The sequence below is a fragment of the Taudactylus pleione genome, unplaced genomic scaffold (assembly GCF_031769625.1).
Source record: "Taudactylus pleione unplaced genomic scaffold, aTauple2 ptg001137l, whole genome shotgun sequence".
Lineage (NCBI taxonomy): Eukaryota > Metazoa > Chordata > Amphibia > Anura > Myobatrachidae > Taudactylus > Taudactylus pleione.
The window spans coordinates 5,976,639-6,048,727 of NW_028285538.1; the positions used below are offsets into that span (position 1 = coordinate 5,976,639).

At 45.0% G+C, this 72,089-nt stretch overlaps 2 long non-coding RNA genes across 2 annotated transcripts; one reads left to right on the forward strand and one right to left on the reverse strand.

Annotated features, from left to right (window-relative positions):
* Positions 1-10,585: 10,585 nt before the first annotated feature.
* LOC148453540 (uncharacterized) lies at positions 10,586-30,023 on the reverse strand. Its single transcript, XR_015874932.1, has 4 exons — positions 29,886-30,023; positions 17,933-18,042; positions 11,091-11,155; positions 10,586-10,924 (listed from the first exon to the last, which is right to left on the reverse strand). It is a non-coding gene; the product is annotated as an uncharacterized LOC148453540 (long non-coding RNA).
* A 208-nt stretch (positions 30,024-30,231) lies between these two features.
* Positions 30,232-50,172, forward strand: LOC148453541 (uncharacterized). The gene is made up of 4 exons (XR_015874931.1): positions 30,232-30,301; positions 30,824-30,981; positions 48,701-48,991; positions 49,753-50,172. It is a non-coding gene; the product is annotated as an uncharacterized LOC148453541 (long non-coding RNA).
* Positions 50,173-72,089: the final 21,917 nt, after the last annotated feature.

Consider the following 72,089-nt stretch of genomic DNA (forward strand, 5'->3'; position numbering starts at 1 on the left):
CCCTCTATGTCTGTATGTGCCTATGACCATATGTAGCCCTCTATGTCTGTATGTGCCTATGACCATATGTAGCCCTCAATGTCTGTATGTGGTCCTCTATGTCTGTATGTGCCTATGACCATATGTAGCCCTCTATGTCTGTATGTGGTCCTCTATGTCTGTATGTGCCTATGACCATATGTAGCCCTCTATGTCTGTATGTGCCTATGCCCATATGTAGCCCTCTATGTCTGTATGTGCCTATGACCATATGTAGCCCTCTATGTCTGTATGTGCCTATACCCATATGTAGCCCTCTATGTCTGTATGTGCCTATGCCCAAATGTAGCCCTCTATGTCTGTATGTGCCTATGCCCAAATGTAGCCCTCTATGTCTGTATGTGCCTATGACCATATGTAGCCCTCTATGTCTGTATGTGGTCCTCTATGTCTGTATGTGCCTATGACCATATGTAGCCCTCTATGTCTGTATGTGCCTATGCCCATATGTAGCCCTCTATGTCTGTATGTGCCTATGACCATATGTAGCCCTCTATGTCTGTATGTGCCTATGACCATATGTAGCCCTCTATGTCTGTATGTGCCTATGACCATATGTAGCCCTCTATGTCTGTATGTGGTCCTCTATGTCTGTATGTGCCTACAACCATATGTAGCCCTCTATGTCTGTATGTGGTCCTCTATGTCTGTATGTGCCTATGACAATATGTAGCCCTCTATGTCTGTATGTGCCTATGCCCATATGTAGCCCTCTATGTCTGTATGTGCCTATGACCATATGTAGCCCTCTATGTCTGTATGTGCCTATACCCATATGTAGCCCTCTATGTCTGTATGTTCCCCCAGACTGTATTTTATGTACTCATCACCACCCCCCTGTATGTTCCTTACTAAGATCTTCATCTCCCCACCTATGAGTTATTTCATGTGCTCTTCACCATCTCCTTGTATATTCCTAATTGTGCTGCACCCATATCTGTAAGTTATTTTCTGACCCCCCCCCTCATATGTACTGTGTGCCCCAGCATGTGTTTTCTTTTTTTTGTGCTTTAACCCCCCCTCTCCTATTTAACCCTTGCTCCCCCGATTTACTGCAGCACTGTGTAGTAAACTTACCTTAGGCAGTCTTCTTTCCTCATCAGCTGGGCTACTGTGACAGAGGGCAGAAGGGTGTTCATTGCAGAATGCAGAGTAGCTGTCACGTGCTGCCTCTTCAAACAGCCAGGCACCTGGGTCAGGATCTTCACCAAAGAGGAGCAGATCGGCTGTAGTGGCATCCCTCGGGAACTCTCGTTAAAACAGCCTCCTATGTGATGTCACGCGCGCTGGTGCAGAGGGGGGGCTGAGACTGCAGTGCAATGCCCTGGCAGCGACATTGCTAAGCTCCTCCCTGTGACATCACTGTCCATGTGGTGCTGCTTGCCGCAGCCGCCCACCACCCACAACATGCAGCCGCAGGGTCAGTCAATAGCTAATGACTGCCCGGCCACGGTAAGCAGCTGCAGACCGTATTTAAAGGACAGTGTTGGTGCATTGAATATACCCCGCCCTCCTGCAGTAGAGGGCGTGGCTAATAAACACCTGGGCCCACCGGGGGATCCCCCGAATCCCCGGCAACCCAGTCCGAGCCTGCTGCTGGGGATAAAATAAGAAGGAGCTACAAGTGAGAATGGTAATAAACAGGAAAATTGACAGGCCCAAACAGTGCCCCCTGCCTTGCAGTGCTCTGCGCCATGGCAGAGGTCGCACTACCCTTGTTACGGCCCTGGAGCCTACCAAGTAGAGTGACAGGTTGTAAGTAAATCTGTTACATACTTATATAGTACTGTCCTGTCTGTGCTTGAAGATACTTCTTGGGCAAGGGGGAGCAAAATTTATAGTTACGCCACTGAGTAAATGATAACAAGTTGTTAGGCTAGATTTCTGAGGTGGCACTTCTAAACTTGGCTGCATATTATTGAGCATTACCTGGGGCAATAGTGATTGTTGCACATTATTGTCCCTCTAGCCAACCAACTTGAAAACCCAAATATACCACCACTAACCTGCAAATAGGGTGGCTCTCTGTACCAACATCACCCTTTATGTAAGCATCATTGCCAGCCTCCTGCCACCCTCCCCCCCACATACACACACTACAACAACAGTTATTTAAGCATACTTGCAACTAGTGCATTACAATGATACATGAATTAAAGTGGGTAACAATTACTCCCTGACTGCCCATATCACAACTGGGTAAAAGAGAGATGACTATTAGATTCTGACTGGAGGACTCTATAAAAGGTAATGGTGGCCCTTTAAATGTACGTTTAACCGCTCCTTGGTTTTTTTTTCACACATTAATAAATGCATGGGAGGTACATTTATATAGGTTGAAATAAGTTGATGGAGCAATTCGCAACTTTACATTCTAAAATTGTACTGGTGTGACACACCACAACTTATTTCAGGAGCATTAATGTACAATAGTTTGTATCGGTATAAGTGCGACGTCCGAATGAGGATAGAAAACGTGGTAATAATAGATTTCTGGGCACACATTGGGCAGGTGGTGCCCGGTAGCCTCACATGAAACAATTCCTGGACAATCTTCAGCTTCTAGGTATAAATTATCTAGCACAGTCTATAAAATGACAATTAGAAACTGATTGGTTGCTATAGACAACTTCTCCCCTTTATTTCTCTCAAAGGCTTGGCTCATCTCACCCTATATGCCGTAATTCACAAGAATTATGACTAACATATAAATAAATAAAGGTAAATGTAATATAGTACCACACTAAACAAAATTATCATCTATATATATATGCAGTTGCCGATTTTGTGGGACTCCCCTTCGGAGGTCCTGGAGGAGGAAACCCCAGGGCAGATGGGATGTGGATTGAAAGATCTACAGTAAAAAGATAAGCTGCATACACACTACACGATGTGTGTATGCAGCGATATCGTCCCAGTATACACACTTGACGATGCCAGCCAGCGATGGACAACAGCAGCGGTGGGTTCAGTACCATGCTGCATTCAACAGCATGGCATCGCTCACGATATCCCCAGATTGGGCTGCATGTACAGCCGAAAGGGGTTATTGTAATCGGTGGGAGCGCACATCGTTGGTCATTTTTCACATACCTACTTGCCGATATTTTGAACAATTCAACAATAATGTTATTATTATCGTTCAATCATCCAAAATATCGGCAAGTGTGTACGTGGCAGTAGACAATATCTAGATAGACACCAGATGTTAGACAGTCAACAGGTCGACAGGGACAAAAGGTCAACAGGGACAAATTGCCACACTAAAGGTCGACATGTCCGAAGGTCGACAGGTATAAATGGTCGACAGGGTCAAACGGTCGACAGGCATATAGTCAACACAAAAATGGTCAACACATGTTTGTTTGTTTTTCTAACCCTAACCCTCTCCTTGGTGCCTAACCCTAACCCTCCCTCCTGGTGCCTGACGCTAACCATCGGGGTAGATGCCTGACTCTAAATGTCCCTTCAAGTGCCTAACCCTAACCCTCCCTCCTGGTGCCTACCCCTAACCGTCGGGGTAAGTGCCTAACCCTAAATAAACAAAATGTAGACACTGTCGACCATTTGTACCTGTAGACCTTCTTACATGTCGACCTTTAGTGTATCGACCTTTTGTCCCTGATGACCTTTTGTCCCTGTCGACCTATTGACTGTCTAACGCAGTGATTCCTAACCTTGGTCCTCAAGACACACTAACAGTTCTGGTTTTAGTGATATCCATGCTTGAGCACAGGCAGTTAAATCAAAATAACTGAGGTACTAATTAAGTCACCTGTGCTCAAGTATAGCTATCATTAAAACCTGGACTGTTAGTGTGCCTTGAGGACCGTGGTTGGGAATCCCTGGTCTAACGTCTGGTGTCTATCTAGACATTGGCTACCTTTTTACTGAAGATCTTTAGTCCAGATCCCGGGCAGATGCAGGGGGACGATTTGGTGTCATCACTGCTCTGACTTCAATGTAAAAAGCTGTGATTTAATTGCATTTAATGAGGCTGTGTGTGATGAAATGAATCATTGTCCAATAATGACATTTCAGTTTTTAGGTCATTTACTCTAAAAAGCTCAATAACGGGCTAAATTATGTGGAACAGGTATGTGGAGGTGTAAATGATATGGGACAGGTATATGGAGGTGTAAATGATATGGGACAGGTATGTGGAGGTGTAAATGAGGTGGGACAGGTATATGGAGGTGTAAATGATGTGGGACAGGTATGTGGAGGTGTAAATGATGTGGGACAGGTATATGGAGGTGTAAATGATATGGGACAGGTATGTGGAGGTGTAAATGATGTGAGACAGGTATGTGGAGGTGTAAATGATGTGGGACAGGTATGTGGAGGTGTAAATGATGTGAGAAAGGTATGTGGAGGTATAAATGATGTGAGACAAGGATGTGGAGGTGTAAATGATGTGGGACAGGTATGTGGAGGTGTAAATGATGTGAGACAGGTATGTGGAGGTGTAAATGATGTGGGACAGGTATGTGGAGGTGTAAATGATGTGAGACAGGTATGTGGAGGTATAAATGATGTGAGATAGGGATGTGGAGGTATAAATGATGTGAGATAGGGATGTGGAGGTGTAAATGATGTGAGACAGGTATGTGGAGGTATAAATGATGTGAGATAGGGATGTGAAGGTGTAAATGATGTGGGACAGGTATGTGGAGGTATAAATGATGTGAGACAGGTATGTGGAGGTGTAAATGATGTGGGACAGGTATGTGGAGGTGTAAATGATGTGGGACAGGTAGGTGGAGGTGTAAATGATGTGAGACAGGTATGTGGAGGTGTAAATGATGTGAGACAGGTATGTGGAAGTGGGACAGGTATGTGGAGATATAAATGATGTGGGACAGGGATGTGGAGGTGTAAATGATACAGGTATGCGGTGGTGTAAATGATGTGGGACAGGTATATGGAGGCGTAAATGATGTGAGACAGGTATGTGGAGGTGTAAATGATGTGAGACAGTGCATTTTAACGCTGTTGCATGGGCGTGAATAAATTAGCCACTGCGAAACCAGACACCTCCTGAGGTCTCATAGCGTGTGCAGAAGTTAGCGATTTCTGAGTGAGGTCTGGACTTCTTTAACTGTGCGTCTGGGCCCGATGTTACTCGATGCTACTGATTGTTTCGCTATGTTGCCCTAGTATATGGATGTGAGTAATGGAAGTGGGCATCCTTATGTCAGGCTGCGTACGCAATGTGTATGCACACATTTACATATCACCGCTGATATTAGCAACTGTGCTGTGTGCATATAACCAGAATAGCCATCCTTGACGAATCAGGCCCTTTGACCACTAATTCTTTACCCATTTGATTCGGAAAGTGATAAATTATACATTTTTACTCAGACTGTCGAGGAATCCATTACAAACAATAGGCTTGTCTGGAAGCTTAATTAATCTTTGCTGTATTTTAGGTTAATTATGAAAATAGAGGAGGGTCTCACAACTCATGTAGGGGGTGATTCTTGATGAGAATGAGAATGTCCGTAGTACAGTAACATTACCGATTTCTGCACACCTACATGGGCAGCAAAGGAAAATTTATGATCTTGGTGGCTGTGAATTGCCTGGGAAATGGTCCGAATGCCGGCAACTCACACCCATCACCGAGAATTGTGTCACCCCACTTTCTAATGCATATCAATATAAGAGGAAGCTAAAGCATAAATAAAGGAGTGCAGCGTCCATTTGTCAAATATTTCATTAAAAATAAGATTAAGGGACATGTTCAATTTGGTGCAAGGTTTAGCAAGGTAAAAAACCTTGTGCCCCTCGTGTCCGGGGTCTCTGGTGGTCTCCGCGGCTCCTGGTGTTCTCCCCTCCATCTTGTCACTGGGGAGGGGGCTGCTGGGGCTAGTGGGAGGAGTAAGGGCTGCTGGGAGATGTAGTTCTCCCCGCATCCGTTACGGGGAGGGGGGGATACACACTCGGGGGGTCAAACACAACGGGGGTTACTCACACACTCATGCACACAAACACACTCACTCTTACACACTCACAAACACACACACTGACATACTCACCCTGCTGCTGGAGACCAGGTCCCGACACTAGAGGAAGAAGTGAGTAATTAAGGACTAATTAACTAATTGGAAACTTCCAGTTGCATAATTACAGTAGTCCTCAGGGGGGGGGGGGTGCCGCCGGGGTCCCAGAGCAAGTCCCATTACATTTTCCTAAAATTAATGATTTTAGTAAAAATCAGACTTCCTCTGGAGGAACGAGGAGAAAAACCACCCGGCGCTCAAAAAATTAAAAACTCTGCACCTAATTAAATAGTAACACTCCTGCAGGAAAAAAAACGCAGGCGCTGGATTTTTGATATTCTCGCACCTCATTAAATATTCCCTAAAATTGCTATATTTTAAATTGTATAACTTTTTCCTTTTTCCTACAAAAATGTGTAAATCTGATCAATAGTAGAAATACATCTAGTGGTACAAACTTTGTTGTCAGTGTTACGATGCAGTCACTGTTGAATATCTGGAAATAACTACGGAATGCTGCAACATGTTAGCAAATCTTTTCAGCCATGAGAAAATGAAACAGCATAATTGCCCCAAGAAGATACAAGGGTGATAAGTGCATTCTGTTATCTGGAAATTACAGCAGAGCACTTGAAAAACATTAGCACTTTAGCTCTCTAAGGACAGCGCTTCACTCAGAAACGCTCCTTTTTTCTCAAGTGATCAGAAGCACATTTGCCACTTGTAAACTTTTAATTGTAGAAGAAAGAGGTTACTGCCAATTGCCCAATGCTTACAGCAAAAGAGTGGCATATTGTATTACCCCAAAGTAACATCATTACTGCTCTTTCCTACGATAATTATCTACATAAGAGTGATCATAATCAGCAGCAGCAGTATATTCATCAAAATTAAAGTTTGCTTTAATTAGTGTGTTTACTTTTCTTACAGTGTTTGCTTTTAAACAGCGTGATTGGATAATATTGGATTAGACTAGACATAGTGTAAGTAGTACTATGCAGCGGGCAATAGAAAACACGGAAAGGTGTACAAAAGGTCAGTATTTGCATAGCCCTAATCCAGTGTGTAGCATTTTACAAGGTACTCCTAGGTTAATTTCCAGAATGTTAGGTGAGATAAATATAATGGTGTGTAAGGGGTAAATTTACTAAGAATCGAGTTTGGGAGAGTTTGCTTTTTTTTCAACTCGATTAGCTTCACCGAAACTCAGGAGATTTCAAGCTCCTAAGACTTTCAAATTTACCAAGAAGAGAGTTTAGCTGAGAGTGAGATGTCCGATGGTGAAGCAGAACGAGATTTCTCCCCCGAGTAACAGGTTTTGCAGGAGATTTCTCCCCCGAGTAACAGGTTTTGCAGGAGATTTCTCCCCCGAGTAGCAGGTTTTGCAGGAGATGACTCACCCGAGATTGCAGTGTCTTTTCTCTGCATAACTCTCCTGAGCAAGCAGCCTGCACATATCAGTGAGGTATGTGTAAGCTGCTTGTGGTCTAGCCTGTAAAAAAATGGGTTAAAAGTTTATTAAAAAAAATTAGATAGGGCCCCCCTCTAAAACTTAACCAGCCCCAGACTTACCAGTCTGTCCTGGTTCTTAAAATTATGGGGAACAAAATGAGTAGGGTTCCACCGTAATTTAAGAACCAGCACCAGGCAGCAGGGCCAGTCCTGGTTTCCCCGCTCCAGGGGTGCGGGGAAGAGCCCCGGGCTTCAGTCCAAGCCTGGAGTTTCAGGGGGACACCTTCTTGGGGGTGTCCCCACCTCCTCTGAGATCCCTGGCTTGGCCTGACCGGCTTGGGCTGATAATGCTTTGGTCCCAGAGCCACGGTGAAAGGGTCTCCGGACTGTGGCATTACAGCCTGGCCGTTTTGGGTCCGGTGCTGGTTTTAAATATAGGGGGTACCTTACGCAATTTTTCCCCCCCCTATATTTAAAACCAGGACTGGCCCTGCAGCCTGGTGTTGGTTTCTAAAATATGGTGTAACCCACCACATTTTTTTCCCCATCATTTTAGAAACCAGGTCTGGCTGGCAAGTCTGGGGCTGGTTAGGCTTTTTTTTGGGGGGGGCTGTGTAATTTTTTTTACTGAAATTTAAATTTTTTTTTTTTATATTTACAGGCAGAAACATACATGGATCACAGCGATCTGTATATGTTTCTGCCAAACTCTCAGATCACAGGCAGGTGTATTTTTTTCACAAGTTTTTACAGGAGAGTTTTCCCATCTCAAGAGAGTTTAGAAACTCTCTGCTTGGTAAATTCCAGAATCCTGTCTTCACTAGTGAAAAGGTTCTCGAGTTTTGCCGATGGTGAATTGAAGAGAGTTTGCTAACTCTCCAGTATTTTCCTGTAGCAGAGAAGATCTCTCTCCCGAGTTTGACATTAGTAAATTTAAGAGTGGGAAAAAATGCCCAAACTCTCCAGAGTTTGCAAATGCTCCCATACTCTCAGCTTAGTCAATTTACCCCCAAGGGCAGTTTAAGACTTGGGGAAGCCTAAGCGCAGATATCCATAATCCCACTCTTCCAGAATTTCTGAGAGAAAAGAGCAATAAACACTGAAATCTAAAGTAGGGCTGGCCATTGATTATCGATGGTTAATAACTGTTGGGTATAGTGAGCCATACTTGCCGACTTCTTGGCTGCCCCCTCCGGGAAGGAGCAGCCAGGTCGGCAATGCGAGGCAAGTGGTGCAGCCAAGTGGGCAGTGTGGGGGATGTGATGGCGACTTTGCATCATTGCTGCCCTGCTCCCCTCTTTACAATGCCATGATTACCATCATTGTAAAGTTGGGGGTATTGTCACTGTAATGCGATTCTTTGCAAATCGCGTCATCAAGCAGCCCTGACAGACCAGTGCCCAAGCAGCGGCAGCAGCCTCCGAAGGACTAGACTGCTCTTCCGAGCGTAAGGGAGGCAGACGAGCTCACTGCTGGGCACAGGCTGCACGTACAATGATAAAAGGATATGTTTTAGGGGCTATATAAAAAGTAGGCATCTGCTGTGGACAACTGTTTTTGTATGCTCATTGGTGGCACACCACAGTAAATTCCTCGCCAGGCCATGGCAGCGTTTACACCATGCAATCCTATGGATACATGGTGCGATTTGCCGCACAAGTAAATCGATGTACAGAAACATAGGCATTTTTGTGCAGTTGGTCTGTTCCTAAAAATAGGGACATTTTTCAGGGATAAAAATTCTAGGAGCAAAACTTTTAAACCTGGGAATGCTTCTGGAAGCAGGGATAATTAGCAACTGTATATAAATATCAACATAAGATGTGGAATGTTCTGTCAAAATAAAGACTCCAATAATATGATCTGCCCACTACCATGCAACTGTTGACCTTTTAAATTGTATATGAAAACTAGAAATTGCATCTTCCTCCTTAATTACTAATGCTGGGCATACACTATGCAATTATCTGTCAGATATCTGTCCAATCTGGCTGGTTGGAATGAAAATCTGGTAATGTATGGGAGCAAATGACAATCAACCATATTATCTTAAACACTGGAAAATGGGCAAAAATGTTTGCTCAAATTCGTTAAATTTATTTGATTTAACCAATTTGTCTGAGAACGACCATTTTTGTCTGTTTTCCAGTGTTTGTCAGCAAATGGTAGATTGCCGTTTGCTCCCATACATTACGAGATTTTCATTCCAACCAGCCAGATTGTACAGATATCTGACAGATAATTGCATAGTGTATGCCCAACATTAATTAAGCTGGGCATACACGTATACATAAAATGCCTGTCAGACCGACAGACATTTTATCTGGCAGCCTGCCAGCCGCAGATGTCCGCTGCATTCTCACAGTGTATCAGCCCGACATCTGTGCTCCGCCCCCGGGGGAGGAGACATTTCCCTGTTCCTTCCATGGGAAGGAACACATCAAATGTCTGTCTGTCGGCCGCGGCTGGGCATACACAGCCCGATGCGGCCGACACTTTACCTGTTAAATATTGCATCGGACGGGCATGCTGGGCAATATTTAACCCTCAGTCGCCCGCACACACGCTACAATTATCGGGGCGATCCGTGGATATCGGGTGGATCGCCCTGATAATTGTAGCGTGTATGGCCAGCTTTAGGTTTCATTCGAAGATGGCAAACCAATTTCAGGTGTAACTTGCTGACTTTCAAAGCCCATAGTCCAAGGTACCGGAAGCAGCTTCTGATTCCAAATACCCCCAATTGCTTACTTCAATCTACATATGAAGGACTATTAGCAGTACCTAGAACCTCCTGTACTTCATTAAACGGTAGAGCTTTTAGCTTTGCTGCTCCAACTCTGTAGATAACAAACAGTAGTGTCCAACAATGGCGCATTCACAAGTGTCCACCAGTTATATAAGTTCTCTTATGTAGATATTTCACTTAGTTCTTTATCCTTTCTTTTTTTTTTCCTTTTTAATTTTAAGTGGCTTCTGTTCCCGGTTTTTAACTTCCAGAAGATCAATTATATCTCAGAGAGAGAAGGATAGAGATACATAGCATAATACCGTTTTACTATCCAAAAAAAGATTTACTCACATAAATGAACTCACATTTTAACAAGATAAAATAGTCATATATCACCATATCCCAGGTGTATAGAAAAGGGCTCACAGTCTTATAGACAAACTCCTCTTCCAGTCAGGTAGGTGTCAGTAACCGATGTTGTTCCGGAATCCTCATCTTAACGCCTTCATCAGAAGCATGAGGAAAAGTATCCACATATCCCCTATAAATACCCCTATAACCCTACTGATTGCAGAGAAACTCCCGCTTAAGGCGACTTCCGGCTTCATCCGTAACCAGAAATGCGTCACTGGATCTCCGCAACCGGAAGTGCTCAGCCGGTTATGATGCCGTCGGTTCCAAAGTAATAACTTTGCTGGAAATAAAACAGTAGAACTCCATGACCGGAAGTGCTCCAACAGATATGACGTCATACATTCCAAAGCACTCCCTTTTACCAGAAATACAACACTGTCATTTTAACCAGAAGTATGCATCTCTCCATATTGCAGGATATGACATCAACGTTCCATTATACTTACATTATTGGTGTTCCATTTACAGAGTCCATAATAGGGAAAAGTTTAAACGGTCTCCCAGAATAATACTGATAGAAGTCCATCCACATACAAGAAAACATAAAAACAATGCATTGGTAGAAAATATAAAAATAGATAGAAAAATATTTACCAGAATGAAGAGAGACAATATTAAAATATGATGTATAAATAAATATAGATATTCAATAAAAAGGGTCCTAAAATTCATAAAAAGTACATAAAAAAATCATAAAACCACTTCACTTCAAAATCACTGTTCAGACCATGGGGTGATAAATTAAAACCTTTATGTATCCACTTCATTTCAGTTTTGGCTGATCTTGTTTCTATATCTCTTTCACGCCAAGTGGGATTAATTTGCTCTATCCCCCAAAATGATTTAATATAACAAGGATTGGAATTATGAAACTGTTTAAAATGAGTAGGAACAGGACCTCATTCAGAGTCGGTCGAAGCGGCCGCACGGTCGTACGCCACCGATGTTCGCTATACTGCACATGCGTAAAGTTCTCAATGCGCGTGCGCAAACTAGCCACCAGAAATTTCTCTCTCCTTGAACACAGCCAGGTCGGTAGTTTGAGTGACAGATTGAGGCGTTTGTGGGTGGTAGCAGGGGAAGGTGCTTGAAAACGGGGGAGTGGAGATCCGAACGCAGGCATGCCTAATTATGCGAACGGCGTTTTATGGGAGTGCATACGGTTTATGGGAGTGCATAAATTACAAAGTAGTGTCAAGGCACATGTGACATGGGAGGTTTTTACACTGATATGATCGTAGAGCTTAAGAGAGGGTATGGTCAACTTTAAGCTCTACGACCAGTTCCGATGGTTCCCGATGGTCTCGATTAATCCTTATATGCCCCGAGATGACGTGCAATGCGTACGAGAAGGGGGCGTATTTTTTTGAATTCCGGCCGCTTCCTCCCCTTGGTCGGCCAGCTACCGATCCGAACTTAGGGACGCAACTTGCGAGGGAATCATTTGCATATCCAGCCCCTTTTCCCGTACGACTGTGCGGCCGCTTCGACCGCCTCTGAATGAGGTCCAGAATGGGTAACTAAACCTTTTTTAATATTATACACATGCTCAGCCAATCTGATTTTTTAATTTCTAGTGGTCTTACCAATGTATAAAAGGCCACACTGGCATTCAAGAGCATATACTATATTTTTGGAATTACATGTTATAAAATCATTAATAGGATAGGTGTTACCTTTTACCTGAAAATTCTTTATTTTACTAGTGCCATTTACAGTTTTACACATTTTACATAGTCCACATCTGTGGAAACCTTGGCTTCTAACACTTATCCTTTTTGGAGCTTCAATTGAGCTTCTAACAAGTTTATCTCTCAACGATAGGGCATGTCTATAGATAAAATTGTGTTTTTAAGATAATACACTACCCAATATTGGATCTTGTTTTAAATTTTTTCAGTTCTTTCTAAAAACAGTTTCTACCTCTTTATATTGAGAAATAAAATTAGAAATAAAAGACCATTGTATTGTTTCATTTTTATCAGATGTACATTTTTTCTTTTCCAATAAGTCACTCCTTTCTATAGTATCTACTTTTCGTTGTGCTTCCTCAATACACTCCTTAGTATAACCTTTATTTAAAAAACATTCCCCCATAGTTTAAAGTTGTTCACTGCAGACCTCTGGTTCTGTACAGTTACATTTTATACATAGGAATTGTCCATACAGGATACCATCCAGCCAATTTTTATGATGTTAGCTTGTCCTATCGATGTAACTGTTACAGTCTGTTTTTTTTTCTATATCTTTTGTGTGTAGAGTTTCTCCTTTTATATAAATACTAAGATCTAAAAAAGATATTTATTCATGACTTATACTAAAAGTTAAATTAATATTAAAATCATTGATGTTTAAAAATTCACAAAAAGAGTCTGTTCTCTGGTGCCCTGCCATATAAAAAACACATCATCTATAAAACATTGCAATTACAACAGGTTCGCTCCCAGTTTATCCTGTCGCCAAATCACTTGTTCCTCCAATAAGCCATGAAAAGGTTAGCGTATCTGGTAGCAAACCTGGTGCCCATTGCTGTTCCTACTTGTTGCATATAATAGCAGCCATTGAAGTAAAAATAATTATTTAACAAAATAAATGTAATACCTTCTAATATAAAAGATTTCAAATCCAAGGAGTAAGTTAATTTCTCTAAAAAATATGAGACAGCTTGGAGGCCTTTTTCTGTTTCTGTAATTATATATAATGTAGATACATCCGCACTCACTAACAAGAAATTTCTTTTCCATTTAACAGTATTTATTTTCTTTAACACATCTCCTGTATCTCTCAAATAGGCCTTTATTATTTTAACTAATGGTTGCAAATAATAGTCAATTACTGCTGACAGATTTGATGTAATACTATTACAGCCTGAAACTTTCAGTCTTCCTTTCGGGTGGAGGGGGTCCTTATGAATCTTTGGCAAAACATATATCGTGGGGGTCAAAGGTTGTTGTTTTATATTTATAAATTCATATTCTGATTTGGTTAAAACCACTTTAGTTAAGATACTAGATCTTTCATAATCCTCATTAGAGGATCAAATTTCATTTTTTTATATGTATTACCTTCCAATAACTGTTTATTTATCTACCAAATAGTCATCTTAATTCATAAGGACCACTCCTCCACCCTTATCCGCAGTATTACAATCAAATCATTGTCTTCTTTTAGCAATTTTAATGATAGCCATTCCTTTTTTGTTAAATAAATTTTTTTATTATTTTTCTTTTTTAAGATCTCTTCTACTTCTTCTAAAACCATCTTATTGAAGCATTCTATAAAGCTCCCCCTTTGATGAGCAGGGTAGAATGTATATTTCAGTTTGAATATGGGTTTGGAGGGATCTCCAATTTCCCCACATTCACCTTCTTTTTCATTTTGATTAATAAAGAACTTTTTTACAGTCAATTTATGAATATATCTTTGTAAATCAACAAAAAATCAAATGAATCTAATTGACTGGTTGGTGCATATTTTAGACCTTTCTTTAATACTTTAGTTTCATCAGAAGTTATAATTCTTTTACTTAGGTTGAAAATCTTAATAGTATCTACATTATCATTTTGATCTTATATGGCTATCTTTTTCTGTTTTTTCCTTATCACTTTTTTCTGACCTCCTCGTTTACCCCTTTTGGTTTTATTTAAATTTTTTTCACATGCAATATTTACAATCTCCTTTTTGTTCTTGGAGCCCATTTTTGAAAAGGGGATCTGATTTTGTCTTCCCTTTCCAAAACCTGAAATCTATTGGAATCATAAGGTATAGATGGTTTTCTAAAATTTATAGGTTCATTCTCTTCCCACCATTCGTTATACCTCGGAATATATATCCTTTGATTATAATTGTCTCTTCTCCAACTTTGAGTATTGTTGTAATGTTTTTTCGTCCTTCTATCTATTCTTTGCCATGGCCAATTCTGTGAAACTCTTTTCTTTGCACAGTTTGAGAGACCTACACTCACAAAAAGAGACTGAAGACTCATCTGTTTCCAGAGATTTTATGGATTATAATAATTTATAAGATAAAGATACTGGCCTGATTCAGATGTGTACACTAATTCCACAACAGCTGCATCTGTGTACACAGTGGATGTGCAAAACTATGCAAATACTGCAGACGCCTAGATTTGTATTGAGACGCCCACCGGCGAAGCACAAATCCAAGCATCTGCTTACCAAAATGCACCATCAGCTGCAGATCCTTTGATAATCTGCCTTCTCAGTATCCCTATGTTCTCACAGAATGTCCGTGGGAACAGAGACGCCGTAGCCATGTTTTCTGCATACAGGAAAGCAGTTGTAGTCTCTGACATGCTCCGCAAACAGTAGTGACACACCTGCATTTTTGCTGACACTCCCCCGTTACCTCACCCAAACGCTGCAGGGAAAGAGTTGCTGGGACCGCCAATGGTAATGCAACTTGGCACAGAAGCACAGACCACTGCGTACCTGCATAATCATCGGCATTGCATCCATCTCTGAATGAAGCCCACTGTTTGTGACATTTCATGGTACTCTGGGCCTGATTCATCATGGATCGCAATTGCAACAGCGTCTGTAGAACAGCTGGTGGTGTGTAGTGCACATCCGTATGCACCGCAGTGCGCAAGTTAGGATTGCGATTACACTGAGATCATGCACGAGGACAGAAAGCCATCGCAGAGTGAGTGACGGGACATCAGCGTTTGGGGGTGGTGATGGTGGAGTGGTCGGAAAAACGCCATTACATGGGCGTGTATAAATTAGCCACTGCGTGACAGCATACGCAGCTTGTGTACTCACTGTATGCGACAAGACTTGCAATTTCTAAAACAGGTCAGACCTGCTGTAATTGTGAGTGAAGGTCCAATGTTACTCGATGTTACCGATGTATACGCAGGATTGCGAGGTCTTACGAATGTGCGAAAGCGGAAGTGGGCGTCTCTATGCTAACTGAGCAGTTGCAAGTATTAGCATACTTTTGCAGCAGAACTGCGTGCAGAATCGCAGCTGCAATCACAATAGCGATACGTAATGAATCAGGCCCTCTATTTTTTATTGTGTTTAAGTACACCCATGGACACATTACCAATATTATTTATTTATTGCAAATTTTGTCATTTTGTAGCCACCAGAGGCCAAGGCAGTTGTCTCAGATGACTTAGCAGGAATTTGGTAGTAAGGCTACTGTTGGGTATACAGGACAGGAAGCGGCTACTGAACTCTCAGGACAGGAAGCAGCCATTGCACCCTCAGGACAGGAGCCACCCACTGAACCCTCAGGACTGTAGGCAGCCATTGTGTCATGTTCGGGCTATGGTGGTCCTCTGTAGATGTATTGGAAGATGTGGAGCCAAAAGAATCAGAGGCTAGGGGCCTGGATATATGTCTTCCTCATCCACAAGTACCAGATGTTGGCTAGACCTGACCAAAAGGTGTGGAGTCTAACTTACTGGGAGGTGTTCACCAGTGACCCCTCCAAGCTGGATTTGGGTTTAAGCTGCACCCAGCAAGCAGGTCGCGGCCCTTTGGTCAGGTATCTGGCACAAGTGGGAAATGGAAGAACACTATCACAGGGAAAGCACAGGAGAATGATACTGGAAGTTTTGCAGTTAGGTGATGTACTGGGTACACACCCTGTTTATCCAGATGCAGGGCTGGCACAGGAGAATGGCACTAGGAGATTGTACTTGAATGATGTACTAAGGGCCTTAGCGAGTGGGTCTGAATCAGGTCCAGGGTGTGTACTTCTTTTCAAGAACTAGGGGGGCAAGTTATCACTGCCTGCATTTTAGCAAAGATGAACATGCCATGAACCCCCTGAGTACAGTCACACAAGAAGTCACAGAGGACCTCATTCAGAGTCGGTCGTAAGTGGCCGCTCGGTCGTACGCCTAAAGACCGAGAAACTGAAAAAGTAAGCAATCGCACGGCCGGTCGGTCACAACCAAAGTGACGCCCATACATGCGCAATACACCTCCTCTAGCTAACGAGTGATAGCAGCTAGCGATCGAGTCAATCGTTGTCAGTCGTTGTCAGTCGCTGTATGTTCAATTTCTTCTGATGGTTGTTGACGCTTGTGTCGTGTTGATGCACAAAAAAATGTAAAAAAAAACGCATATAAAAAGCCATACCCATGAAATTTATTTATTCTTATTATCCGCTAATGCAAACACAGCTGAATCAATTACAAGCCAATTAGCAGTGTTATTAGCTTCATCAATCGATTATTATTAGCTGCTTGCATTGTGTGGCTCAAAATAGAAACATCAATCCTACCATCAATAACATTCGAGAGTATCGATTGTACTGTGTGGCTTGCGGGAGCTTCTACCCTACCTTAAGCTGTACGATCATCTAGCCCTCTAACCTGCTTGCAGAGTGACGTTTTACTACTTCCGGCCTTCTATGTCGGTCGTAGCAGGTAATTTATGTACACCCCTAAAAACGCCCTCAAAACTCTGAGGCACCACCACCCCCGTCAACACCCACAAACAGCCTTTCATGTCAATCAACTCTCGTAAGCCACTTCCTGCTCGTAAGCCGTATGATCTATAGCATTTTGGATCGCATAGCCTCGTACGCACATGCACACAACTAACCGTGCGCATGTGTGGTTTGGAAACATCGGATGCATGCGACCGAGTGGCCACTTGCGACCGACTCTGAATGAGGTCCAGAGTTTGGTGATATATACACATGATGATATTTATTCTTGTAATAATGGTAGGATGCACAGGCAGTGCAGGTATGTACAGAAATCTTGTAGTGCACTTTGGGAATGCAGATATACCTTTAGCAGTAAACTCTCACACTTTTTAAACTTGGCCAAACTCTTATGATTTAAACTCTCATTCAGATGTTTTCCCATTTTGAAGATAAAACTCGACCAATGTGAGATTTTACTGCTAAACTCTCCCATTTTTCTAAACTCTAACCCTATTACATTTGGCCCTGAGAGTCCAGAATATGCACAAAAACAAAAGAAGGTACCTGCAGACTTGTTCAGAGGTTGGAGAGGTCACAGTGGCAGAGGAGGAGATGTATTAAGGCTTGGAGAGAGAAAAAGTACCAACCAATCAACTCCTGTCACTTTACAGGCTGTGGGGTCTATGTCTATAATATATATATATATGCATGCAGTGCTCAAAGTGGGAATTTAGAAGTGGGGGTATGGATAATTGAATAGTGCAACCAGAGGTCGGGGCCACCTCAGGCCCCTAGTAGCTTTTGAGATTTTGATATTAAGAGGATTATTCCCGGGTCCCCGGCAGGTACAGGCCAATCACTTTAGATTCTTCCTTACCTATATGTGGTTTCTCTGCAGCAGGTAGCCCCTGAGCAAATTGTTCCACCCTGGGCAGATGGTGACTTCAGTTGGTATTCACATAGCAGAATACATGGTCTGGAAGACACCTGTTTGCATAGGAATAACACCAATGTCATCATCATATAGCAGAGGTTCAAGTTGTGGTGCAGGCCAAAATGTGAAGTTCCCTGATTTAACAATTTTATATTATTAAATTGTATTGCTCCTGAGCCTTTCCTTCTAAGCCTGCCAGTTGTGAATAATCTCCAGTCACTTCCCCCCAGTTCTCTTTAGCCTCATCTCCCATTGTGTCTCTCCAGCCCCCTTGTATCTCTCCAGCCTCATTCTCCCCTGTCTCTCAAGGTGCAGCTCCTCAGTGTCTCTCCAGCATATCTCCAGCTCCAGTCCGCCAGTCTGTCTCCAGTCCCAGAACCCCAGTGTCTCTCCAGGCCCCATAGTGCCACTCCTGACAGCCCCCTTCTGTCTCTCTAGCCCCCCAGTGTCTCTTCAGCTCCAGCCCGTGTCTCTCCAGCTCCAGCCACTTCTGTCTCTCCAGCTCCAGGCACCTAGTGACTCTCCAGCTCCAGCCAGCCCCTTCTGTCTCCAGCCCTGCAGTGTCTATCCAGCTCCTTTCTGTCTCCACAGCCACCAGGACCTCTCTAGCTCCAGTCTCCACATCCCTCTGGCTCCAGCCCACAGACATTTACCTTATTTTTCTGTGTCTTAGGTCTGCTCCTCTTAACGCCGCAGCTCCTTTGCCTTTCAACAGCGTAGTATACTGTGATGACATCACATGCCCTGCACCTCAATAAACAAAAAACTTTCTTGCCTCAACACTAGCGGTGCTGAAAGATCAGATGGCAGCGGCTTCCCGTACCTCGTACATGCCTGCGCCCTGCGGTTCACTGCAGCAGCGCAGGCATCAGTGCCTGGACACTGAGAAAAATGGCAATATACCATACCGCCATGTGCTGCCCCACTTCGAGAAGTCTATATATCTATTTATATATATATATTTCTCTTGAACATATGCATCTCTCTTTATTATATAGTGTTATATATAAACCATATTGCAAATTATATTCTGAAATTTTAAGAGGTACAGTATATCCAACTCTTTCCTTTTTTCTTCTCAATATTTACAGAATATAACATTATTTACAACCACTGCAGTAAGTACGTTCTCTGTACTCATCTACCCAGACCAAACAACCTTCTAAAGATCAAATACACTGTATTGTATGGGGAATAGATACTGTATGTCTTGGCCCCACATATTTCATTGAGGATGCTCTTTTGAAAGTGGACATATCTTTTAAAATGATTTGGGCACCATCCTTGAGATGAGGCCCCCTGTGCCGGAGCTTAGCTATGGTTCTCCAAATACCATTTACAAAACGTTTGTTCTACAATCCTTGGCAGTAAAGCGTATAATATTGGTTGAAATAGATGGGATAGGCCAGATAAGCATTTTTATTAGCTTTTCACTTTTACATTTTCTTAATTTTCAGGCTAACGCTGATTTCTGTTTTTTTGTGTTGGGAATAATTACTTTTTTCCCTCAGTCATAAATATATCACAGTTTCTCCCGGAACAGGATTAAGATGTGACATATTACTAGGAGAAAAAAAAACAAATGCCACTGCAATTACCGGGAGCAGCAAAGGTCGGTGCACAGTACTAACATAAAGCTGTGATAAGACCTGCGCCAGGACGTGTATGATAATATGTCACAGCCAACAGCTGCTGAGTGTAGTGATAGTCAATTAACACCCATTACCTTGCATTGCTCCTTTGTGTATAGAATGAAATTTAATAAAGATGTATTCCGGAGATTGATGTTATTAATGTATGATATATAACGGGTCACCATGGTCACACAGTGGTTCACACCAGGGCATTGGTTTCAAGAAAGATTAGGTTGATGAGTGGAGTTTGGATGTGCTCCCACATTTGGGTGGGTTTCCACTTAGGTGCTTAGGTTTTCCCTGTGGTCCAAAGTCTTGCTGGCAATTTAATTGGCTTCTGCCTAAATTGTCTAACGGTAGGATAGTCAGAATGGAAGCTTCACTGGATACAAAATGGCACACTGCTGCAGAATATGGGGTCTATGTACTAAGCAGTGATAAGTGACAGAGTGAAAAGTGATAAGTCTGTGATAAGTGTCAGCCAATCAGCTTCCAACTGTCATCTCACAGGCTGTGTTTGAAAAATGACAGTTAGGAGCTGATTGGCTGGCACTTATCACAGACTTATCACTATTCACTCTGTCACTTATCACTGCTTAGTACATAGACCCCCAAGTTACATAAACAAAGGCTAATAAAAATAATAATACCAGTCAACAAAGCATCTCAAGGGGCTGTGGGATACAACATGTCCTCTTGCTGTTCTCTGTACAGTAGCCCAAGTTGCTATTTCGAGTTGGGCACTGGAATGTATTAAATCTTGGCTGTGCCTTCACCCAGTACTAAAACCAGGCAAATCCTCTCAATATTGCCACAAAAACATACACTAAGGGGTATATTTAATTCGATTTGAATCGATTTTGACCAATTTAAAATTGATCAACATCGATTTTGTGTTTCTGGGGCTAAATCACACATAACATAACACATAACAGACGATTTTTTTATTTGGTTTAGCCTCAGAAACTCAACATCGATGTTGAGGGAGAATGTACATTTCATACAATTACACACACAGCAGATACACATATGGCAACTCATGCTGGTGATGATGGCATCGAAATGACTGTTGGGTTTGACATCATTCTCTATTGTTTAAAGATGAGTATCACGTAGTTTTGCTGCTTTTTCATAACGTTAGAATACTTTATCCATGTTAAAATCATATTCAAGGTAGGGGTGTGCACCGGCCACTTTTCGTGTTTTGTGTTTTGGTTTTGGATCTGGATCTTTCTTCGTGTTTTGGATCTGGATTGGTTTTGCCAAAACCACCCTTCCGTGTTTTGGGTTCTGGGTTTTGTGTTTTGGATCTGTATTTTTTTGAAAAAAAGCATAAAAACAGCTAAAATCACAGAATTTGTGGGTTTTTCTGCTCCTATGCTATTATTAACCTCAATAACCTTAATTTCCACTCATTTCCAGTCTATTCTGAACACCTCACACCTCACAATAGTGTTTTTATGTCCAAAAGATTGCACTGAGGTAGCTGGATGACTATGCTAAGAGATACGAGTGGGCGGCACAAACACGTGGCCCATCTAGGAGTGGCACTGCAGTGGCAGACAGGATGGCAGTTTGAAAAACTAGGCACCAAACTGTACATAATGCAAAGAAAAAAAAGAGGTGCAAGATGGAATTGTCCTTGGGCCCTCCCACCCACCCTTATGTTGTATAAACAGAACATGCACACTTTAACAAACCAATCATTTCAGCGCCAGGGTCTGCCACACAACTGTGGCTGAAATGATTGGTTCGTTTGGGCCCCCACAAATCAAGCTGGCAATTAATCTGTCCCTGCACAAACTGGCTCTACGGAGGCAAGATGTCATCCTCATCCTCCTCATCCACCGATTCCTCACCCTCTTCAGTGTGTACATCCTCATCCTCACAGAGTATTAATTCGTCCCCGCTGGAACCACAGGTCCCTCTGTACGTTCTGGAGGCTGGTCTCCCTGGAAGAGTTGATAATTCATTTTGTGAACATCATCTTCTCCACATTTTGTGGAAGCAACCTCCTACGCCTTTCGCTGACAAGGTTCCCGGCTGCACTAAACACTCTTTCGGAGTACACACTGGAGGGGGGGCAACTCAGGTAAAATAGAGCCAGTTTGTACAGGGACCTCCAAATTGCTTCTTTTTCCTGCCAGTACAGGTACGGACTGTCTGACATGCCTATTTGGATGCTGTCACCGATGTAATCCTTTAACAGACAGACGCTCGCTTGTCGCTGCTGCTTTGAGGATGCAAGTGCGGCTACAGCCCACACAATTCACAAAGAAAGAAAAAAGAAGAAGAATATTTTAATTGTTTGTGTAGCACACTTTGAGGGTGTCACCACCCTTTAACAGACAGACGCACACTTGTCGCTGCTGCTTTAAGGATGCAGGTGCGGCTACAGCCCACACATTTCACAAAGACAGAAAAAAGAAGAAGAATATTTTTATTGTTTGTGTAGCACACTTTGAGGGTGTCACTACCCTTTAACAGACAGATGCACACTTGTCGCTGCTGCTTTGAGGATGCAAGTGCGGCTACATCGCACACAAGTCACAAACACATCAAAAAAATAGTTTTTTATTTTTTGGAGCACTTTGAGGGTTACACCACCCTTTAACAGACAGACGCACGCTTGTCGCTGCTGCTTTGAGGATGCAAGTGCGGCTACAGCCCACACAATTCACAAAGACAGAAAAAAGAAGAAGAATATTTTTATTGTTTGTGTAGCACACTTTGAGGGTGTCACCACCCTTTAACAGACAGACGCACGCTTGTCGCTGCTGCTTTAAGGATGCAGGTGCGGCTACAGCCCACACATTTCACAAAGACAGAAAAAAAAAGAACAATATTTTTATTGTTTGTGTAGCACACTTTGAGGGTGTCACCACCCTTTAACAGACAGACGCACGCTTGTCGCTGCTGCTTTGAGGATGCAGGTGGAATCTAGACGGGATTTGGAACCGGGGACACACTACCTCCATCAATTGTCTAAATCCCACTACACTAATGGCGGATACCGGACGCACGTCTAACACCAACATAGCAGTCAAGGCCTCAGTTATACGTTTTGCTTCAGGATGACTGCTTTCGTACTTCATCCTCATCGCTAGGGACTGTTGGAGGGTCAATTGTTTAGTAAAAGTAGTGATGTTCCTACTTCCTCTCTGGGATGATGAACAACTCCCAGCAGCGGCAACAGCACTAGGAGGAAGTGGTTCTTGATCTTTCCCTATTTTATTTTTATCGGAGAAAGTTTGGTCCTCCATTTATGTTATATTGATATATACGTGCGGCTAAAGCGCACACAAACACAGAAAATATTTTTTTAGTTTTGCTGGAGAGTAGTGCACTTTGTGGGTTACACCACCCTTTAAGAAATGAGCCAGCCGGCTCTTTACTTATGGGACTCAGGCGCACGCTTCGCGCTGCTCCTTTGTTGATACACGTGCAGCCACAGTGCACACAAGTCACAAACACAGAAAATATATATTTTTTTGGTTTGGACTGGAGTGTATTTTGGGGGTTACAGCACCCTTTAATGGTCAAGCCAGCCGGCCCTTTACTTATGACACAGGCGCACGCTTGGCACTACTTTGTTGATGCACGTGCGGCTACTGCGCACACAATTCACAAACACAGAAAATAATTTTTTTTTTGGTTTGGACTGGAGTGTACTTTGGGGGTTACAGCACCCTTTAACGGTCAAGCCAGCCGGCCCTTTACTTATGACACAGGCGCACGCTTGGCACTACTTTGTTGATGCACGTGCGGCTACTGCGCACACAATTCACAAACACAGAAAATATATTATTTTTTTAGCACTTGGGGGGAGCACCCCTGATGGACAGAGCACCCCCTGGACAACACTACAGCACCCCTTTAGGACTGGGACACTGCACAGGACTTTGGAGTGGACCCAGCCCCTATGGAGAACTGACTGCACAACACAGTCCAGCCAGCCCCTATGGACTTTGAAGTAGTGGACACAGCCCCTATTAACAACAGCAGCACAGCACAGCACAGCCAGCCCCTATGGACTTTGAAGTAGTGGACAACAGCAGCACTACACTACACTACACAGCCCAGCCAGCCCTAACTCCCACCCTCCCTCTTCACTGTCCACAGCCGAGTGAGAAAATGGCGCAGACGCGGGTACCTTATATAGGATCCAAAACCCGCGAGACTCGGAAGGCGGGATGATGACGTTTTGCCTCGATTTCAGATCCGAGTCAGGCGGGAAAAGTCGAGCCTGACACGGATCGGACTCGGATCGGGGGGGCTCGGGGGGGTTCGGATTTCAGAAATCCGAACCCGCTCACCCCTAATTCAAGGTAACTCACACTTAATTGAATCAACCACATGATGTTACAGATATTCCCCCCCATCTTCCCTGCCCAATTCTGTAGGTAAGAATCCTCCAATTGCATTAACATATTTGTATTCCAATTAAAACATGGACACCTGACCAAAAATAGGCACATTAAAGAAAGAAAATCAATGTGCACTGCATCCTTGCATTTTTCCATCTTTTGTAAATAACATGGGGACCTATACGTCAGGCCCATTACTTAATACATGCATAAACTAATGTAAAAATGGTCCCATTCATTATTAGCGGCCTAATGCGGTTGTCCCATATTCAGCAAACTCCGAAAACAGAACGTTTTTGAACGTTGCTTATGGGAATTGGTGCTATTGTCAGATGGTGTTAGTTCTAGGTGGCCTGCTCCTTCCAATTGGAAGCAGTTCTGGAATACAAAGAGGCCCTGCCTCCCCTCTGGCGATGCGCATGCATGAACCCAGGTCACGCATGTGCACTAACACTACCGGGTTGGACCTGGCAGTGTAAATTCTGCTACTACTAATTAGCAGTGGAATCAGCTGTGGTAAGATTTGCAGGAATGACTGCTTTTTGGAGCAGCTGTTCCCACACTGGAGCAACTCGCGCCGAGTTGGATATTATTTGTTGAGGGCCAATAAACCATTGATAATGAATATGCCCCATAGTGAGGAACTTAGGGCCTGATTCAGCATGGATCGCAATTGCAACCATGTACGCAGATCGGCCAATGGTATGTACTGCACATGCATATGCACCGCAGTGTGCGTGTGAAGGACAGCATTGCGATCACACTGCGATCACGCGCACAGATACAAAGCCATCGCAGAGTGAGTGACGGGACATCAACGTTTGGGGGTGGTGACTGGGGAGTGGTCGGAGAAACACAGGCGTGCCTGTCTATTTGAATGCCATTGCATGGGTGTGCATAAATTAGACACTGCGATGGCATACGCAGCTGGAGTACTCACTGCGTGCGACGAGACTATTTCTGAGACAGGTCAGAGCTGCTGTAATTCTACGTGAGGGTCCGATGTTGCTCGATGTAACCGATGTATAAGCAGGACTGCGAGATGTTACAGATGTGAGAAAGCGGTAGTGGGCGTCTCTATGCTGGCTGAGCGGTTGCAAACATTAGCGTATTTTTGCAGCAGGACTGCATGATTAATTCCAGCTGTGATCGCAATAGAGATCCATGTTGAATGAGGCCCTTGGTTGTAAGATGAGCAACACTACCTCAAGTACTGATGCAGGGGTTTATTATCTCAGGGGCTGAAGACGAACAAGTACTACTACAGTTGGAGTAGCATTTGTTGGCTGGATTCACACTGTGGGCCTGATTTCAGACCCGCTCGCAAGCGCAGATCGACAGCTCGCCCCGTTTTGTAGGGGGGGGGGGTGGCTGGGCAAATGGAGGCGTTTGTGGGCGGCCCTATTGACATCACTCGTGATGTTAGTAGGTGGACTTCCTGCTCTATTAGAGCAGAAAGTCCACTGGGGCTTGTGGCCACGAGACCCTACTGTAAGGGTCTCGTCGCAAGCCCGATGGTCCCGATGGACTTGACCATCGCGACCATCACCTGGCCGCTCGCATAAGCTGTGGGTGGTCACCAACAGCTATGCGAGCGGCCAGGAGGCCGCAACTTAAAAAACAAGCGCCCGCCCTGATTCAGAGCGAGCGGCTATGAATCAGGGCCTGTGTGTATGCCTAGAACAGTTAGTGCATGCATATGCTCCCATGTTTAAGCAATTTTGTTTCTTCATACAAAAGACCAAGATGGTTTCTGCTATGTTAGAAACTTTTGTCATTTAATAGCTGTCGGCTGCCTGACGCTAATGCCTAGGAATGTAAAATAAATGGGTAGATATGGGACATAAGTGTCTATTATGTGTGGATGGTTAAACCAGACACATATGCTACTTTTGCCAATCTTGTGCTCTGCATATGGGTGAAAATATGCTTGTTTTACATACAAATTTTTCAGTCACAAATTACACTCATTTTGCTGCCAGCTCAGTCTGTCCCTCCAGTTCCCTATATGTCATATTTCATTTTTTTTACATTCCTTTTATAGAATATCCATATTATGAGCCTCATTCAGTATGGATCGCTATTGCGATCACAGCTACATAATCGCACGGTCTGACTGCGAAAATATGCTAATGATTCCAATCGCTACTGCCGTTGCAGCCAAACGTGAGGATGCCCACTTTACCTTACACACATCTGTAATACTTAGCAAGTCTGCGAAAGCATCGGTAACATGGGGTACCATCGCAGCCTCACGCACACTTGTACAAGCTCAGACCTTACTCAGGAATTGCTAACCTCAACGCACACAGCAAATGCCCAAGCTGTGCCTGGCATCGCAGTGGCTAATTTATACACACACGCGCATTGCCATTCATACGAATGCGCAGAAAGCAACAATCGGCCGACTGCGTGTGTAATCGCAGTTGCAATTGGTAATGAATAAGGACCTATGTACACAAATATATTAGTGACTATATTTTCACTAATTGAGTATTACGTTGTAAAAATTTGATTCAGGATCTTTTTCTGCTTTCCAAAATCTCCAACAATATTATTTTTGCATGGTAAATTAGATCCTCTCTATAGCTCACATTAGCTTGCTAGAATGCTTCAGTTTAATGTACCTGCCCATTAAAATTGCACCATCTGCTCAAATGTGTAAAAACAAATCTGAAAACAGCAGCTTGTGAAAAATGACTTTCAAGGAGGCAAATGTTTGCAAAGCGCTTTATAGGTATCGTGTGTATGTGTAATATTTCTCACAAGCAAGAAAAACACTAATCATGTGTTAGACATGTTTTATTTGTGTTGCTTGGCTGTAGTTCAAATTAATAATATTCTTGTCCTATTATTTTGTTTAGGACATATCACCTTTGGATTTACTATCGGCTATCTAGAATAAAACATGCAGTGTGTGTGTACTGTGGGCCTGATTCAGCAAGGGTCTCAGGGCCTGATTCAGAGCCGGACGCTCTGAAAGAGCGCTCGCTCTGAATCAGGGCGTTTTTTTTTTTTGTATGCGGCCTCCTGGCCGCTCATATAGCTGTGGGTGACTGTGAGCGGCCAGGATGATGGTCGCGATGGTCAAGACCTCCGCCTCCGTTTGTGAAGCCATCCCTCCGCCACGCCAACAAAATGGGGCGAGCTGTCAATCAACATCGACAGCCCCCCCCTCTTGTAGTGAGCCACGGAGCGAGAGCACACCGTCGACCCGCTTGCGAGCGCTCAAGCTGCTGACTGTGAAAAAGCAAAAGATGAATATAAAATCTCCAGTAATATAATTGGCTACCTGACATTTCTATTGAAGCCCACTTCAACACCCGGGAACACACAGATGAGCAGGAAATTTAGATTGATAAAAAAATCTAATTTAAAAGTGCACAAGCACTATTAAATCCATATTAAAAAACATTCATATACGCTTTTGCGATTCCCATTTGCTCTCTTCTTATGCTTTGCAATGTTATTTACAGCCTACTTCAATATGTGCTTTGATATTTAGCGGTTTTCATTTCTCTATATTCTTTTATTTTTCAGGTCAGTCTATTGCTATATATGTGCCTGTACGTTACAATTCAATTCCGTAACTTTTGTTTTGTATATTCCTGATATCTTCTTTGCCTATGTACGTATTGTTGTACTATTTTATTTTTGTACTATTTTATTTTTGTAAAATTCTAAATAAACTTGTTAAAAAAATAAAAAATAACATTCATATACAAATCCAAAAGAACAATAGGCCTGATTCAGATCTGCACAGAAATGTAATCGCAGCTGCGATCTCTCATGGATCTCAGTTGCGAGTATATGCTAATTACTCACTTGCTGTCATATGCTTAGAGACGCCCACTGAAAGCATCTCACATCCGCCGTTCGCACACACAAAACCGGAAACATTGAACTCGGATCAGCCGGCCATCAGCCTTCTGAGTAAAGCTGGGTACACATTGGATGATTTTTTGAACGACTTGCCAGATTCCGATGGATCACAACTAAAGATCATTCAAATCTTCCAGTGTGTATGGACAATGGGCCTGATTCAGCAAGGAATGCAGTTGCTTATATGCATGCAATGGCCCGATTAATTTGCACTGTGCATGCACGAATCAGACGCTGCTATCATGACTGCGATCGCAGAGGCTATGCAGACCCATGGCAGAGTGATTAACAGGAAGGGCCATTTGTGGGTGGTGACGAGGGGGTGGTCGGGCAAACGCAGGCGTGCTAGTGCGTCTGAACGCCGTTGCATGGGCGCGCATAAATTAGCCACTGTGATGCCAGATGCCGCCTGAGGACTCATAGTGTGTGCGGAAGTTAGCAATTCCTGAGTGAGGTCTGACCTGCATTAACGCACAGACTGGGTCCGATGTTACTCAATGTTACCGATTGTTTTGAAATGTTGCCCTAGTATACAGATGTAAGGGGAAGTGGGCGTCCTTATGTTAGGCTGCGATTGCAATGTGAATTAACACACTTACATATCACCGCTGATATTAGCAACTGCGTCACGTGCGTATAAGCAGAATAGCGATCCGTAGTAAATCAGGCCCTATGCGCTTTCCCGCATCTTCATGTTGTCCCTAGATGCAGCTCAATCTGAAGATGCAACTGATGATGCCATGCATGTGGATGCGGTGGGAGAATTACATATCTTGCGGTGATTCACCAAATCGTATGGTGTGTACGAACCGCACAATATGTCATCGTCGCATCTGCCATCGCCTGGATCGTCCATCGCACCTGCCGTTGTCTAATGTGTACCCAGCAGAAGTCTAAGCTGGTGCAGACAGATCGGGATTCCAGACACGCAGAGGGCTCTCCTGCTGTGAGCATGGAGGCAGTGGCTAATCTATGCACACCCAGAAAACAGTGTTTTACACACTACAGACACGCCTGCATTTCTCTAGTCACCCCCCCGCTACCTCCCTCAAACGTTGACTAACTGTCGCTCACTTTGCAAATGAATACTCGATGGGAGCGTAATCACAATTCAATCGTACACAGGGCCCGATTCAGACACGCTCCCTAGGCTGCGTTCGCACACAACCTGCCGATGTTTGCAAAGCGTGCGTATCACAGTGCGCGAACCAGCCCATGCGCTCGTGAAGCGCTCGCCCCTTGTGTACAGACGCATTGCTAGCTTGAGTGACAGGGCGAGCCGTTTGTGGGTGGTGACAGGGTTTGGTCGATGGAAAAGGGGGAGTGGTGGTGCGAACGCAGGCGTGTCTGAGTGTCTTAACACTGTTTCAGAGGCGTGCATAATTAAGATGCAGCATCATAGTACACATCACATGGGTGAATTTCACACTGAAGTACTTGCAGTGCTTGGTCAGCCACAAGTGCTGCTTACGCACCTGATGGTACTCGATGTTACCGATGGTTGCGAACGCATCTAGCGAGCAGGTCTCAATCGGGCACACAGTGCGGCTTACACGCATGTACAATGGCAAATAATCGCTCATTCTGTGTAAATATCGGCATTTGTGTGCAGATCAGAATCGGGCCCAATGTACTGTAACAAAGTCACATGATAACAATCATGTATTTGTATCTAAACAAGTATCTAATAACAAAACTACATTGCAAAGCTTATATATGAGCTGGTATATAGCGATATGCCATACCGCCACGTCAGCCTGTGTCTGAACTCCAACTTAGCAGTCGCACTGAGAACTAAAAAACAGCAGCTGGAGATGTGTCCTGCTGGGCAGGTCCGGCGCTAGGTGTCTTGGCACACTGCGCCGTCCCGTGTTCCCCCCCGCCCCTTCCCACACGGCGCCCTCCCCCTGTGCTTACATTTTGCACTACTACCATCAGGGAGGAGGGCGGAGCTATCCTACTGCCGGACACCGGCACCGGCGCCCCTGTGCGACCGCACAGCCCCGAACATACCTGGAGCTGGCCCTGCCGCTGGGGACACATCTCTCTGGAGTACTCTGCTGGCTTGACCGAGCATCAGGAAACGGGTCCTGATGTCAGGACAGATGCAGCCACAGTAAAAAGAATCCTGGCTCCGGTCGTGAACCAATCACGGACCGGCAGCCAACCAAAAATAAACATCATTAGTGGCCCTTTAAATTTGGTGCCAGACGCTAGCTAATCACGGCTTGCGGATCGGCAGCCAATCAGAGGCAAGTACGCGGCTGCCTCTGATTGGCTGCTGGTCCATGCTGATTGTTTCACAGCTGGTGCCATGTGTAAAGCCTGGAGAGAGGATGCTGAGCCACACGCGGAGCCCCACTGACAGCCGGAGGACAGGAGGAGGAGAAACTGGGCTCCGGACGTGGAAAGAGAGGCAGTAGTAGTAGGTAAGTAGTGTGAGGTGCGGGGTGGGTGGGTGAGGGAAGTAGGTAGTGTGAGGTGCAAGGGGTGGGTAGTGTGAGGTGCAAGGGGTGGGAAGCAGCCTGCAGGTAGTGTGAGGTGCATGGGGTGGGAGAGGGAAGTAGGTAGTATGAGGTCCAGGAGCTGTGATGGAAGCAGAGGCCGAATCTCATTGTCAAAGTCCCTAAAACTTTTTTTTTTTTTTGGGGGGGGGGGCTTCATCTAATATTTCCATACACCCACTTCAAAATTACCACTTAGAGCACTGTATTATATATATATATATATATATATATATATATTATATATATATATATTTTTTTATTAGGTTTTAATGAAAACCCACTCTCCACATTGCAACAAGCACAGACAAAGAGTACATTTTAAGATAATGATGACTTTAGAGAGCATTAGAGACACTTCCTTGTAAAAATTATGAGTTGAATAAAAGAAAACCAATGCAAAGAACTGAATTACTGTATCTCTGTTCTGCTTTCATATGTGTCCAGGCTTCTGCAGCAGTGTGGAAATGATGAAAGTGGAGGAGACAGATCCCACTGCTTGGCTGCTGAGTGTTATGTGAACCATAACTATTCCATGACAAAGCCTTGGCACAGGAAGCCGATCACATATAGAGGATGATGGAGGGAGCCAGCTCTGCCTGCAGGTGGTAATTTCATTTAATTAATTCCCTGGGGAGAAATCACTATCATAATAATATAATACTCTGGTATTTCTGCTGGTAATACGCCCTTCTCTTCTCTGCGTAATACATAGTCATTCTGTTTACACTACAGGTGGTATTTTCGAAGGTAATTCTTGAATTTTCCTTTATAGAGCTGTTTAATCTTCTACAGTAATGTACTGCAGCAAGAGAGGTATTCACTGTGCTTAATTATATATATTGTCAAACGGGGTATTGAAATGAGGACTCCAGACAGGCAGGTACTTGGTAAAGCAGTGTCTTTTAATGGTAGCAGACATTACACCTTAGCATACGTGAGCATAGGACTGGATACACACAGGCACATAACAGAAAATAAGCAAACAACATAAAAGTAAATGTCTCAGCACTCCTTATGCTACTGTCTGTGGACTTTCCAGGCCCTGGCACCAGGGCTGCCATCAGAAATGATGGGGCCCGGGACTGCCAAGATATGCAGGCCCCCCCCACACAACCCCAGGCACTTACCTTAGTTACCACACTCTTCTTCTTATTCTGTTGTAACTGCTCCCCAGTCTTCACATGCCGCGTCTCCTCTCTTATTCAGTGACAAGGCGTGACGTTATGACAGCCATCACGCCAGCTAGCAAGAAATGCTTTATTGTGCAGGACAGGCGCGACATAGTTAGGAGATGGAGCAGGAGGGGGACCCTGGGCGGCTGCGTGAGAAGTGACCCGCGAGCAGGGGCGGATCCAGAACAAAATGACAGTGGGGCACCATGACAGAAGGGGAGGGGATTTTTTGCGCGCACCCCTGGGAAAGTAGTCGTGGCCTCACAACAAGGGGCATGGCCTCAAAGGGAATGTTGCATCCACAAGCCATGCCCTTGTTGGAGAGGCAATGGGTGACGCCAGGGAGAGGCAGTGGGTAACGTAGAGGATAACAGGGAGAGGCAGTGGGTCACTGGAAAGGATGACAGGGAGAGGGTGATGGGAAGAGGAAGTGGGTGACGGGGAGAGGGTGACTTGAAGAGGCAGTGGGTGACGGGGAGAAGCAGAACGTGACGGTGATGCCTTGTAGAGGGCAGAGGGTGATAGGAGAGAGAGGGTGATGGGGATATAGTGATGCAAAGGGGAGGCAGAGGGTGATGAAAGGGAGAGAGTATCAAGGAGAGGTAGTGGGTGACACCGGGAATAGGGTGACAGGGAGAGACAGTGGGTGACACCAGGTAGAGGGAGAAAAGGAGAGGCAGTGGGTGACACCAGGTAGAGGGAGAAAAGGAGAGGCAGTGGGTGATGCCAGGTAGAGGGTGAAAGGCAGTGGGTGATATATAGGGGAGCACTGTACTGGATGCAAAGAGGGCAGTGAGATGGTGGTGGAAGAGGGGTACACTAGGTTGGAGAAGGGGTACACTGACTGTACTGGTTGGGGGGGTTCTTGCTGAGGGCCAGTTAGATGGAGGCAGCGGGCTGGTTGGGGAGGAAAGGGGGTAGACACTGGGATGGGGGGAGTCAGTGAGATGGTGGTGGACACTGGGCTGGATGGGGGGGCACTGGATAGGATGAGAAGGGGGATCACTGTCACTGGACTGTTTGCATAGTATCTGTGCCAAATAGAATTGCACATGGTACATGTGCTAGGGTTTTTTCTAATTGCAGAGAGAGAACAGAGCAATCATCTGCAGCACAAAACATGTCATCTGTGGAATTGCTTTTCCACATCTTTTGTTTAGGCAGCTCATTGGACTCTCTGCAATTCCAAAATCCCGGCACTTCATGTATTATGTGCAATTCTAATATATTTGGCACAGGCACAGCATGTGAATATGAAATAAAAAATACCTTTGATCTTACCTATAGTACATGGTTGTTTCTCTGCAATGGGGAACCTCTGAAGAAATTGATCCTCCCTGGGATGACGGTGTCTTCAGTCGGTAGTCACTATTCATGTAGGAAATCCCATTGACCGGAAGATGCCTGTTTGTGTAGGAATATAATTAATGTAATTATCATAGGACACAGGTCCCTCCAGCCTCCTGCCCATGTGATCCCTCAAGCCTCCTGCCCAGGTGTCAATCCTGCCTCCTGCCCATATGTCACTCATGCTCCATGTCCCATCTATCCCATTGTCTTCAGCTACATACCCCATGTCATCTGCAGCCTCCTGCTCCCTATGTCACCTCCAGATCCCTGTAACATTCCATCTTCCTGCCTCGTCTCCAATCCAGTACCCTGCGTCATTCCAGCCTTCTGCCCTGTGTCACCTCCAGATCCCTGCACTATTACAACTTCCAGCCCCATGTTTCCTGCAGCCTCCTACTCCCTGTGTCACCTCCAGATCCCTGCAACATTTCAGCTTGTTGCTCTGTGTCTCTTCCAGGCTCCTGCTCCCTGTGTCACCTGCCCCATTTCCCCTCTAGCCTCCTTTATCTCTCCTGCCCCCTGCCCTGTGCCGCCTCCAGTTCTGTTTCACCTCCAGCTCACTGTGTCATTCAAGCCTACTACTCTGTATCATTCTAGTCTCCTGATCCCTGTGTTACCTCCTGCCCCATGTCACCTGAGCTTCCTGCCTTATGGCAATCCAGCCTTCTGCCCCCTTGCCTTTCCAGCCTTTAACCCTTTGCCTTTCCAGCCTTTTGCCTCTTGTCTTTTCATCCCCCTGCCCCTTGTGATTCCAGCCTCATGCTCCCTTTCAGCCTCCTGCCCCCTTGTCTTTCAAGCTACCTGCTCTTGTTTTTCCAGCATCCTGCCCCCGTCTTTCAAGCCACCTGTCCCCTTGTATATCCAGCCACCTGCCCAATTGTATATCCAGCCCCATGCCCCCATGTATATCCAGCCACCTGCCCTTTGTATATCCAGCCACCTGCCCCTTGTATGTTCAGCCACCTGCCCCTTGTATATCCAGCCACCTGCCCCTTGTATATCCAGCCACCTGCCCCCATGTATATCTAGCCACCTGCCCCTTGTATATCCAGCCACCTGCCCCCTTGTATATCCAACCTCCTGCCCCTTGTATATCCAGCCACCTGCCCCCTTGTATATCCAGCCACCTGCCCCCTTGTATATCCAGCCACCTGCCCCCTTGTATATCCAGCCACCTGCCCCTTATATATCCGGCCACCTGCCCCTTGTATATCCAGCCACCTGCCCACTTGTTTTTCCAGCCTCCTATCCCTGTCTTTCAAGCCACCTGCCCCTTGTATATCCAGCCAGCTGCCCCCTTGTATTCCAGCCACATGCCCCATGTATATCCAGCCACCTGCCCCATGTATATCCAGCCACCTGCCCCTTGTATATTTAGCCACCTGCCCCTTGTATATCCAGCCACCTGCCAACTTGTTTTTCCAGCCTCCTATCCCTGTCTTTCAAGCCACCTGCCCCTTGTATATCCAGCCAGCTGCCCCCTTGTATTCCAGCCACATGCCCCCATGTATATCCAGCCACCCGCCCCTTGCATATCCAGCCACCTGCCCCATTGCATATCCAGCCACCTGCCCCATTGCATATCCAGCCACCTGCCCCATTGCATATCCAGCCACCTGCCCCATTGCATATCCAGCCACCTGCCCCCTTGTATATCCAGCCACCTGCCCCTGGTATATCCAGCCACCTGCCCCTGGTATATCCAGCCACCTGCCCCTGGTATATCCAGCCACCTGCCCCTGGTATATCCAGCCACCTGCCCCTTGTATATCCAGCCACCTGCCCCCTTGTTTTTCCAGCCTCCTGCCCCTGTCTTTCAACCCACCTGAACACTTTTCACCCCCCTGTCTTTTCATCCTGTGTCCCCCTTACCACCCGTTTGTTGGTCCATGACTCCCGCGCAGCCGACAGCTCTACTCTTCGGCAGGGAGCGCGTTGTGACGTCACGAGGTCAGCGTCACGCCCCCAGCAGGGGTTAGGAGCAGACGGGCCCCCCGAGTGTCCGGGCCCGGGACTCCAGTCCCGGCAGTCCCTCCCTGATGGCGGCCCTGCCTGGCACCCTAAGGCTAACCACCACCCCTGGCCTATCGCCTGGCCAGTTTGTCTGGCATCAGGAGCATCAGGTTTGTGGGAGTTTTAAACCCTTCCTGTGCTCCAGTTATTATTCCAGCTGGGTCTGTGTAAATGTGAAAACCTGGAATTCCACACCTCCACTGCTAATGCAGAATGCACAGGTTTCACTCCAGCCTTCCCTGGAGTGAGCTGATCCCACAGGAATGTGGGCAATTCAGGTGAGAAACAACCCATCTCACAACAATATATATATATCAGGGGTGTATTTATAATGGGTGCAGGGTGTGCAGTGACCACATCCTGCACCCATATTATACTTACCTCTCTGGACTCCCACTTTAGCGTCGGTATCTGCACTGTAAAAAGACAGCTGGAAAATGGCTGCCGCAGCCATTTTCCGGTTGTTTGTGTATGCGCAGTACAGGGAAAATGGCCGTCGCGCCCATTTTCCCGGATGACCTGCGCACGTGCTATAGACTCTGTGCATACTCTAGTGCCCAGAGTCTATAAGTGCAGCGCTGGCCGCGCACCGCTCAGTGTGCTGCCGGGTGGAGAGGAGGGGGGGCCCATGACGGAGACTGCACATGGGCCCCCTCCTCTCTAGAAACGCCCCATATATATATTTTATTTATTATTTATTAACAGTTTCTTATATAGCGCAGCATATTCCGTTGCGCTTATCATTATGGTGAATTTGATTTTGCCACAACCAGAACTTTTGAGGGTGGTTTTGACAAAACCAAACCGCAGGGGTCCACACACACACCTCTCTATAGCACACACACATTACATACACACACTGCACACTCACACATACATATACACACACACACCTCTCTATAGCACACACACATTACATACACACACTGCACACTCACACATACATATACACACACACACCTCTCTATAGCACACACATAACATACACACACTGCACACATACATATACACACACACATAACATACACACACTGCACACATACATATACACACACACATAACATACACACACTGCACACATACATATACACACACCATACATGCCTACCCTCCCGGTCTTCGCGGGAGGTTCCCGATTTTTCGGGTAACCCCCCGCACCCCCGGAAGGGTAGGCATTTCTCCCGCATTCTGCCCACTTCCTAGTGAAGTGGGCAGAATTAGGAGAATACCCGCGGCAATCGCGGGTCTCAGTGAAGGGGGCGGGGCTTAAGCTGTGATTCTGCATGAATCACAGTATTTGGTCCCGCCCCTATGTAAATTGTGCCCAATCGCTGCAATTTTACCACGAGGGGGCGGGGCTTAATGACGCGAATCGACAAGCCCCGCCCCCGTCGGCCCCCTGCTGCATCTCTTACCCGGGCATCTCCCGGGAAGAGAATGTTAAAGGTAGGCAACCCTGACACACACACCTCTCTATAGCACACACATTACATACACACACTGCACACATACATATACACACACACACACCTCTCTATAGCACACACACATAACATACACACACTGCACACATACATATACACACACCTCTCTATAGCACACACATTACATACACACACTGCACACTCACACATACATACACACACACACACATACACACACTCACACATACATACACACACACACACACCTCTCTATAGCACACACATTACATACACACACTGCACACTCACACATACATACACACACACACACCTCTCTATAGCACACACATAATGTACACACACTGCACACATACATATACACACACACCTCTCTATAGCACACACACATAACATACACACACTGCACACATACATATACACACACCTCTCTATAGCACACACATTACATACACACACTGCACACTCACACATATACACACACCTCTCTATAGCACACACATAACATACACACACATTGTACACATACATATACACACACACACCTCTCTATAGCACACACACATAACATACACACACGCACACTCACACATACATATACACACACACACACCTCTCTATAGCACACACATAACATACACACTGCACACATACATATACACACACCTCTCTATAGCACACACACATTACATACACATACTGCACACTCACACATACATACACACACACACACATCTCTCTATAGCACACACATAACATACACACACTGCACACTCACACATACATATACACACACACACACACCTCTCTATAGCACACACATAATGTACACACACTGCACACAACATATACACACCATACTTGCCTACCCTCCCGATTTGGTCGGGAGCCTCCCGAAAATCGTGTGCCGCTCCCGACCTCCCGGGAAGGCAGGCAATTCTCCCGGCTGCCACTCACCCCTCCTGTCCCCCCCGCTATAACCCCTGTAACCCCCGCAGCTGGGGGGGCAGTGACGCGATTCGCGTCATTTTGGCCCCGCCCCCTGCTGCACAATGCCTATTTTATCGGCATTGTGTAGCGGGGCGGGGCCAAACTGACGCGATCACGTGACTCCACCCCCGCCATGCCCACAAGTGACGTCACCCGATCGCCACTCCCCCTTGTCTCGGCCACGCCCACCCCGTCCTGCCGATCTGGCTGCTCCCTCCCGGAAGGAGCAGCCAGAATGTCGGCAGGTATGATACACACACACCTCTCTATAGCACACACACATTACATACACACACTGCACACTCACACATACATATACACACACACACACACCTCTCTATAGCACACACACATTACATACACACTGCACACTCACACACACACCTGTCTATAGCACACACCGACGATAACATATACACACTGCACACTCAGACATACATATACACACACACACACCTCTCTATAGCACACACACATTACATACACACACTGCACACATACATATACACACACCTCTCTATAGCACACACACATTACATACACACACTGGGCTGGGGGGAGACTGGCAGACACGGTGTGTGAGTACGGAGGGAGCTGCTGTGGTTAGTCATGAGCAGCAGCTCCCCCATGGCATTCTGTATGCAGAGAGCTCTGTTGATCAGAGCTCTCTGTAGCTGCAACTCTGTGACCGTGGTCTGTGCCGAGACAGAGACACAGCTGTCTTCCTTTCTGAAAAAATATTTGGCCCGTCAGGGAGGATCGCTAGATATTCAGACCCCCAGAGTGCGCCACTTCTATCTATCTAGATGGAAACTTTTTAATTGCAGAATATAAATATACTGCAAATGTACTACTGAGGCTAAGCAATGTTAAGATGAGAAGAGCTATAACATCACATTTATATACACTTTGGTAGTTAAGTACATTCATAGATTAGGATATATTTTTTTAAAATGTGTCATCAAATGTGTATCAAGTTACGGTATGCCAGCCCAGCCTATGAATGGCTAATAAGTAGCACTACCACGTAAAGCATAATGTAACACATTTGTCACCTGCACTTTGTGCTAAAGTCCAAAAACTAGACCATGACATGGACTTCAATCAGGGACATGTGCTGGTCAGGTGTAGATCTGGGTGAGGGAGGGCACTTCTACGTACTTGAAATCCAGGGGCGTAGCCATAACTTTGTGGGCCCCTAGGACATTTTATGCCCCATAGTAGTGCCCTGGTTAATTTTATGCCGCATCGAAGTACCCAAGTTCACAAAATACCACACAGTGCCACCAGTTCACAGTATGCCACACTGTAGTGCTGCCAGTACACATTATGCCTAACAGTGCCTCCAGTTCACATTATGCCACCCAGGAGGCGGGAACCAACCAGCTCCTACCTGAGGAGGATACTTACTAATGCAGGGGATTCCATTTCGAGTGGAGAACTTCTTAATTTAGGGTACACTGTCACTATCTCTGACAATCCTAATCTGGGAGCTCAATTCCTGGCTCCCCAGTTTCACAAAGGCTGTAAACAAGGAGCTGTCTACTCTCTGACAATGCTGGACTTGCTGATTAGCTCTGCATTGTCTGTGATCTGAAAACAGGATTGTGGGAGATGGATCTTATCAGAGTGGAGCTTTACTGAAAGGGACAGATGAGTCCCCCTTTTCAGGCCCGGCAATGGGCCAGACCCAATTTCAAAACAGTCAATTTCAGGAACTTGGCAGACAACTACATGAGCTGGGTCCAGGGCCCCCTAAGCCTCTGGGCCCCATAGCAATGCCCCCCCCCCTGCACCCACTATAGCTTCGCCCATGTTGAAATCCAACATATAAATCCAAAACCTGCATCAAATGACATTTCCTTAACAGCAGACAGACCATTGTTATATACTGTTATATACACATTATATGTGGTCATGTTTCTCTGTGTAACAGAAAGAAGACCAATTAGGGGTAAGTGCTCATAAGCACCTTAGTTTGGGGTCTATAGAAATATAGCGTTCAGTATCTTGTAGCTGTATGATTGGCAGGTAGTTAGGTCCAAGTTAAGTGTCCAGTGGGAGTGGCCAAGGGGAGGGGTTTGTATTAGCAGATAAGGGGCGGCCTTAGGAAGTGCAGCCTCTTTGCCATTTGGATTTCAGCTGAGTAGCATTGCCCCATTTTGTTCATTTGTTAATTAGTGCATTCTATTTACTGTTGTGTTTTGTTTATTTTACCATTTTATCTGTCTCTACTTCTCTAGCTTTTCTCTCTCCCCCGTCCAAGCATAGGTTATGTAAACTAGGAGATTATGGTAGGATAATGTATGACAGGCACTGCATTTTGTGAACAGATTTCTGTGGAACTGGGCCACCAGAAGGGTTTCCTCTGAAATATTAGTGATTCCTATGGAGCAGGGCCACCAGAAGGGTTCCCTCTTAAATATTAGTGATTCCTGTGGAGCAGAACCACCAAGAGGATGGTACTCCTTTCACCAAGTTCCACAGTCGGCACATTGGCCCTCATTCAGAGGCGGTCGCAAGAAGCGACAGCTCGTTCTGAATGAGGGCGGCTGCTTCTTTTTTTTAAGTTACCACCCACAGCTTAGCGACCGACCAGGGTGATGGTCGTGATGGTCAAGACCATCGCGACCATTGGGGCTTGTGACGAGACCCTAAGGTTGGGTCTCAGCAACCGCAAGCCCCAGTGAGCTTCCTGCTCTGATCGAGCAGGAAACTCCCCACTGACATCACTGCTGATGTCAGTGCGGCCGCCCACAAAACGGCAAGCGTTCTGTCAGGAACGCCTCCGTTTGTGAAACCACCACCCCGCCCACAAAACGGGCCAAGCTGTCGATCAACATCGACAGCCGGCCCTTTTGTAGTGAGCTCCGGAGTGAGAGAGTTAGTGTGGAGGATCAGGGTAACATACCGATACTTGTTGATAGGTATGCTAACCCTCTACCTCCCCTAACCCTCGACACTTACCTTCGGGATGCCGACGGTCGTGATTCTGGAGCCGTGATCCCGACTACATCCCCTCTTATGTGCTCTGTATGGGCTCTGCTAATACATCATCTGTCCTCACAAACAGGAGGGCAAAAACCGTAGGCAGGGTGTTAATGAAAGTTCTGGGATGCAAGTACAATCCTATTATTGTTAGTCCTTATAAACGGGTGGGCAATAACTCAGAGCAGTCTGAAAAGATGTTGCTCTGTGTGTAGTTCCAGCTCGTGGGTACCTCAGGAATAGTAAATGCAGTATCAGGGTGGTGCGGGCACAATGGTGCAGCTAGTAAGTAAGAAAGATATTACTTAGGGCCTGATTCAGACCCACTCGCGAGCGGCTGTCCGCTCGCAAGTGGGTCGATGTTCTGGACTGAGCATGCGCACGACGGAGGGAGCTCCGTCGTGCGCATGTGCCAGACGCGACGAGCGAAGGAAAGTCCTTCGCTCGTTGTGTCTGATCAAAGGGGGCGTGCTGTTGATGTTGATTGACAGCACGCCCCCTTTGGTAGACGTGCCGGGGGCGTGCCTCCCTGACGGGGGCGTTCCCACGGGAACGCCTCCCGTCAGAAGCCGGCCCACTGACATCACTAGTGATGTCAGTGGGAGTGATTTTGGCTCTGATAGAGCCAAAATCACTCCGGAGCTTGCGGTTGAAAACCTCAACTGCAGGCTCCGGCTCGCAGTTTCGATGGTCGCGATGGTCAAGACCATCGCGGCCATCAAACTGCACGCTCGTATAGCCTGTGGGTGGTGACCACAGCTATACGAGCGTCCAGGAGGACGCTCCATTTTCATGGAGGGCGGCCCTCATTCACAGCGTGCGCTCTGCTCAGAGCGTACGGCTCTGAATGAGGGCCTTAGTTACCATATGATGCTGCTGGTCCATCCGGTCCTTGCTGGTCTGCTTCCCTGGGCTGGTAGTGTGCAGGTGAGGGGGGTGAGTACTGTGCTGCGCTCAGATGAATAGAGGCATTATCAATAACATACCGTTTATTAACCGGCCAGGCCCAGCAGTCAGCAAACTCTGAGGCAGCCTTCAGCAGACTCTATAAAATACAGTATTCAGTATTTTACAGTGACTGTGTGTGTCACAGTCGGCAGCCTCAGCAGTGCATTCTCTATCAATATATGCTCTCTGGGCCTGATTCAGAGCCGCTCGCTAGATGCAATCGCTCACACGATGTGTATGCAAATTGCGTAGGCAGTGCTACCGCACAGCAATGGATTAGCACGCCCAGTATTTCTTAGACAGCGATCACATAGTGTATGCAGACACCCACCAGCCTGTTTTAAAATGCCCACTTGTGCACGTTATGTCCAGGAAGTGTAAGCAACCATCGGTACATCGGATGCTATCGCAGCGCTTGTGGTTGACCATACCCTGCCGCGAAGCACTGCGAGCACTCCAGTGTAAAAACAAGCCAGGTGACGTGTACTATGATGCGGTCTTATAATTATGCACACCTCTAAAATGCCGTTGAGATGCTCAGGCACACCTGCGTTTGCACCTCCACTCCCCCATTTTTAATGGCCAGCCCCTGTTACCACCTACAAATGGCTTCCCCTGTCACTCACTCTGCTGGGCTGTCTATGCGAGGTGAGCAAATGCATTGTGAACTTTCGCTAAAGTATACGCATACGCACAATGCATACTCTGCATCGACAGCAGCAAGAGTATGCATCTTAGCGAGCGGGTCTGAATCAGGCCCTCTGTCTCAATCTATGCTCTCTGGACCTGATTCAGAAAGGATCGCTATTCTGCTAATACGAATGCACCGCAGTTGCTAATATTAGCAGTCAAATGCAAATGTTTGCAATAGCATTGTGATCACATTTTAAGAGAAGGACGCCCACTTCCCCTTACACACATCCGTATACTTGGGCAATATAGTGAAATAATCGGTAACATTGAGTAACATCGGACCCATACGCACAGTTAAGGCAGGTCAGACCTCACTGGCACGCCTGCGTTCGCCCGACCAACCCCCAGTCATTACCCACAAACGGCTCTTCTTGTCAATCACTCTGCGATACGCAGTTGCCATCACATTTGTGATGCATACGCATGCGCAGTGCGGAAACATCGGCCAAGTGCGTGTTTCCTCCTTTGCGTTCCTTGCTGAATCAGGCCTTCTGTCTCTATCAATATATGCTCTCTGTCTCTACCTATGCTCTCTGTCTCTATCAGTCTATGCTCTCTCTCTCATCAATATATGCTCTCTGGCCCTCATTCAGAGCCGCTTGCAAGAAGTGAGCGCTCGTTCTGAATGAGGGCGGGCGCTTCATATTTGAAGTGCGGCCTCCTGGTCGTTAGGTAAGCTGGGGGTTACCACCAACAGCTTAACGACCGACAAGGTTGACGGTCATGATGGTGAACACCATCGTGACCATTGGGGATTGCGACGAGACCCTAAGGTTGGGTCTCGGCAGCCGCAAGCCCCAGGGAGCCTCCTGCTCTGAAAGAGCAGGAAACTCCCCACTGACATCACTGATGATGTCAGTGCGGCCGCCCACAAAATGGTAGGTGTCCCTTAAGGAATGCCTCCGTTTTGGAAACCACCCCCCCGGCCCGCCTACAAAATGGGGTGAGCTGTCAATCAACATCGACAGCCGCCCCTTTTGTAGAGAGCTTCAGAGCGAGAGAGGGCAGCCACTTTTTTTATTTAGCTGGCCTCCTGGCCGCTCGCTAAGCTGTGGGTGACCACCCACAGCTTTTGCGAGCGGCCAGGTGATGGTCGCGACCATCGGGCTTGCGTCAAGACCCTTGTGGTAGGGTCTCGTCTTCCGCAAGCTCCAGTGAGCCTCCTGCTCCAATAGAGCAGGGAGCTCACTACTGACATCACGAGTGATGTCAGTAGGGCCGCCCACAAACGGCAAGCGTTCCTTCAGGAACACCTCCGTTTGACCAGCCACCCCCCCTCCCCGCCTACAAAACAGGGCGAACTGTCGATCAACATCGACAGCCGCCCCGTTTGTAGCGAGTCCCGGAGCACAGTGCCCCACCATCAACACGCTTGCGAGCGCATAGCGCTTGCGAGCGGGTCTGAATGAGGGCCTCTGTCTCTATCAGTCTATTGTCTCTGGGCCCGATTCAGACCCGCTCGCTAGATGCGTTCGCACGCAGCCAAAGTGTGCAAATCCTGCGATCGCACGGCAAGGCATTGGCACGCCCACTATGTCTTAGTGTGTGATCGCGGTGTGTATTTAGACGCCCACCAGCCGCGGCTGCGAAAGTGCACTGCATTGCGTCCGGGTCTGAATCGCCCCCTCTGTCTCTATCTATTACTCTCTATTCTGTCTCTGGGTCTCTATCTATGCTCTCTGGGCCTGATTCAGAGCCGGACGAGCTCTGAACGAGCGCTCGCTCTGAATCAGGGCGTTTATTTTTTTTGTGCGGCCAGGTTGATGGTAGCGATGGTCAAGACCATCGCGACCATCTGGCTTGCGACGAGACCCTTGTGGTAGGGTCTCGTGGCCGCAAGCCCCAGAGAGCTTCTGGCTCTAATAGAGCCGGAAGCTCTCCCACTGACATCACTGGGATGTCAGTGGGGCCGCCCCCAAACGGCAGGCGTTCCTTCGGGAACGCCTCAGTTTGGACAGCCACCCCCCCTACAAAAGAAAAGAGAACAAGCGCTCTTCTACAAATACTGCTGTAGCTCAGTAGCTCACCCCATCTACATATATGTGAATGTAAATAGTGCAGAGAGCTAGCACTCACTCGCGTGATAATAAGCAGACACAAATTGTCACTTTCTATATCAATTTATTGAATAATGAATAGATAAAAAATTCCAATAAAAATTAGCATTAAGAAATGTCAATACTATTGCTTGCCAGTTATAGGTTAAAAGGGGTTTCTAATACCAGTGTACAAACATTAGACAATACAAACATAAAACATATATAGAAAAATAAAAAATGAAAAACTGATTCAATGTCCTACTAATAAGGAGAAACCAGCAAAGTGGCAAAGGTATGTCTATATAGTGTAGTTGGCACTCGATAGTAGATCTGAGTTAAATACTTTTGTTCACCTACGGCGCTTTTCACCCAACATGGCAAGCAAAAATCAGTGATGTCAGTTTCCAAAGTGAAAAAGGAGTTTACCTTCTATCTGGTGCAGTGTATCCCGGTCAGAATCTCATTGGTGAAATCACTGTTATGCAGTATAGTGGTCTGAGTAGGCAAGGTGAGCCTGTATAATTACCGGCTCCACGATGTAGCAGATTCCGATCAAAGTAGCTGCGCTGTCCCCATTTAGTGGTAGGGTGTCCGCCGGCAGACTAATTCTCACGCTGTGTGAATTCAGCATGTACCGTTTTCCCACAAGGCAATGCGTTTCACCCGTCACAGCGGGCTTCGTCAGGCAAGGTTTGGGGATTCTGCTCTCCTGTACTGAAGCTCTTTTTATAGTGCTCACAATTGGTGCTTCAATTCATTAGAGGTAGATAATCCTTTACAGGTGCACAGCTTGTCCAATGATTAGTTCTAAATAAATAGTAGTTCTCATTGTTAAAACTCTGTATTCACACATATATTCATTTATTTATAAACAGCAATTGCTGGAAAATCAAAAAATCAAAAAGTTATAAAAAGATTCATAACGAAAAAACTCCAAACAACAGACATTTAAGACAGACATAAAACAAATAGCAGTGATGTATAAAAAAAAATACATCATTGTTACATATAATTAATATCTAAGGGTCACTTAAGAAAGATTTTGCTAAATTGTCTATTAAACGATATGGTAACAGGAAAGAGATTGGCAGGCGTTACTAAAGGGAAGGGGGGGGGGGGAAAGGACTAAGGGGACTTGTCAAAAAATGGGAGAAGAGAGAAGGAGGCCAGTTCTAAGAATGGAGAAATAATCAATGAGAGGGTAAAAAGGACAAAAAAAGGGTTTATGGAGAGTGGCGGATAGTTTTTATTTAAAAAAGGGTGCAATCTCAAAATCGTTGTTCAAACCTTCTGGGGTAAGTGTCCCCATGCCCAGTGGGCAAACATCGACCCAGTTGCGAGTGCTCAGCGCTTGCGACCGGGTCTGAATCAGGCCCTCTGTCTCTATCTATTACTCTCTAACTATTCTATCTCTGTGTCTCTATCTATGTCTTCTGTTTCTATCAATCTATGCCTTCTGTCTCTCTCTATTACTCTCTATCTATCTATCTATCTATCTATCTATCTATCTATCTATCTATCTATCTATCAATTCTATCTCTGGGTCTCTATCTAGGCTCTCTGGGCCTGATTCAGACCCGGTCGCAAGCACTGAGCGCTCACAACCGGGTCGATGTTTGCCCACTGGGCATGGGCACGACGGAGCTGGCTCAGTCGTGCGCATGTGCGAGACTCGGCTATGCTCCGGGTGCTCCGTCGCTCCGGGTCTCGCACCAAAGGGGGCGAGCTGTCGATGGTGATTGATAGCTCACCCCATTTGGTAGGCCATCAGAGCAGAAAGCTCCCTGGGGCTTACGAGTGCCCAGACCCAACCTTAGGGTCTGGTAGTAAGCCCCGATGGTCGCGATGGTGTTCACCATCGCAACCATCAACCTGGTCGGATGTTAAGCTGTGGGTGGCAACCCACAGCTTAGCGATCGACAAGGAGGTGGTCGTTCAGGATGCAAGCGGCCGCCCTGATTCAGTGCGACCGCTTGCAACTAACGACCACCTCTGCTTTTTGTCTCTATTTATACTCTCTGTCTCTATCTACAGTATACTCTCAGGGCCTGATTCAGACCCGGTCGCAAGCGCTGAGTGCTCGCCACCAGGTCGATGTTTGCCCACTGGGCATGCGCATGATGCAGCCGGCTCCGTCGTGCGCATGCGTGAGACCCGGCTAGCGACGGGTGCTCCATCGCTCCGGGTCTCGCACCAAAGGGTGCGAGCTGTCGATGGCGATTGACAGTTTGCACCATTTGGTAGGCGTGGCCGGGAGGTGGCTTCACAAACGGAAGCGTTCCCAAGCGAATGCCTGCTGTTTGTGGGTGGCCCCACTGACATCACAAGTGATGTCAGTGGGAGAGCTTCCAGCTCTATTAGAGCCAGAAGCTCTCTGGGGCTTGACCATCGCGACTATCAACCGTGTCCGCTCGCTATAACTGTTGGTAGTCACCCACAGCCATGCGACCGGCCAGAAGGCCACTCCAAAAAAAATTTCTCTTTCTCTCTCTATTACTCTCTATTATTATTATTATTATTATTATTACCAGTTATTTATATAGCGCACACATATTACGCAGCGCTTTACAGAGAATATCTTACCATTCACATCTGTCCCTGCCCAAGTGGAGCTTACAATCTATGGGCCAGATTCAGAGCCGCTCGTAAGCAGCCTCTCGTTCGTTCCGAGCGATGTTTGCACAACTGCGCATGCGTACAAATCGTAATACGCATGCGCGAACCAGTCAGTGCGGCCGAAAATCGTTTGTTCTCTAAATAGCGAATGCCTGCTATTTTGAGTGACAGGAGGAGGCATATGTGGGTGGTAACAGGGGAAGGTGCTTGAAAACGGGGAGTGGAGATCCGAACGCAGGCGTGCTTAAAGGTCAAAACGGGCATTTTATGGGTGTGCATAATTAATACAGCAGCGTCATTGACCACGTCACTGGGTTATTTTATAGTCAGAACTGCTCGCAAGATTGCAGTAGGGAAAACCAACCACAAGAATAGCGAGCAGTTCATACGCTAGTCGATGTACTCGATTAATCTAATAAATAGCGGACATGACGTAGGATGCGAGCGGCCAGGGCGTAGTTTTCAAAAAAACTACCGCATGTTTTGTTCGCTCGTTCAGACCTAGAGGCGTGAACAGACCGCAAAGAGCGAACGGTTCATTTGAATAGCCACCCCTTTTTTCTGAACGAGCGAGCGCAAATAGCATCCGGCTCTGAATCAGGCCCTATATTCCCTACCACATGCTCACACACAAAGCCGAAAGCTCTCTGGGGCTTGCGATGAACGAGACCCTACTACAAGGGTCTCGTTGCAAAGCCCGGTGGTCGCGATGGTCAAGACCATCGCAACCATCATCATGGCCGCTCGCTATAGCTGTGGGTGGTCACCCACAGCTATGCGAGCGGCCAAGAGGCTGCGCCAAAAAAAAAAAGCACGGCCCTGATTCAGAGCGAGCGCTCTGTCAGAGCGATCGGCTCTGAATCAGGCCCTCTGTCTCTATCTATTACTCTATCTATTCTATCTCTGGGTCTCTATCTATGCTCTCTGGACCTCATTCAGAGTCAGTCGTATGCCTAACGATCGAGAATCTGATAAAAAAAACAAATTTTCGCATCCAAAGTGACGCCCATACATGAACAAAGCACCTCCTCTAGCTAACGAGTGATAGCAGCTAGCGATCGAGTCGATCGTTGTCAGTCGTTGTCTGTCGATGTATGTTAATTTGCTTCTGATGGTTGCGGCCGCTTGATGCACACGTCATGTTTTCATGCGCTATCGATCAGCTTGTTACTAGCTTGTTGACAATTATGTAATTAGTGTTCGAAAGTGTTGTTTGTTTTTTTCACTCCCTTTCAATTGGTTTTAAAACTTTATTGTTCAAATGTCATTCCGTTCTGCTAGTGCGTTTGTTTAAATAAAATATTTTAAACCTGGTTTTTTGATTACGAATGTTGTGTTGTTGTTAAATGCATGTTTATAATAACATTATGAATGTTAGTTTGTGTAATTATGCATATTTTAGTTTGCATTCGCACATAAAGGGCTTGAGCTAATCCGAGTTGCTATTATTAATTTAGCGTTTTGGTCACATGAATATTGCTTAGTCCAATAGAAATTAGTATTTGTATTTTAAAAAAAATTTTTAGCCAATAATTTTTCATGTTCCCCATTTATATTTGTGGTTTTCTGTAAAACCTGCCATTGCCATCATGAGAGCCGCAGCATTCACTCGCGCTGAACTTTTAGTGCTTGTTGAAGGGATGGACAGGCGCCTGGGCCATCTTGATCCCCCTATCTCTAATGCTCTAAAAAGGCAGGCCTATGCGGTGGTCCGCCACTGGCTGTGTGTGCTTGGCTATCGGCGCAATATTGCCCAGTTAGAGCGCCGGTGGTCAGACCTCCGGCGGCGTTCGCCCCAGGTCTTGTTGAGTTTGCGGGCACAAATACGCTGGAGTAAGTATGCATTTGCGTTTTTTGGTTATTATATTAGTTCCTTTTTTTTAAAGTGTTTTTTTTAAACAAGCTGTAGTGTATGTTGTACCTATTGTTCAGTTTGTGGTAACTACTTTCCATAAATGTCTTTTTTTTTTTTTTTTTGGTTTTCTTGGGTATAAACTGTTATCTAAATATGTGTGTATTGTATTGTTATTGCTTCAAAATATTTATGAACTGTCATTTTTCTTTTCTTAGGACAGCAGCGTAGATGGAGAAGGACACGGCGTAGCGGCCGCAATGCCGTTCAGAATTCCCCTCCTAACCCCTCCCCTTTCCAACCCATCTCTCCCTCCCCGCCCCCATACTCCCCAAGTAACCCTCCCTCCCTGGGCCATAACTCAGGAAATGGTCCTCCCTCCCCTGCCCACTCATCTCAAAATTCCCCTCATGAACAAGGATCTTCGGGGGAAATAACTCCGCCTGATGATATAATTGGCCACCCACCCCTGATGGAGGAGCAGCCATCTGCGCGTGGACGTATTTATGGTATTTTTTTTATTTTTATTATCTAAAATACAATTGTCTTCATATATACAGGATGTTAGTGTGTAGTTGTACATGTTTTTTTATTTGTAAAAATACAAATCAAAATGTTTATTTTGTGTAATGTTTTTATTTTATTAAAGGCCTTGTTGCATGTTGAGGGTTTTTTGTCCAATATGTTTTTATGGTGTCTATTCTAGGTAACATTTCTAGTTCAAAATTGTCAACAGAGTTGGCTTTAAGGCTACTTAGCCGTTAAGCCTTTTTTCCATTTTTTTTTTAATTTTAAAATGTAAGAAATGTAAAAAATAAACAGCAACATCATATGTTCAACATTAATCCCTGTGGTCTCCTCTAAATAGTAGTCTGTCCTTTATGGCGTTCAATGTTTATGGCCCATAAAATGTATATGTGGAAAAATTACAAATACATAGATAAGTATAATTTTTTTTTAGTTTTGTCAATGTGTGTATGTTCACACAATTTTTTTTTTGGCCCAACAAATAAAAATTGGGATTGTGTTTTTTATTTGTTGGTTGCCCCCCCAAAAAATGTATATATTATAACAAAATACATGACCATATTTTTTGTATTTGCTAGGCCTACAAATGTGCCTGCCTTTTTTTAGCTTTAAATTTTTGGTGTATACATCAACTTCATTGTGTCCCACACACTTTGTAGGGCATAGAATAAACTGAAATTGTTTAATGTTTATGACTCATATTTAGAAAAATAATATATTTTTTCCTTTTTCTACTCTACAGATCCAGAGATGCTATTCAGGTTTCTGCGGGAGGAGCTGGGTGTACTGTCTGAAACTTTGGCCAAAGCTCAAAACAGCATTGGCGAAATAATTGATGCATTGGACCTTGCCGGCATTTAATTTTTTTTATTTTTGTGTTTTCTAATAAATTTTGGGTTTTATCATTGGTTGGGTATGTATTTTTGCTTCCAAAATATTGATGGAGCAAATTCTTACAAAACATACTTTAGCCAACATTGTAAGGCATACAGAATAATAGTGCAAAGAAAAAACTAAACCAATTGGGCACAAAAATAAATTGGTCAAATATATGGACATTCAGTTACTCTTTTTTATAAAGCTTGTTTAATGTGGTGTTTTGTTTTAAATGTTTTATTTTAAAAATACAAGACAACTATACTGTAGCAGAAAATACAATATGGTCAGAATAAACAAACATTTATCATGCCACAGAAATGTTTCCGGAACATGGTGAATGTGTGATGCTTAATATTGCCTTTTTCAAGATTAAAAAAAATCTAATATTTTATCCAGAAAATATCTTTATTGATTCACAAAGCAGCAAGAAACATCATAACGAGGTTACATTAAAATACAAACATTTGGTGTACACAATGATAAAAATTCATAAATTCAAAATTAAGAACTGTACAAAAAGGAGAAACACATGGTTGATCAAGGCAGCAAAAGGGTTGTCGTTTATCCAAGCACAGACAAGGGCATTCACAATGTTTTTTTGGGGTTTGTTCATTGTTTTAATTGTGGTAGGGTGTAGGGAAAAATAAATTAAAAATAAAATTACAAACATGTCGAAAAATAAAAAACTTCATAAAGTCAAAACAGAGAAACAAGGAAGCATATGACACTTATTTTATAAGTTTTGTAAAATCTTTTGGACATACATACCTAAAAAATCAAGCAACAACATAATTGCGTCTGGCCCCCCTGGACAGTCCAACAACATCTACCTCCTGGGGGCCATCCTCAGGCAAGACATCCTCTGGCTGCATGGGTACTCGACTCCTTATGATGATGCTATGGTATATCCCACACAGGACCACAATACGCAAAACCATAACTGGCGAATACATGAGGGCGCCACCAGAGTAGTGGAGACATCTGAACCGACCTTTCAAAAGACCAATACAGCGCTCCACCACCTGCCTGGTGGCAGTAAACGCGGCATTAAGTTGGGTTTGTGGCCCTGGTGTGGGGGCCAAAAAAGGAGTCAGCAGCCAGGGCATGCAAGGGTATCCACTGTCGCCTGCAGGAAAGGTGAGAAAATGTGGTTTAGTTTTTAATTTTTAAAACAGACTCTCATTTTTAATTCAGAACAACATCCCGAAGTTTTACTTACCCAGAAGCCATGCGTCACCAGCTTGTAGTGTAGCTAATTTGTGCCATATCCCTGAATGTTGGATCACATATGCATCATGTGAGCTGCCAGGAAATTTTGTATTCAGGGAGAGAATCTGGACCGAGGCATCACATAGCACCATCACATTCATGGAATGGAAATTTTTACGGTTGCGATATGTGTTCATTTCGTGCTGGAGGCTGTAGTGCTATGTGAGTGTCATCCACTACCCCTATGATGTGTGGAAAGCCAGCAATCTCCAAAAACTGCTGCTTGACCACAACAAGGGTTTCCTGATCCAAAGGCATACTAATAAATTGAGTAACATAAATTGGTAATCAGCTTAAAAAAAGCATTCATCACTGGGAGATGCCAGCCACCAGACCCACAGTGGTCTGGAAGGACCCTGAGGCGCAGAAATGTAACACCGCCAGCAACTGTGTCAGTGGTGATATTGATGTAGGAATGTGAATTTGACTTTCTAGATCACTCTTTATAATTTAAAGAGTGTCTAGGATAATGGTGGGTGCTAGGCGGTAAGTGGATAACACCTCATCATCAGGAATTCCAAAAAGGGTGACCCGTGTTCGAAATATCTGGGGCCTTGCACGCCTCCTATGCCTACGACGAGGATGAGGACCAGGTAAGGTAGGGTGTGGAAGCATGGCGAGAATAAGCTCACCAACGTCTCTCTGAAATGTGTGTACATAGAAATTAGTATGAATGTTGATTCAAACAACAAACAAACACTCAATTAACTTAACTTAGTCAGAATCTTGCTGATTCTTACAGGGTTGGGTAGGGCCATCTTTACCAAAACCTACATGTTTTTAAGGTAAGACAAGAAATTATTTCAATTAGACAGTATTTTGTGGAAATGCTATAAATGATGTAGTAGTACAAAACAATGGTCAAATTTAAATTTAGTCAAATACACATTGTTAAGATTTTTTTTAGGGGTGTATAAACCCCCCCCCCCAAAAAAGCTAACCTCGGACCACAAAGAAGTGGGCGGGAACAATCCACAAATGCCAAACACCAAACTCCAACACTACATTAGGGTAAATTTATTAACATAAATAAAAAAAAAAAAAAAGGGATTCAAATAAAAATGATGGCAGCAGGACTCTGAAACACTTACCTCCAACCACAATAGAGTGGGCAGGAATATTCCTTGAATTAAAAAAAATAAATAATAAAAAAAAACATTTGACCTTAAAATAATAATAATAAAAAAAAAAAGGCATGACTAGGATACACTTACCTGACTCTCAAGCCTAAGATGTTTTGTGCAATAATCCGCCGACCACCAATATACCAATAACCAACAACCACCAACAACGCCCAAGTAATGGCCCATTTAGGAGGTCCTTAAATAGGGATGTTAAACACTAGAAAATTGTAAAATGAAGGTTAGGTGTGCAATTTGCACAGGGAAACATGGATGGACACAACATGGATGCATGCGCAACCAATCCAATAATGTGCTCACATCTCATTAAAGCCGACAATTAAGCTTAGGTGTGCAATTTGCGCAGGGAAACATGGATGGACGCAACATGGATGCACGCTCAACCAATCCAATGATGCGCTCACATGTATAAAAATGTCGCCAAATCACACTAGTACTCGTGCTTTATCAAACTTCACCATGGAGACAGAGGAGCATGGAAGCCAGAGTCTGCCCTTAGAAAGTAAGTTTTGTGTCCAATAATGACCAATTCCTTAATTTTACATTTTTAAAACATAAAAAAAAGTTCTTTTAAAAAAGTAACATGTTGTAGGTAGACAACAGCAAGAAAGGAGGAGTGAGGAGGAGCCAGGCCTAAGCAGGGAGCCAGGCCCAAGCAGGAGAAGTGCCAGAAACCCTCCCTTTTTGATGGCAGAGATGGAGGCCTTGGTGTCTATGTGCATGGACAATATTGTCCATGCACCCAGAAATATGAGGGCTGGACAAAAAGACAGGATCTGGGAAGAGATAGCCAGGGCTGTTAATCGTGTTGGGACGATGCACAGATCCAATAATGTTGTGCGTAAAAGGTACATATTTGCTAGTGTGAATGTTGGTTTATAATTGTTTTTAAAAATGTTGCAGGAAATACAAGACTAAATTAACTCTAAACTAGGGGTGAGCGGGTTCGGTTTTACTCGGATCTCTAAACGGCATTTTATTGGCTATCACCTATCATGTGTTTTGGATAGCCAATATAATAAATCCGAATTTGCGGTAAAGTGGCGATAAGAACCGAGTAAAACCGAGCCTGCACATCCCTACTCTAAACATTGACAGATGGACAGACTTTATTAACGCTTCACATGGCAGAGAAGGTAAATATTTAAGAAATTAAAATAATAATTAAAAAAAACATTTGCCTAACAAATCTTTTTCATTGACAGACCCAGAGGAGGAAGTGCCTGCTCCTGAGGTGAGCATCACCTCATATGAAGGCTCTGCAGGGGATGAACCAATTATTCCATCTGGGAACTCTGTGGAGCCCACTCCAGGGTCACCACCCGCCCCAGCATTGTCTCTCCTCACCGAGTTGGTAGACAAAATTCAGGATAATAATTCTGTTCTCCTGAGGATGGAGACCACTCTGGTGAGGATAGATGGCAGATTTCTGAGGGTGGCAGAGGCCCTGGAGACGTGCTGGGGCTCTGGTTCGATTGGCAGATGCCCAGGAGCAGGCAAACCGAATTGCCATGATGGAGCGAGGCTCCCTTCCTCCAAGGACCACTACCTCTGGCAGCCCAACAGCCACCCCAGAAAGTATGGTGAGCCCTATGCCAATTCCATTTGGCTCTGGCCAGGCCAGTCGGCGTGTAACAAGCCAGTCGGCTGGTCCGAAAAAGACTCTTCAGCCGAGCTGTCCCAAATGAAGAATATAGACCTGGCTATCTTATCCTTCAAAGACAACACAATGAGGGGCGCACCAAATACTAAATGTGTATATACAAACAGCAGCTCACCTATGGATAGGCTAATCCATGTGCTAGGCAGAGAAAACAAAGGAACAGGGAGTGCTACTTTGTATAGCAATAATGAACCTGAATAGGTTGAAAATTAGATGATTTAATATCTGATATTTTTTAAATTTATGTGTTTATTTTAATTTATCTAAAAATATATAGACATAATATAGTACATTGACACTGGTAATGGACCAATTAATCAACAGTTGATAGAATAATATACATGCATGAATTATAGTAAATAATAATGATAAATGAATCTGATTATTGGTAATCAATCTAATAAGACATGTGCTTAATAGTCACAGTTCATCCCGGCCGGGAAACAAAAAATAGTGTGAATAAAAAGGTATACCTCTTGCGTAACTTTGGCGATGATGAGTACTCAGAGATGTGATACCAATTCAGAACAAATGTTAGTAATTCAATGGAAAGCTGTGTCTCATATAGGGATGACCGTGATGATGGTGAACAGCTTAGCCCATAAGTATCAGATGTATGCTGTCTGCCAAGGTGAAAAAAGTCACGGCAATGACCCTGTGTGGAACAGCAAGCCGCCTGGTATAAAGGGTCTCCCGCGATGTGTGTGCCATGTGTGCTGATACCCAGCACTGTGGAGCGGTCTCCCACAGCACGTGCACCGGCCGTGCAGGTGCTCTGTGTGTAGCAGCAGTCGGGCAGCTGTTCTGAGTGGCAGGAATAGACGTGGTGTCTGGAATGTTCTGCCGCGTCTGCCGGTCTCCTACACTTATGGAAAAACATGGTTCTAGGTGGCAAAGGAGACCGTGATGTGCGGGTTGCAAGGAAAGTGGATCTGGCAATCAGACCGGTCCGATGATGAGAGTCCTGTCCTAACGCGTTTCTCGGCTACAAATACTGGCCATTTCCTCAGAGGCAATGTGTCTCACCATGCCAGACTTGTCAGATATAGTGTTACTAATTAATTAATGAGTTCAATAGTAACAGGTGTTTAACTTAAATGCTGTGATTATCAATTAGTCAGCATTATTGTTATTTAAACCCTTAAATCATTACATAATGTTCTATTTAGTACATAGTGCTTACAATAATTAAAAATACATAGACAAATGAATAAGAAAAATAAATAAATAATTCTATATAATATATAATCTGTCTTAAATGTATCATATTAATCAATCTAATGTTAGAATAATATTCTCATTTAAATTCAAAAAGGTGTCCAATTCGTATGAACATTAAAATATATATATAAAATATACGTCTTTAAACATAAAGATACACATAGATATATGTTTTTTGAACACATAAAAAATAAGTAATGAATTAATGAATACACATATAAATTAATTAAATAATACTAACCCATATAGAATCAATTCATATAAATATATATATATATTTATATATATATATATATATACACCAGTCAATCAGAAAGATACTAAAAAAATGAAAAATTAATAAAAATGTAAAATTAATAAAAACAAATATAAATTAAATGAATGGACCCAATGCTAATATTAAAAAAATGATGAATAAAATCACGTTCATATATATGTGACCCACTCAAAACTTGAATGGAAACTGCAAATAAAGTGGCTTATAAATATTAAAAATTAAAAATGAATAATAATTACTAAACATCTATATAAAGCTCAAGTGATTGAATGATCAATTACTATAACTTACTATGGTGAATTAATAATATAGTGAATTTCCAATTATGTTAGACCCAAACAAATTCATAAAAGATGAAAGTAGATTATATAATGGATATAATTGATGTGATTAAGATCAAGACCATCGCGACCATCGGGCTTGCGACGAGACCCTGCGGTAGGATCTCGGTGACTGCAAGCCCTGGAGTGATTTGGCTCTATCAGTGGGGCCGGACCCAGACGGTAGGCGTTCCCATGGGAACGCCTCCGTCTGGCAGCCACGCCCCTGGCACGCCCACCAAAGGGGGCGTGCCGTCACTCACCATCGACAGCACGCCCCCTTTGGTGCTACCCCGTCGTTATTCGGGTCTCACGCATGCGCACGACGGAGGGAGTTCCGTCGTGCGCATGCACACTAGGGCACCATCGATCCGCTTGTGAGTGGGTCTGAATCAGGCCCTCTGTCTCTATCTATTACTCTCTATCTATTCTATCTCTGGGTCTCTATCTATGGACTCTGTCTCTGTCAATATATGCTTTCTGGCCCTGATTCACAGCCAGACACTCTGACAGAGCGCTCGCTCTGAATCATGGCCAGTCTTTTTTTTTTTAGAACGGCCACCTGGCGCTCGCATAGCTGCGAGTGAGCACCCACAGCTATAGCGAGCGGCCAGGAAGATGGTCACGATGGTCAAGACCATTGCGACCATCGGGCTTGCAACGAGACCCTTGTGATAGGGTCTTGTGGCAGCAAGCCCCAGAGAGCTTTCGGCTCAAACATGATGTCAGTCTCTTGTGATGTCAGTGGGGCCGCCCCCAGATGGTAGGCATTCTCATGGGAACGCCTCCGTCTGGGCAGCCACCCCCCCGACTCAACATCGACAGCACGCCCCCTCTGGTACGAGACCCGGAGCGACGGATTGCCCGTCGCTATCCGGGTCTCGCGCATGCGCACGACGGAGCCAGCTCTGTTGTGCTCATGCGCTGTGGGCCACCTTTGACTCGGTTGCGAGCGCTCAGCGCTTGCGACTGGGTCTGAATTAGGGGTGAGCGGGTTCGGATTTCTGAAATCCGAACCCCCCCGAGCCCCCCCGATCCGAGGCCGATCCGAGTCAGGCTCGACTTTTCCCACCTGACTCGGATCTGAAATCGAGGCAAAACATCATCATCCCACCTTCCGGGTCTCGCGGGTTTTGGATCCTATATAAGGTACCCGCGTTGGCGCCATTTTCTCACTCGGCTGTGGACAGTGAAGAGGGAGGGTGGGAGTTAGGGCTGGCTGGGCTGTGTAGTGTAGTGTAGTGCAGTGTAGTGCTGTGCTGTGCTGCACTGTGCTGCTGTTGTCCATAGGGGCTGTGTCCACTCCTCCAAAGTCCATAGAGGCTGGCTGGACTGTGTTGTGCAGTCAGTTGTCCATAGAGGATGTGTCCACTCCAAAGTCCTGTGCAGTGTCCCAGTCCTAAAGGGATGCTGTTGTGTTGTCCAGGGGGTGCTCTGTCCATCAGGGGTGCTCCCCCCAAGTGCAAACAAAATATATATTTTCAACAAAGTAGTGCCAAGCGTGCGCCTGTGTCATAAGTAAAGGACCGGCTGGCTTGACCGTTAAAGGGTGCTGTAACCCCCAAAGTACACTCCAAACAAAATAAAAAAATATTTTCTGTGTTTGTGAATTGTGTGCACTGTGGCTGCACGTGCATCAACAAAGGAGCAGCGCCAAGCATGCGCCTGTGTCCCATTAGTAAAGGGCCGGCTGGCTTGTCCGTTAAAGGGTGCTGTAACCCCCAAAGTACACTCCAAACAAAATAAAAAAATATTTTCTGTGTTTATGAATTGTGTGCACTGTAGCCGCACGTGCATCAACAAAGTAGTGCCAAGCGTGCGCCTGTGTCATAAGTAAAGGGCCGTCTGGCTTGACCGTTAAAGGGTGCTATAACCCCCAAAGTGCACTCCAAACAAAATAAAAAATATTTTCTGTGATTGTGAATTGTGTGCACCTTGGCTGCACATGCATCAACAAAGGAGCAGCGCCAAGCATGCATCTGTGTCCCATAAGTAAAGAGCCGGCTGGCTCATTTCTTAAAGGGTGGTGTAATATTTTCTGTGTTTGTGTGCGCCTTAGCCGCGCATATATATCAAATCAATATAACATAAATGGAGGACCAAACTTTCTCCAATAAAAATAAAATAGGGAAAGATCAAGAACCACTTCCTCCTAGTGCTGAAGCTGCTGCCACTAGTCATGACATAGATGATAACATGCCATCAACATCGTCTGCCAAGGCCGATGCCCAATGTCATAGTAGAGGGCACATACAATCCCAAATGACAAAGTTCAAGAAAATGACCATAAAAAAAACATTTAAATCATCTGAAGAGAAACGTAAACTTACCAATATGCCATTTATGACATGGAGTGGCAAGGAACGGCTAAGGTCTTTCCCTATGTTCATGACTAGTGGTTCAGCTTCACATGACGATGGAAGCCCTCCTCCCGCTAAAAAAATCAAACGAGTTAAGCTGGCAAAAGCACAGCGAAGAACTGTGCGTTCTAAGAAGATATCACAAATCCCCAAGGAGAGTCCAAGTGTGGTGGCGGTTGCGATGCCTGACCTTTCCAGCACTGGACGGGAAGAGGTGGCTCTTTCCACCATTTGCACGCCCCCTGCAAGTGCTGAAAGGAGCACCCACAGTCCACTTGCTGATATGCAAATTGAAGATGTCACTGTTGAAGTACAACAGGATGAGGATACTGGTGTAGCTGGCGCTGAGGAGGAAGTTGGCGAGGAGGATTCTGATGGTGGTATGGTTTGTTTAAATCAGGCTCCGGGGGAGACAGTTGTTGTCCGTGGGATGAAAAAGCCCATCACGGTCATGCCCGGGCAGAAGACCAAACATTCCACCTCTTTGATCTGGCAATATTTCTATCCAAATCCGGACAACAACTGTCTTGCCATATGTACCATATGTAAAGGTGAAATAAGTAGGGGTAGGGACGTCAACCACCTAGGAACATCCTCCCTTATACGGCACCTGCAGCGCGTTCATAAAAAGTTACTGTCAAGTTTAGAAACTTTGGCTAAGACCGTAAGCAGTCCAGGGACATCTAAATCCCGTTGTCCTGTTGAATCCAAGCGTCTGCAAACCACACCGTCAACTCCCTCCTCGTCAATTTCCTCCTTAGTCAGGATCGGAAGTAGTCCTGCAGGCCATGTCTCTGGCATGACTGACTCTCCTATCCGGGATTCCTCCGGAGGATCCTGCATTGCTACGCCTACTGCTGCCACAGCTGCTGTTGCTGCTGCTGGGAGTCGTTCATCATCCCAGAGAGGAAGTAGGAACACCACTACTTTCCACCGGTTCCAAATCCCGTCTAGATTCCACTTCACTAGGCAGGCGATACCGAGACTGTACAGAAACGTCAGAAAAAGTGTCCTGAAAAATGCGGTTGTACCCAATGTCCACTTAACCACGGACATGTGGACAAGTGGAACAGGGCAGACTAAGGACTATATGACTGTGACAGCCCACTGGGTAGATGTATCACCTTACGCAGCAACAACAGCAGCGTCACCAGTAGCAGCATCTCAGAAACGCCAGCTTGTTCCAAGGCAGGCTACGCTGTGTATCACTGGTTTCAGTAAGAGGCACAATGCCTACAACCTCTTAGAGAAACTGAGGGAAATCATCGCCCAGTGGCTTACCCCACTTAGACTCTCCTGGGGATTTGTGATATCTGACAACGCCACCAATATTGTGCGGGCATTACATCTGGGCAAATTCCAGCACATCCCATGTTTTGCTCACACAATAAACTTGGTGGTGCAGAATTTTCTGGAAAGCGACAGGGGCGTGCAGGAGACGCTTTGGGTGGCCCGAAAAATTTCTGCCCACTTTCGCTATTCAGCAACTGCGTGCAGAAGACTGGAGCGCCAGCAAACACTCTTGAACCTGCCCCGCCATCACCTGAAGCAAGAGGTTGTCACGCGGTGGAACTCAACCCTCTATATGCTTCAGAGGATGGAGGAGCAGCAAAAGGCCATTCAAGCCTATGACATAGGCAAAGGAGGGGGTATGCACCTGACTGAAGCACAGTGGAGAATGATTTCCGTGTTGTGCAAGGTTCTCCAACCCTTCGAACTTGCCACACGTGAAGTCAGTTCAGACACTGCCAGCTTGAGTCAGGTCATTCCCCTCATCAGGCTTTTGCAGAAGCAGCTGGAGAAAGTGAAGGAGGAGCTAAGACAGAGCGATTCTGCTCGGCATGTGGGACTTGTGGCTGAAGCCCTTCATTCGCTTTGCCAGGATTCCAGGGTGGTCAATCTGTTGAAATCAGACCACTACATTTTGGCCACCGTGCTCAATCCTAGGTTTAAAGCCTATGTGGTGTCTCTCTTTCCGGCTGACACAAACCTGCAGAGGTGCAAAGACCTGCTGGTGAAAACACTGTCAGTTGAAACGGAACATGACACGTCAACAGCTCCTTCTTCATTTTCTCCCGCAACTGGGGCTGCCAGGAAAAAACTTAGGTATCCTAAGCAACCCGCTGGCGGTGATGCAGGGCAGGCAGGACCAAGTTTGGACATCTGGTCCGGACTGAAGGACCTGGCAACAATTTCTGACATGTCTACTGTCACTGCATATGATACTGTCACCATTGACAGAATGGTGGAGGATTACATCGGTGACAGCATCCAAGTAGGCATGTCAGACAGTCCGTACCTGTACTGGCAGGAAAAAGAGGCAATTTGGAGGCCCCTGTACAAACTGGCTCTATTTTATCTGAGTTGCCCCCCCTCCAGTGTGTATTCTGAAAGAGTGTTTAGTGCAGCCGGGAACCTTGTCAGTGAAAGGAGTAGGAGGTTGCTTCCACAAAATGTAGAGAAGATGATGTTCATAAAAATGAATTACAACTCTTCCAGGGAGACCAGCCTCCAGAACGTACAAAGGGACCTGTGGTGGTGGATTCCAGCGGGGACGAGTTAATAGTCTGTGAGGTTGAGGATGTACACAACACTGAAGAGGGTGAGGAATCGGTGGATGAGGAGGATGAGGACGACATCTTGCCTCCGTAGAGCCAGTTTGTGCAGGGACACATTAATTGCCAGCTTGTTTTGTGGGGGCCCAAACGAACCAATCATTTCAGCCACAGTCGTGTGGTAGACCCTGGCGCTGAAATGATTGGTTTGTTAAAGTGTGCATGTCCTGTTTATACAACATAAGGGTGGGTGGGAGGGCCCAAGGACAATTCCATCTTGCACCTCTTTTTTTTCTTTGCATTATGTACTGTTTGGGGCCTAGTTTTTCTAACTGCCATCTGTCTGCCACTGCAGTGTCACTCCTAGATGGGCCACGTGTTTGTGCCGCCCACTCGTATCGCTTAGCATAGTCATCCAGCTACCTCGGTGCAAGATTTTGGACATAAAAACACTATTGTGAGGTGTGAGTTGTTCAGAATAGACTGGAAATGAGTGGAAATTAAGGTTATTGAGGTTAATAATAGCATAGGAGCAGAAAAACCCACAAATTCTGTGATTTTAGCTGTTTTTATGCTTTTTTAAAAAAAAAATACAGATCCAAAACACAAAACCTAGAACCCAAAACACGGAAGGGTGGTTTTGGCAAAACCAATCCAGATCCAAAACACGAAGAAAGATCCAGATCTGAAACCAAAACACAAAACACGAAAAGTGGCCAGTGCACACCCATAGTCTGAATCAGGCCCTCTGTCTCTGTGAATCATTGCCTTCTGTCTCTGTCTATGCTCTCTGTCTCTATCTATGCTCTCTATCTATTCTATCTCTGTTCTCTCTCTGGGGAGAGACCTGGATGCAGTGCTGTAATTTCACCAACATAGTTACAACTCTGAGATTGGCAATTATTTGTAATGGGTCTTTCAAAGAGAATGATGTAATTGAAATAACTGAGGTTATGTTTTGGAGACATGGACCTAATTTGTGTCATGTCACTGTGAGTTTGTTGATTCCAGTCGGGACCCCTGGAGCTGGCTGTATGTGCTAGAGTGTAAACAAAGATGGATGGCCTGACTATACTATTCCTCATGAAGACCACTGGTTGTAACAGTTACTGATGCAGAACAATGATAAGGAACAGATACTGAGGATAGGATGTACTGAAGGGGGAAATGCGGTAAAACCACCAAAAATGCAGTTTTTGGGGGTTTTACCGCATTCCACATATGTACAAAGCAGCTTCATCCCGGTGGTGTTACCATAAAAGACTATGGGCTTCTTATCGGGAGGAATCCGTTGGGATCCCTCTCACCCCCCCGGCCCGCGGGCATCTGTGCATGCGAAGAAGGACAACAGAGGGACTTCTGGGTATTAAACCTGGAAGGCCCTCGGTCCGGAGCCATTGCAAAGGACAGCTCTTATCGGGTGACCTGTCCTTTGCGATATTCTAGGTATATACCGTGGAAATCAACCGCGTTATGTACCCGAAGACAGACGGGATGGACCATATTGCGGATGCGATGCTTAGTACATCCCGCCCTGAGACTGGTAGTAGTATTAGTATATTGGTAAATATAGAACAGACTGTAATAGTACACTAAAGCTGGGTTCCAGGGGCACAACTGGAGTAGGTTGTTGGAGATACTAGAACTGAGTGCTGTAGCACAACAGAATAAGGCTGCATGAATTTTAGAACTAGGTGGGGGGCAGCACAATTGAGGCAGGTTGCAGGAGTGTATCAGGACTGAATGCTGGGAAGCAATACTGGTGCAGATAACTGGGACAGGTGCAGAATGCTGTGAATCAAATACTGAGCAGGTAACTGGAACAGGTGCAGAATGCTGTGATTTAAATACCGAGCAGGTAAAAAAAACATAATGCAGGAATACAAAACAGAACCAGGAACCAAGGTGCTGATCTTCAGGGAGAGACGTTGTACTGGCAATGAGCTGTCAGCAGTTCTTGGTTTAAATAGGGTGCCCTTAGCACTGATAAGCTTGATGAAGCATGTGAACTGAGTTGCTGGAGACTAGTTTGTCAGAGTAGGTCATGTGATACTGTCCAAGATGGCGGAACATCGGAAACCACCAGGAGTGGGACGCCTGTCACGAATACAGATGAGTGACCACAGGTCTCAGGGATGCCAAAGTTGGCCATTGGGGACACAGATGGCAGTAAGGTGACACCGCCGGACCCAGGTAACAGGGACCCGGACCCGGATGTGTGACAATTTGTATCAGGGCCTCTTACCTGGGCCAGTAATAGTATTTTCCATGAGTATCTGCCACATTTTTCATTTTTACTTTCATAATGAATAAGTAATATCTGTATGACTCACTGTTTTAAATAGTATCACTGGTTATACCTAGAGCAAGGTGCTAATTGGCCAATCTGACGACTTTTTGAAACCCATGTTGTAAATTGTTTTTGTTCTAACTTGACACAAGACCTTGTTTAACTGAGATGGTGGCTTGTTTGTCAGGCAATGGGGAATATTTAAACATAAACTAAGGCAATTTATTGGCATCCACTGTATATTATCAATGAAAGTGGAAAGCAAATTCCATAGTGAAGAAAATAAATATATACATTTACAGCTAAATTGGAATGAAGGATTAATTGAATACATTTTTAATTAGAATAATTTAAAACTGTACACATGATCCTTATAATAATTTTTTTTCTGTGAATGTAAGGACAGCACAGCCTATTGCTATAATGCACAGCCCCTGCCTCCTGCTGGACTGTGCTGCTACCTACTCCTCCCTGGTGGTCCCGCTCTCCTTTTCTTCTGTGGTGGCGGCCTTCTCCTCCCCCATGGTACTGCCTCGGCCTCCTCAGTGGTCCAGTCTTCCTCCTCTTCCACCCCCCATTTCAACAGCTACACTGGAAAGGGGGGTGGAGGGCTCCAAAATTAAATTATTCTTGCCCCCCAACATAAAAATGTTCTGACGCCCCTGATTGCATACTGTGTCTTACAGAATATTTTGTAGCCACCGCCAAGCCACACCTCCTATTGTATTTCCGATGCATCCACCCCTGTTACTTGCAAAAGGAGAGAGAGATGCATTTGCTACTTACTGTATGCACAGCTGGTCACATTTCCAGCATGGGGCAAGCTCAGAATAGGTCACAAAATGCAATCTGAGGGTCACATTCACCGTAATGCACCAAGTTGCTAAGTCATTTCTTAAATGTAATCAGCAGTATGGCAGTTTATATGTATATTTAATGTAATTTACAAACTGAATAAAGCTTGATAACAGGGGGCCATAGAGCCTTTTTAAGCTTAGGCTTACTCAGATGGCTGATGGCTGCCACCAGGCGAACTGGTGCTGCAACCAGGTGATCCAGTGCTGCGTTTTCTGCCGCGAACCCTAGTGCACTATACCATGTGCAATTGCGTATGACATCGCAAAAACTTGAGAAAGGGTTTGCGATCTTTGGGTGTATCAGGTGGAGACAGGGAGGTATCCTAAAGTGATCACAAAAAGGGTCTGTTTCATGGTTATGGGAGTGTCTCAGGGGTGTCTGGGAACGCTGCGACATTCCCAATCGCAAATACAATGCTTCAGAGGCCATGTTTAGTTGGATTTCAGGAGAGTAGCTACAGTAGACCCTAGGTTACTGCATAAGGTGTGACCGATGTTGTGTCGATGTGTTTACAAACTCCATTGTAAATGCACAGACCATGCGGCCTGAAAGTGGGTGACTCACCGATCGTACGCTCCACCGTACCGAGTAGTAGAAAGGGAAGGCTGAGAGTGGTTGTGAGTATGGCTGCACTAGCAGCCATCTCTGAATCAGGCCCTTAGTCCTGTATTCCTACATGCGTAAATCTGAATATTATGAATGTTCTTTGTCTGGCTTACTATGCAGATAAATGATAATGCATAATGCTTTTTTATGATGATATAGGATTTATGTGTTTTTTATTCAATGGAATGTTTAATCTCCCGTATCGGATCTCTAGAATAAATATTGTAATCATTTCCGGAGCATTGTCCCCCCAGTTGTTTCCTTTGATTATAAAAACATAAGTATACACCTGATATAGTCTAATGACTTCACCAAATTGACTTTACTTTTGTGTATCATTAACTTGCATGTCCTTACGCCTGGAGATGTGCAAAGGGGCGTGTGGTCAGAGAATAGTAGGGCGTTGTTACGTAATTGTGACAGTGAGAAGTTTATGCATCAGTTTATGCTCCTTTAAGGAGTTGTATTTGTTGCAGTTGCTAGAGAGGTGATGCAACAATACGCAGTGGTGATGATGACAATGATCAGCCGCACTATCCTGTTCTTAATGGACTGATCCCTTCAGCTGAATATTTAAATCATTATAAATCACTTATTTCTACTCGCATTTCTATATTTATATATCTATATGGGCAATTGCAGGAAATAATTACATTTTTAAAGGGGACAATTACAGATCCTTGCATTTAATTTGCATTTGGAATTTCTATTTATTTATATTATTTTAATTTAGTTTTGTATTATACTAATATTTATTTAATGTTTATGATGCTTATTATATTACTGTAGCTACTGTATGCCTTTAGCGTTTACCCATCACTGTGCTACTGTAGGTATTTGCAAAGTTGTTTTTTATTAGAAAAACCTGACCTAGAAAATGTTTTGCCACAGCTTACCTGACCTGCAATGGCCCAAGGTTGACATCATTATATTTGTTTATTGACTTGTCAGTAATGGAACATAACAATAAAGGCTAAATATATCAGCGTCTATACACAGCTGTGCCATCTATTTATGTTGATTTGATAATACATATAATGTGCGCAAGATTTTTCTCTATTTTGACCTTTAAGTTCTGGATAAAAAAATAGACTCTTCTAACATTGTGCTTTTAATATATCTATGAATAGACGTAATCCACTGATATATTAATAAAAAGTTAAATCTGAAATTATGTTTAAGGGATCTTCACTGTAAGAATACAATGTGGAACATTTACAAATAGATTGCACAGCACAAGTGTCTTGTAAGTATCATTGTGACTCCACAAAAACACTTTGCCGGAATTTCCGGGGAGACTCTCTGTCAGGTTGCGGCCTACGGGCCTGATTCAGACCCGTTCGCTAAGATGCATTCGCACGCTATGGCCTATAGTAGCAAGTTTGTGCATGTGTATGCGGCAATATGCGCATGCGTGAGTCACTCATTGCGGTCAGGAATTGTGTGCTCGTAGTACACAGACTGGACGCTATTTTGAGTGACAGTGCCTTTTGTGGGTGGTAACAGGGGAAGGTGCTTGTGAACGGGGGAGTGGAGGTGCGAACGCAGTCGTGTCTGAGCATCTAAACGGCGTTTTATGGGTGTGCATAATTAGCAAAGTAGCGTCATTGTAGACGTCACTTGGTTGTATTTCATTCTGCACTGATCGCAGTGCTTGCGGTCGAGTAGGGTCTACCTCAAGTGCTGCCTGCTGCTCCGATGGCTCTCGATGTCACCGATTAATCACACACTTCCTGGAGATGACGTGTGCTATGAAAGAAAGGTGGGCGTCTTTATACTACAGCGTACGCTCACTGCCGTTGCACTCTAATACATAGAGGGCATCCTTATGCCGTTCAGTGCGTTCGCACCATTTGCATACCCGGACGCTTTTAGCTACGAGAGAGCGCAGCTTAGCGTCCCGGTCTGAATGAGCTCCTAAGATCAGTCATTGCTCACCTCAGCACCAGCTTCCCCTGACCTCTTGAGCGGTCAGACGCCAGGTGCGGTGGCGAGTGACGCGCTGAGGATTATACCCGGAGTCTGCTAGGACCTCCATGTGCTTGCTCGGTGATTTGGTTCCTGGGGTTACCGTCATGGGCGCAGCCATTATAGGCTACATCACCTGATTGCCCTTTACCCAACGGTAGCATTAGTTGCTGTCACCTGACACTATCCTCCAATGGACCGCTACCTTACGGTAGTCCAGACTACAGGAAGTTGCCTGTACAATGTTACTTAAAGAGTCGGTGGCGTAACTATAAATTTTGCTCCCCCATGCCAATAAAGATTGAGCGCCCCCCGCTCCCCCCAAAAAATCAAACACACCCAAAGACGACATTTAAGGTGTGTGCCTTACACATTATGACAGACTAAGTAATGCAACTTATAACACAGTGTGCCACACCAGAATGCCCCTTACAACACATTATGCCACACAACAATGCCCATTACACATGCCACACAATAATGCCACATATAACACATAATGACATATAGTAATGCCCTTATAGCAAATTTATGCCACGCTGTAATGCCCCTATTTCACATTATGCCACACTGTAATGCCACATATAACACATTATGCCACACAGTAATGCCACATACAACACATTATGCCACACAGTAATGCCCCTTACACATTATGCCACACAATAATGCCCCTAATAGCAAATTGTGCACATAGTAATGCCAAATACACATTATGCCAAACAGTAATGCCCATTACATCCCACCCTGACAGATCTACTTCACCAACCCTCCTCTCTGCTCCTGCCAGTCTGTCACCTCAGCTCAAGACAGGTTGCACAGTTTTTATGTCTGTGTAGAACCAGATTATTGGGAACATAGTTTATAACCTGTAAACTGCGTGTATCAAGTTAGTGCCCCTTATACAGTGCCCCCTGTAGTTGTGCCCCAAAATGCAATGCCCCTATACTAGTGCCCCTTATGAAATGCCCCCTGTAATAGTGCCCCTTATGCAATGCCCCCTGTAGTAGTGCCCATTATGCAGGGCCTCCTGTAGTAGTGCCCCATATGCAATGCCCCCTGTATTAGTGCCCCTTATGCAATGCCCCCTGTAGTAGTGCCCATTATGCAGGGCCCCCTGTAATTGTGCCCATTAAAGTAGTGCCCCCGGTAGTTGTGCCCCTTCTAATAGTGCCCCCTATAGTTGTACCCCTCCTAGTAGTGCCCCCTGTAGTTGTGCCCCTTTTAGTAGTGCCCTCTGTAGTTTTGCCCCTTTTAGTAGTGTCCTCTGTAGTTGTGCCCCTCCTAGTAGTGCCCATTTTAGTAGTGCCCTCTGTAGTTGTGCCCCTTTTAGCAGTGCCCTCTGTAGTTGTGCCCCCTGTAGTTGTACCTCTTTATGTAGTGCCCCTCAAGTGGTGCCCCCTGTAGTTGTGGCCTCCCTAAACCTCCCCCCCGTACTTACTTGACTCCGTGCGCTGTCATCTGGGCTGTCTCTCCCGCTGCCACGCTGACTGGATCTAAATGGATCCAGCAGACACGGCCGCGCAGGTTCCCCAGGTCGTGGGTGACGTCATGACATGACAAAAATGGGGGGCCGCCAATGCTCTTTCTGGCACAGGGCGCCAAAAAGTCTAGTTACGGCTCTGGTGGGTACAGCATGTGCTTTGTGGACCACCCTGGACTCAGGGGCCTGTGTGCACCACACAACCTGAATCCATTATAGATACGCCCAAGGTTCATGCTCTGGGGCAGATGATAAGCAAGTACAGGTAATACAGAGTCATTCACATTTCAGTTACATATCCACATGCTAATAAGAAGGCATAATTGTGCTGCCTGTAATGGGATGATCTCACATAGGCCGATTTCAGTGAAGCCTGATAATGGAACTGTGTGTTGGTGCAAGAGTGCACTGATAATGATAACGAGTAGCAAACCAAGTGTACAGATAGGGGATAGGCGCACTGCAGCAACTTACGTGAATGCTATGGGAGAGCTAATATGGTCAATTTGCATTCAACTTTGCATGTGGTCCTATAGGTTTCGCTAGATGTGAACCTATAAATTTAGTGCAGATTGGCTGAGCTCAATGATTCTGTTGCTGGAACTTAGGACCCGATTCAAACCCGCTCGCTAAGATACGTACGCTCGTAGCTGCCGATGGTTCGCATTCAGCGCATACGTACGCATCACAGTGCGCATGCACGAACCAGCGCGAGAGATCGGGAAGCGTTTGCTCGCTGCGCATAGACTGCCCAGGAGAGTGAGTGACAGGAGAAGTCGTTTGTGGGTGGTGACAGGGGCTGGCCATTAAAAACGGGGGGAGTGGAGGTGCGAACGCAGGCGTGCCTGAGCGTCTCAACGCCGTTTCAGAGGATTGCATAATTATAAGGCAGCGTCATAGTACACGTCACCTGGCTGGATTTTACACTGAAGTGCTCGCAGTGCTTGCGGTAGGGTATGGTCAGCCACAAGCGCTGCGATCGCATCCGATGGTACTCGGTGTTACGATGGTTGCATGCGCTTCCTGGAGATGACATACGCAAGTAGGCATCTTAAGACAGGCTGGTGGGCGTCTGCATACACAATGCGAGCGCACGGCAAGATATAGTGGTTATGCTAATGCCTTGCCGTGCGATCGCCTGCCATGCTGAATTTGCATACGCATTGAGCGAGCGGGTTTGAATCAATCCCTTATTTCCTAGGTGAAACATTATGTTCTACCTGTCCGCTCATGCAAACCTTTGCTGCAATTTCAAAAACTCAGGCAAAAAATTTAAATGCTTTCTTATATTGAGGCTGCAAAATATTTTTTCAGAATAATTTCTGTAAATTGAAAATCTATTTACTGCATTAAAAAAAAAACTAATACATAAAATATTAGCTTAAGGAGAGTTTATTTTTTGGAACTGCAAATGTGCATGTAAAATTGGACTACCAAAGAAAACAGTGGTAACTTGATTCTCAGTATTTCCTTTTATGAAGCTACCGTGGCTTAAATGGAAGATTTCTCCGCTCTAGAAGGCAAAGCTGCTGTGTAAGTGACTCCTGGGAACAGGTCTAAAATAGAGATAAGCATTACATTTTTCAAAGCTGCTCAGTGAAATATATTCCCTGGATTTAGACATGACTGCAAAATAAAATTTCCTTATATTGTATAAAACATAATAGTGTCCCCTATTGTAGAAGAATTAATAGAGACTCCTTATATTGTAGAGAAATAGTGACTTCTTATCTGCAGCGGCTTCTGCCCTCTTACCTGAAGGGGGCTGCCGCTGCTGCTGCTAGCTAGGTCCCGGCGCCCGCACAATGAATCTAGAAGGCGTCGGGACCGGCACATGCGCATGAGTGGTGGTGGCGCCTTGCATGCGCACACTTAACTTCTCGGGACTGCATTGTTTGCTGCCCCTAGAAGCCCTGTAGGGCTGTCCGAAAGGCAGAACAGCGGCTTCCACTGATCGCAGCCCGGACTGGCAGTCCCAGGGGGAGGAGACACCTCCCTCTGGCTGCCTGTCTTCAGCGTGACTGGCAGGTGGTGCTTCCAATAGGAAGCCACCTCCAGTCACAGTGTAGCGGCTCACTGAACAGTGGAGGATTTCACTGGGGGGGCTGCAGCCTCGCAGCTCCTCGGTAAGATCTGCCACTGACTCTTATATTGCAGACAAATTAATAGTGACCCCATATTCTGTTGAAGGATTAACAGTGACTACTTACAGTATATTGTAGAATAATTAATAATGACCCATTATATTGTAGAATAATAATAATAATAATGACCCATTATACTGTAGAATAGTTAATAATGACCTCTTACATTGCAGAATAAGTAATAGTGGCCCTTTATATTGTAGAAGAATAGTGCTTCATTATATTGTAGAATTAATAAAGAATCCTTAATTTTTGAATGATTAATCATGACCCATTATATTGATATTTATCCTAATCTAGACCGAATTGACATCTTTATATAATACTAGCTATTTTAAGAATGTTTGTTTACACATCATCCTCAACAAACCTCTCCTTAGGCAGGCCTCATGAAAAGTGTGACAAACTTCCCCATCAACAGTCCTAAGGACCTGTAACGGTGTAAAGCAAACTTCGGAGATAGAAGCATTCAAAATTTGTAGGATGTACAGTGTAAACACGGCTAAGAGCTTCTGTTGCTCTGATACCAGGATGACCATCTACAGCGACTCCCTGTTTTCTGCGCATAAAAACTTTTCGAGAAGCATTCCATGTGTAATATTTTGGCAGCTCACAGTACAGTAGGGTCCTTGCAAAGTCATCATTTTGACACAGTTCGAAGAAAGAAGTCAATGTTGTTGCGTAATTTGGTATAGTCAGGAGCTGAGAATGCTGGGAAAGCCTCTAAAGCTCTCTTTGATAATAAACATTAAGATCATGACAAAACATAACAATACAAAACGCAGGCTCTGAGGCCTTACCCATATGCCGTGAGGCCCCACAATGAGCGTACAGCAAAAATGTTGTTTTTTAATTAATTAAAATTCTTTAGTTTGTTTTTATATATGTAGCACTTTATACACCTTTTATTATAACCTCCTACATAGGTAGGACTTAACACATAGGCTTCCTTTATTATTCTTTAACCCTCACTTTAAATCTCACACTAGTGTGATGCCATGGGGCGGTTCTGCTGGGTTGGCCTGGGGGGTCCTGTGCCCTATATTTGTTCCATGGGAGTGTTAGGGACCTGCCTGATAGAGGTCACCTGGACGCGGTGGGCAGGCCCATAATTATGGCCATTATTATGCAAAGAACCTCTTTGATGCTATTAAGCAGTTATATTATTAGGTTCAGCATGGTTAGAGTGTGCACTTGCATTTGTCTCTTTATGCTTGCAGCTTTGTATAGAAAGACAGAAGGATAGAAGGAAAAATGTTCACTTTTATATAGTAAAATAGTACAGATAAGAAAGTTCTTAAATATCACCACTGGAGGCAGCAGACAGCAGTACTGAGTGCAAGGCCCCACAATGAGCGTACAGCAAACATTGTGGTTTTAATTTAATTAAAAATTAACAGTAATTAATTTTGATTTAAAATGTTTTCAGTTACTTCTGCCGTGTTTTAATACGCTCATATGTAAAATGTCATGATCTTTGCTTGTAAACTGTGGATTTGTATAGAAAGACAGAAGTACAGAAGACAAATTTTCGCTTTGATATAGAAGAGAAGGCAGAAAAGAAAAAATAGTAGATAAGTTAAATCCTTTTCTAATTCCGTACCTGACCTGTAGAGGGCGAATGCTATGCAAAAACTGTGGTTTTTCATTAATTAAAAATTAACAGTAATTAATTTCGATTTTTAGTTGCCTCCGCCGTGTTTTAATACGCTCGTATGTAAAATTTCACGATCGTGACTTGTAGACTGTGGATTTGTATAGAAAGACAAAAGGACAGAAGGACAAACTTTCGCTTTTATATAGTAGAAGATACAAAACATGATGTTCAAGGTTTGTTTATTGGCTGGTGTGTGCCTTTCTGCAACTCTTAAGGGCCCCATACATGGTGCGATATGCACCTTGTAATGCGATGGCCGATCTGATGGCCGACATATCGGACAGTCCCCACACATGGAGCGATCGGGTGGTCGACCGCCCTATATGCCGGCACCCCCTTCCCCCACCCGCATAGTGCTGCATGGGATCGTACATCGCTCCCCCAGAT